This window comes from Triticum urartu, chromosome 6A (genome assembly GCF_056163025.1).
Source record: "Triticum urartu cultivar PI428250 chromosome 6A, HENAU_Tu73, whole genome shotgun sequence".
NCBI lineage: Eukaryota > Viridiplantae > Streptophyta > Magnoliopsida > Poales > Poaceae > Triticum > Triticum urartu.
Window position 1 is genome coordinate 519405730 of NC_141878.1, and position 72089 is coordinate 519477818.

The window sequence follows — 72089 nt, forward strand, 5'->3', positions numbered from 1 at the left end:
AAAAGAAAAGTGAAAACTAAATGCAAAAGGCACTCCAAGATTGCACATATCGCATGAACGAAACGAATCCGAAAACATACCGATACTTGTTGAAGAAAGAGGGGATGCCTTCCGGGGCATCCCCAAGCTTAGACGCTTGAGTCTCCTTGAATATTTACTTGGGGTGCCTTGGGCATCCCCAAGCTTGAGCTCTTGCCTCTCTTCCTTCTTCTCACATCGAGACCTCCTCGATCTTCGAACACTTCATCCACACAAAACTCAACAGAAAGCTCGGTAAGATCCGTTAGTATAATAAAGCAAATCACTACTCTAAGTACTGTTGCAAACCAATTCATATTTTGTTTTTGCATTGTAGCTACTGTAATATAACTTTTCCATGGCTTAATCCACTGATATAAATCGATAGTTTCATCAAAACAAGCAAACTATGCATCAAAAACAGAATCTGTCTAAAACAGAACAGTCTGTAATAATCTGAACATTCACCATACCTGTGATACTCCAAAAATTCTACCAAAATTAGGAAAAATAAACAATTTGTATAGAAAGACAGTGCAAAAAGAATAAGAACCATTTGATGTTCCAGTAAAAAAATGTAAAATTGCGCACTACAGCCAAAGTTTCTGTCCTGCACCATACAAACCAACAAGCATCTAAAACATCCTAAAGGCAAACCTTGGCACATTATTTTTATTATACAATGGAATTGTACAAGGGGATAATTATTTTTGTTGAAAAGTTTCTATAATTAAGATTCACAAAGTTTCCATGGGCATGAACAAAGTTCAAGGACATCCCCCACTTTCACAATGCTCGTCTATCTCACTTTCACTTTTCTTTTTGAAAAGTTTTGGGTTCCCCTCTTTATTTTTTGTTTTAAAACTATATAAAAGCACACATCAGAAATAAATGACTCTCTAAAACTTCCAGGTTGTCTCCCTGGCAGCGCTTTCTTTAAAGCCATTAAGCTAGGTATATAGTGCTCAAGTAATGAATCCACCCGGATCCCAAGGTATATCAAAGCCAATTTTAATTAACAATGATTTGTAATTTAGTAGTGAGCACAAAGTAATATATATCATGCAACAACAAAGTCTAACTCTCTTCCTATGCATCGGCATGTCATAAAAGAACAATTCATGCACACATAGTAAAGGCCAATGCATAGTATAAACAATTTCTTGCAATTTTATCGTATTGGAAACATAGAGAGGTGGAGATATAGTTCGTCTCTCATAATAAATGCAAGTAGGAGCAGCAAGCACATGCATATTATATTCATCAAAATCATCATGTGTAATAGTAAAACGCAACCCATCAATATAATCCTTAATAAGTGCAAACTTCTTCAATATAGTGTAGTCGGAAGAATTCAAAAAGATAATAGGACTATCATGCGTGGGTGCAATAGCAACAATTTCATGTTTAACATAAGGAACTATAGCAAGTTCATCTCCATAAGCATAATTTATATTGGCATCTTGGCCACAAGCATAGCAAGCATCATCAAAAAGGGATATTTCAAGAGAATCGACGGGATCATAACAATCATCATAGCATTCATCCTTCGGTAAGCAAGAAGGGAAATTAAACAATGTATGAGTTGAAGAGTTACTCTCATCAGAAGGTGGGCATGGGTAGCTAATCCACTCTTCATCCTTTTGTTCTTCGCTCTCCTCATCATCTTTTTTCATCCAATGAGCTCACAGTTTCATCAATTTCTTCTTCCATAGACTCCTGCAAAATATTAGTCTCTTCTTGGACAGCGGAGGAGTCCTCAATATATGGTTTAACATAGGCATTAGAAGCATAATTATCATAACAATATTCAAGTATGGTAATATTTTCAAACTTGTAAAGAGTAGCATCATACTTTTCAATCAAAGAAGCAATTTCATAAGCACCCTTAAAAGCAACAAATTCTTCAAGTTGTTGCACATCATAGTAATTATAAACACCCTTAGCATAAGAAGATACGATTCCATTATCACTAAACAAACATTGGTAGGGAAGGTGTTTCTTAGGGTCTTCAGAACAACAAGTATAATCATATATTTCGCATAAATTCCAAGAATAACATTGCAAACGATGAATTTGATCCAGTAAACGTTTCCCTTTTTCAGATATGCGGTGTCGCACATAACAAGCATTCTCATCTAAAGATTTGCCCTCAACTAAGCTAGTTGGAGTTTCAGCACGAGCACATAGGGATCGAAGATGATCCAAGTAATAAGCTTCAGGAGTGTGATAGATTTTGAGTGGTTCTTCAACCATTGGTTCAGTAGGTACAACTAATTTTTTTGGTATTTTGTGTTTCCTACCCATAACTAAAGATAGAAAACAACTAAGAACAGCAAATAAAAATTACTTAGTGATAAAGCAAACAAGCACACACGAGAATATTCACCCCACACTATGACTCCCTGGCAACGGCGCCAGAAAAAGGTCTTGATAACCCACAAGTATAGGGGATCAATTGTAGCCTCTTTCGATAAGTAAGAGTGTCGAACCCAACGAGGAGCTAAAGGTCGAACAAATATTCCCTCAAGTTCTATCGACCACCGATACAACTCTACGCACGCTTAACGTTCGCTTTACCTAGAACAAGTATGAAACTAGAAGTACTTTGTAGGTGTTTTTGGATAGGTTTGCAAGATAATAAAGAGCATGTAAATAGAAAGTAGGGGTTGTTTAGATAAAGACACAACTAATTTAGTTTTAGTAAAGAGCTTTTTGTTATGAGAAAGTTATTTGTCCCTAGGCAATCGATAACCAGACCGGTAATCATTATTGCAATTTTATTTGAGGGAGAGGCATAAGCTAACATACTTTCTCTACTTGGATCATATGCACTTATGATTGGAACTCTAGCAAGCATCCGCAGCTACTAAAGATCATTAAGATAAAACCCAACCATAGCATTAAAGTATCAAGTCCTCTTTATCCCATACGCAAACAACCTACTTACTCGGGTCTATGCTTTTTTCACTCACGCCACCCACCATAAGCAAATCATGAACATATTGCAAACCCTACATCGGGAATCCCTCACGCTTGCGCGACACGGAGAGCACCATAGGATAGAACCAATAATAAAACATGCAACTCAAACCAATCACGATCATCAAATAACCCATAGGACAAAACGGATCTACTCAAACATCATAGGATAGCCATACATCATTGGGAAATAATATATATAGCGTTGAGCACCATGTTTAAGTAGAGATTACAGCGGGTAAAAGAGGAGTTACACCGCTGCATAGAGGGGGGAAGAGTTGGTGATGATGGCGGTGAAGTTGTTGGTGAAGATTGCGGTGATGATGATGGCCCCCGGTGGCACTCCGGCGCCATCGGAAGCGAGGGGGAGAGAGCCCCCCTCCTTATTCTTCCTTGACCTCCTCCCTAGATGGGAGAAGGTTTTCCCCTCTGGTCCTTGGTCTCCATGGCATGGGAGGGGTGAGAGCCCCCCCCCCCCCCCGAGATTGGATCTGTCTCTCTGTCTCTCTCTATTTCTGCATTCTCAGATTCCGCCCTTTCACCGTTTATTATATTCCCGGAGATCCATAACTCCGATTGGGCTGAAATTTTAACACGATCTCTATCCGGATATTAGCTTTCTTGCGGCGACAGAAGGGTATCAAACGCCTTACGGGGTGGCCACGAGGGCCCAGGGCACGTCTAACCCCCTGGGGCGCGTCCCCCTGCCTCGTGGCCCCCTCAGGCATCGTCTCACATGGATTTTTCTTCCCAAAAATCACATATATTCCAAAAAAATCTCCCTCAGTTTTTATCCCGTTTGGACTCCGTTTGATATGGATTTTCTGCGAAACAAAAAACATGCAACAAACAGGAACTGGCATTGGGCACTGGATCAATATGTTAGTCCCCAAAAATAGTATAAAAAGTTGCCAAAAGTATATGAAAGTTGTAGAATATTGGCATGGAACAATCAAAAATTATAGATACGACGGAGACGTATCAATGGCGACGCTCCGTCCCGAAAGTCCTCCCCTTATTTTTTTTCTAGGTCAAAATGACTTATATACCAGAAGATGGGCACCGGAGGTGGGTTGGACTGAGCACAGCCCACCAGGGCACGCCTCCCAAGCGCGCCCTGGTGTCTTGTGCTCACCAGGTGTCCCCCTCCGGTGGTTATTTTCTCAAGTATTTCTTATTTATTCCATAAAAATACTCAGGAAGTTTCAGCTTATTTGGAGTTGTGCGGGATAGGTAGCCTGACATAACTTTTTCAAGTCCAGATTTTTAGCTGTCGAAATTCTCCATCTTTGTGTGTACCTTGCATATCATGAGAGAAAAGGCATTAGAATTACTCCAAAAAACATCATTATGCACAAAAACATTATAAATAACAGTAGTTAAACATGATGCAAAATGGACGTATCAACTCCCCCAAGCTTAGACCTCGCTTCTCCTCAAGCAAAAACCGAAATCGAAAAACATGTCCACATGCTTAGAGAGTGAGGTGTCGATAAAATAAAATACAGACATAGAAGCATCATGTGAATTATTATAATAGCAACAAACTTTAACTTAAAACTTTTATCATAGACTTCTCATGAATAAGTAAGAATTCATCACAACAACGAAGTATAAATCATAAACTCTATTGGAAACCAACAAACTATGTTCTTAGTCAACTTTGTAACTACAATTCATCATCTTTTTAGGAAGGGTCATGTATCGGAGCCTTTAGGCAAGTCCACATACTCAACCATCATATAGTCTTCTATGATTGCTAACACTCACCGCATACACATGAGCAAAACGTTTCAACCGGACACATAGAAAGATAGGGGCTTATAATTTCACCTCCCAACGTATTCACCTCAAGGGTGATGTCAATAATAATAACTCATGCTACCCATATTCAACTGGACATATGTGCCTAGATCTTTTCTCACCACATGATGCTTGCCAAAGGAGAAAATAAAAAGGATGGAGAGAAAAACTTTGACTCTTGCATAAAAGTAAATACATGAAAGTAAAAGATAGGCCCTTCGCAGAGGGAAGCAGAGGTTGCCATGCGCTTATTTGTTTGTATGCTCAGCCCCTTAGTGCAAAAGAACGTCAAGTTATATTGCCCCTTATGATAACAACCTTTATTATGCAGTCTGTCACTTTTATTCTTTGCTATCACAAGTTCGTACAACGCTCAATTTTCTCTTACACTAAATGATCTAACACTTTTAGAAGTAACTTTTATTGCCTTATTGCACCGATGACAACTTACTTGAGGGATCTTGCTCAATCCCTAGGTAGGTATGGTGGACTCTTGAAGATAAGATTTGGGTTTAAGGGTTTTTGCATGCACAAGTAGTATTTGGGTTGAAGGACTATGACAATATAACTTCTATGTGAATATGAACAAACGTAAATCATTATGTTGTCTTCCTTGTCCAACGTCAACAATTTTGGCATATAATATTTTGATGGGGGCTCACAATCACAAAAGATTTCCAGGATAGTGTATTTGTATGTGAATCTTCTCTTCCCTTATTAATTCTTTCATGAGTTGCATCATTGACCAATGCTATGTTTGTCAATCTCTAACAAAATTTTCTACTTATACTTTTCCTTATGTGGTATCATTACCTACCATAAGATTAGCACATGATCTTTTTCATTTATTTCCTTCATTTTTATTGAAACATGAAAGTAAATAAAGTAAAAACTCAAACTAAACTTTATTATATATCTCGCACATGATTACAAGGATAGATCACTAAGCAAACTCTCAAAAAGAAAGGATCAAACTAAACTTTTATTCATCTAAGGCAAAAGATAACTAAGGATCAAACTAAAATAAGTAAAGGAAAAATATAGTGGGGGTGATACGATACCGGGGCACCTCCCCCAAGCTTGGCGGAAGCCAAGGGGAGTGCCCATACCCGATACTCAATTTTATTTTGGTGATGAAGAAGAAGGTGGTGATTAAGTAGAGGCGATCTTGTCCTTCATGATCAAAAGATTCTACATTCTACAGATGACGTTCCGGAGGAAGGTGATGTGCTCTTGCAATAGAATTTTTTCACGGGTGAGATATTTATTTTGCACACGAACCGTTTCGATGATCCAAAAGGCTTCAATCTCAGTAGGGGTAAGATGAGCACAATAAGGTTTCAGGATATCTTCTTCTTCCTCCTCGGCAGGCAGGGTTGGCTCGACCACCGGCGCTTGATCTTCGATAGCCTCCTTGCTCTGTTCCTCTTTGACAGCTTCTTCGGGTTCTTCTCTCTTCAGCTCGATCTTCATCAACCAAGCATCCCCTTACACGTTGTTGGAGGAAGGAGAATACATGATGCCTGGCTCAACGGATCTAACCGAAAACAACAAGAAAAGAAAACAGAAGATTTCTTCGCGATACGATGGTCAATAGGTTTGGGGGGTATATAAAGATTTTTTATCTTGAGAAACAAGCAAACGGAAGAAAAACGGAGTACGGAAGGTACCCGGGGTGGGCACAACCCACCTGGGCGCGCCTGGCCTGGCAAGCCAGGCGCGCCCTGGTGTCTTGTGCCCACCAGGGTGACCTACCCGGTAGTTTCTTATTTTCCTAATTTTTTATATTTTCCAAAACGGACAGAAAATATTTTTACAGATTTTTCGGGGTCCGTTTACTTACCGTATCATGCACCTCCTCTTTTTCACGATTTTGGAGTGTTCTGGAAGGTCTCTTTTATGTGTTCTTCTGGTGTCATAGTTTGGATAATATTGCTTTCAACATTAATGGGCATACCTGAGATATAATGTTTTGTTCGTTGCCCATTAACAACCTTTGGGTTAGTACCTTCGGCATTATTTATTTTGATAGCTCCAGATCGATAAACCTCCTCGATAACGTAGGGACCTTCCCATTTGGAGAGGAGCTTTCCTGCAAAGAATCTGAAACGAGAGTTGTACAAAAGAACATATTCTCCAACTTTGAACTCACGCTTTTGGGTTCTTTTATCATGCCATCTTTTAACTTTTTCTTTAAATAACTTGGCATTTTCATAATCTTGGGTTCTCCATTCATCTAATGAGATAATATCAAATAACCTCTTTTCACCAGCAAGTTTGAAATCATAGTTGAGTTCTTTGATTGCCCAATATGCTTTATGTTCTAACTCAAGAGGCAAATGACAAGCTTCTCCATAAACCATTTTATAAGGAGACATACCCATAGGATTTTTATATGCCATTCTATAAGCCCAAAGTGCATCATCTAATTTTAGACCAATTCTTCTGGGACCTATTGACAATCTTTTGCAAAATAAATTTTATTTCTCCATTGCTAAGTTCAACTTGACCAGTAGACTGAGGATGATAGGGTGATGCAATTCTATGGTTAACATCATACTTGGCAAGCATTTTATGGAAAGCACCACGAATAAAGTGTGAGCCACCATCAGTCATTAAATATCTAGGGACTCCAAACCTTGGGAAGATAACTTCCTTAAGCATTTTAATAGAGGTGTTGTGATCAGCACTACTAGTTGGAATAGCTTCTACCCACTTAGTAACATAATCAACAACAACCAAAATATGTGTATACCCATTAGAGGAAGGAAAAGGTCCCATGTAATCAAATCCCCAAACATCAAATGGTTCAACAACAAGTGAATAATTCATAGGCATTTCTTGATGCTTACCGATATTACCTACTCTTTGACATTAATCACAAGCTAAGACGAACCTATGAGCATCCTTGAAAAGAGTAGGCCAATAAAACCCAGACTGCAATACCTTGTGAGAAGTTCTGTCTCCCGCATGATGCCCTCCGTAAGCTTCGGAGTGACATTTCCATAAGATTTGTCCCTGTTCATGCTCAGGTACACAACGTCTAATAATAATATCTACTCCTTCTTGATATAGATGTGGGTCATCCCAAAAGTAATGTCTTAAATCATAGAAGAATTTTTTTTCTTTTGTTGGTATATAAAGCTAGGTGATAAATATTTAGCAACAATATAATTAGCATAGTCAGCATACCAAGGAGTGTTATGCGAAACATTTATTGCAGCTAACTGCTCATCAGGAAAACTATCATCAATAGGTAGTGGGTCATCAAGGACATTTTCAAGCCTAGATAAGTTATCAGCTACGGGGTTCTCTGCTCCTTTTCTATCAGTGATATGCAAATCAAATTCTTGTAGCAAGAGAACCCACCGAATAAGCCTAGGTTTATCATCTTTCTTTTCCATAAGATATTTAATAGCACCATGGTCGGTGTGAACAATTACTTTTGAATCAAAAATATAAGATCTAAATTTATCACAAGCAAACACCAATGCTAGAATTTCTTTTTCAAAAGTGGCATAATTTCATTGAGCATTGTCTAGAGTTTTACTAACATAATGAATAACATTCAGTTTCTTATCAACTCTTTGTCATAGAACAACACCAACATCATAATCACTAGCACCACACATAATTTCAAAAGGCAAGTTCCAATCAGGTGGTTGAACAATAGGTGCGGAAATTAAGGCTTTCTTGAGTGTTTCAAAGGCTTCTAAATAATCATCATCAAAAACAAAAGGAACATCCTTTTGCAAAAGATTTGTAAGGGGCCTAGAAATTTTAGAAAAGTCTTTGATAAATCTCCTATAGAAACCAGCATGACCTAGGAAACTACGAATACCTTTGATATCTTTAGGACATGGTATTTTCTCAATTACATCAACCTTAGCTTTGTCCACCTCAATACCTCTTTCAGAAATTTTATGGCCCAAAACAATACCTTCATTAACCATAAAGTGGCACTTCTCCCAATTCAAGACAAGATTTGTTAGCTCGCATCTCTGCAAAACTCGATCAAGATTGCTTAAACAATCATCAAAAGACTTCCCATAAACAGAAAAGCCATCCACGAAAACCTCAACAATCTTTTCACAAAAGTCAGAGAATATAGCAGTCATACATCTTTGAAAGGTAGCAGGTGCATTACATAAACCAAAAGGCATACGTCTATAAGCATAAGTTCCAAAGGGACAAGTAAAGGTGGTCTTTTCTTGATCAGGTTGAGGAACAGGTATTTGTGAAAAAACAGAATATCCATCAAGGAAGCAAAAATGTGTGTGCTTAGATAATCTTTCTAGCATTTGATCAATAAAAGGTAGAGGGTAATGATCTTTTCTAGTTTCTTTGTTTAATTTTCTAAAATCAATTACCATTCTATAGCATGTAACAATTCTTTGTGGAATAAGTTCATTCTTATCATCAGGAACAACAGTAATACCTCCTTCCCTAGGGACACAATGAACATGACTTACCCATCTACTATCATCTATAGGATAGATTATACCTGCTTTTAGAAGTTTTAATATTTCCGTTCTTACCACTTTTTTCATCTTCGGATTTAACCGATGTTGGTGATCAACAACGGGTTTAGCACTAGGTTCCATATTAATCTTGTGCTGACATAGAGTGGGACTAATGCCCTTTAAATCATCAAGAGTATATACAATAGCAGCTCGGTGCTTCCTTAGAACTTTCAATAATCTTTCTTATTCATGTTTTGAAAGGTTAGCACTCATAATAACAAGATATATCTTCTTCTCATCAAGATAAGCATATTTCAAAGTGTCTGGCAATTGTTTTAATTCAAACACAGGATCACCTTTAGGTGGAGGAGGACCTCCTAGAGTTTCAATATGAAAATTCTGTTTAAGCAGAGGACGTTGTTCAAAGAAAATCTTTTCTATTTCATTGCTTTCATGCATATGTAAATCATTTTCCTGGTCTGGCAGATATTGTTCTAGTGGATCAGTAGGAGGCACAACAATAGAAGCAAGACCAATTATTTCATACTTACTAGGCAATTCTTTCTTATGAGGTTTTCTACTAAACTTGGAAAAATTAAACTCATGAGACTCATCACCAAAGCTAACACCGACAGTTTGTTTCTCATAATCTATTTTAGCATTAACGGTGTTCAAGAATGGTCTATGATACGTCACCAACGTATCTATAATTTATGAAGTAATCACGCCATTATATTATCATTCTTGGATGTTTTACAATCATTTTATAGCAACTTTATATCATTTTTGGGACTAACCTATTGACCCAGTGCCCAGTGCCAGATGTTGTTTTTTGCTTGTTTTTTTACATCGCGAGAAATCAATATCAAATGGAGTCCAAACACCGCAAAACTTTTTGTGGATTTTTTATGGACCAGGCTTGTGGGTCCCTCGTGGCACCTCTTGACCTAATTCCACGTCTGTAAATTTCCAAATATTCCCAATACATCAGAGAGCCTGCCAAAATACTTTTTTTGCCGCCGCAAGTTTCTATTCTTCCAAGATCCCATCTGGAGGCCTTCTCTGGTACTCTGCCAGAGGGGGAATCAATCACTGAGGGCCTTTACATCAACCTTGCCGCCCTTCCAATGATGTGTGAGTAGTTTAGCATAGACCTATGGGTCAATAGCTAGTAGCTATATGGCTTATTCTCTCTCTTTGATCTTCAATACAATGTTCTCCTCGATGTTCTTGGAGATCTATTCGATGTAATCTTCTTGGGCGGTGTATTTATTGGGATCCGATGAATTGTGAGTTTATGATAAGATTATTCATGAATATTATTTGAGTCTTTTCAGAATTCTTATATGCATGATTATTATAACTTTTTATTTCTCTCCGATCTGTCCGTTTAGTTTGGCCAACTAGATTTATTTATCTTGCAATGGGAGAGGTGCTTTGTAATGGGCTCAATCTTGCGGTGCTCAAACCCACAGAAGGGGACCTGACATGTATTTTTATTTTTTTCATTAAGGGTAAACGACGGGGTTTATTCATATTGGTTGGACTTACTTTGTCTACATCATGTCATCTTGCTTAAGGCGTTACTCCATTTTTTATGAACTTAATACTCTAAATGCATGCTGGATAGCGGTCGATGTGTGGAGTAATAGTAATAGATGCAGGCAGGAGTCGGTCTACTTGTCTCGGACGTGATGCCTATATACATGATCGTTGCCATGGATATCGTCATAACTATGCGCTTTTCTATCAATTACCCAACAGTAATTTGTTTACCCACCGTATGCTTTTTGTTCGAGAAAGAAGCCTCTAGTGAAAACTATGGCCCCCGAGTCTATCTTTGATCATGTTATTTTCATATCTATAAACCCAAAAACACAAAATACCTTGCTACAATTTATTTACCTTTATTTTGTTTTGCACTTTTATTTATCTTTTATACCTATTTCTATCAGATCTCATCCTTTGCAAGTAACCGTGAAGGGATTGACAACCCCTTTATCGCATTGAGTGCAAGTATTTGTTTGTTTGTGTAGGTGCTATCATTGGAGACTTGTGTGTTCCTCCTACTGGATTGATACCTTGGTTCTTAGCTGAGGAAAATACTTATCTCTACTTTGCTGCATCACCCTTTGCTCTTCAAGGGAAAAACCAACGCAAGCTCAAGAAGTAGCAGTAATCTACTCCGATAAATAGAACATTGAAATCAAAGTCGGCTAGTCTAGATACAAAAATAATATTGTAACCAAGAGATTAAGCGAGCATAACATTTTGAATAGAACTATCGTTGGATATGGCCACCTTACCGAGGCCAAGTACCTTACCCTTGGAGTTATCTACAAAAGTCACGTACTTGTGTGGACCATCATTTTATGCAAGATCATGGAACATGTCTCTATCTCCGTTCATGTGGTCGGTACAACCAGTATCGAGAATCCACTCTTTTCCTCCGGCCATGTAATTCCGAAGGTTAGCCACGAGACTAAGATTTCTCATAGTCTTCTCATATTCGATGTCAGATTCTTCATCTTCATCATAATAACCATGTTCAACATCATCATCATCATGCATATGATCATCACCTAGGTCAAGTGATTCTTTAGATTTATAATCATGACAATGTGCAAGTTTGTGAATTCTAATGGTTTATGAGATAATGTTACTAATGGTTCCAACATCACCTTTAGCACGCATGAGGTCATGAAGCTCAAATAGACATTCATCAAACTTAGGATCACTAGGCTTCATCTTATAAAATGCAATGGACTTATGAAGAATTTCATTGAGATTCTTTAATGAGTAATTTGGATAGTGTTTTTCAAGGTCACTCCACATAGTGTAAGCACACTCAAAGTTTTGCATGCAAACAAGCACATTTCTAGGTAAACCTCTCATGATAATATCAATGGTTCTAGTATTAAAAATCATGTCAATATGCTCTTCATGAGTGGGTTGCAAGGGATCAATAGGAGGCGCAAAAGGATTTTGAACATACTTACTCAAGTCAAAGTCATCAAAGATAGCAAGCATTTCAGTTTTCCAAGAGTTATAGTACTCTCCATCAAGAATTGGTACTCTATGTCTAAGACTCCCCAAAGTAGACTCATCTACGTCTAAGACTCCCCAAAGTAGACTCATCAATCTTCCTCCAAAGGTGATGAAACCAAAGCAATGGAGAACAAAGCTCTGATACCGATTGTAGGATCGAAGAAGATAGGTATAGAGGGGGGGTGAATACACACTTAACTAACCAAAGGTGCAGTTTTTAGTTTTCTTGAAACTTAGCCAGATTTTAGCACAAGTTAAGATAACACCAAGACTTTCTACACATGCATATCTAGAGTTAAAGCAGCATAAATAGTAAATCATGCAATTGTGCGGAAAGTAAGGGGTGGAGTCAGAAGATTAGACGCAATGAAGACACGATGATTTTTGGCGTGGTTCCGATAGGTGGTGCTATCATACGTCCACGTTGATGGAGACTTCAACCCACAGAGGGTAACTGTTGCGTGAGTCCACGGAGGGCTCCACCCACGAAGGGTCCACGAAGACGCAACCTTGTCTATTCCACCATGGATTCCATCCATGAAGGACTAGCCTCACTCGGGTAGATCTTCACAAAGTAGCCGATCTCCTTGCCCTTACAAACTCCTTGGTTCAACTCCACATGATCTTGGAGGCTCCCAAGTGACATCTGACCAATCTAGGAGACACCACTCTCCAAAAGGTAATGGATGTTGTGTTGGTGATGAACTCCTTGCTCTTATGCTTCAAATGATAGTCTACTCAACACTCAATCTCTCTCCCATAGATTTGGCTTGAGTAGGAGAAGGATTGGAGTGGAAAGCAATTTGAAGAGGCTAGAAATCAAGATTCAAATGGTAGGAATGGAATATCTTGATCTCAACACCTGATCTGGTGGTTCTCTTTCAGAAAATGAATGGTGGAAGTTGTGTTTTGTTCTGATGGCTCTCTTAGAGAGTAAGTGGTGGTGGAGGGGTATAAGTAGGCAACACCAAAAATCCAACCGTTACAAGCCTTTGACCAAACTCGGTGGCACTGATATGATAATCTCGGTGAGACCGACTAGTGCAAAAGACTTGACCGTTAGGCTTTTCGGTGAGACTGATTATACCAACTCGGTGGGACCGAAGTGCAATGGCTAGGGCAAAACTGTGTCTCCGTAATTCTGATCAATTCATCTCGGTGATTCCGAAATGAAGTGACTTCATTACAGAATCTTGGCAAGGCAGTCCCGTTGGGACCGAGAACCATTTCGGTCAAACCAAATTGTTAGGGTTTTGGCTGTGGCAATGGAATGATCATCTCTATGGGACCAAAATAATGAATTAGGGTTTGGACAGATGTGTTTTTGGGAAAGTGATTGAGGGTTTTTGGAGCAATATCACTAAGCACTTTGAGCAACAACCTCATCAACAATACCACATCCCCTTTTAATAGTATTGGTTTTCCTTGACATTTTGAAGTGGTCCACATGCTCATGTCCTTGCCATGCCGCTGTTGAACTTATCTGAAATGTTCTAGGTAAAAGTATCAGTCCAACAATATGTATGTTGACATTAATTACCAAAACCATCAAGGGAGCAAATGTGCTTTCATGGTGTATGATTACAAATGATGTGAACCTGTAACTAGATGTCGAGGGGTGATGATATAGAGTGTGTGACCCATCTCGTTTGCTCTGTTACAGGTTAATTAAGACAACGAAAGATACACGCCCACTACTACTGCTAACCAGCACCTTAATGTAGATTACTATCCTAGTTAACGCTACCATTGGAATGCTATCATCTGAGTGATAGTACATATTCGTCGTCCGAGTGAATTCCCAGACGGGTGACTGGCCCGAGTGAACAAATATGTTTCGTACTGATTGATATTCTTGTACTCAGATCACATGGGCATGCCCCCCATGGACCTTAACCACGTTTAGATCCTTGTGGGCCTACCCGGTGGGAGATGACCTCGTCATCGACGCCGTCCACACCGCATCACACCACTCCTCTTCCTCTCTACTCCCCGCTTCTCGGGTCCTCTCCGCTCCGGCGCCGTCCAGATCACCATGCCGAAGTCATGGCTCTCTGTGGAGATAGGCAACAACGCTCCAGGTCTCCATCTGGATCTAGATCTTGGCACCGCCGCCATCACTCTCCGGGCCCCTCGACCTCCATGGCCGCCGACTCCTCTAAGAAGGAGGAAATTGTCATCTTCCAGCGACAAGGAGGAGCCGCCGTAGCATCCATGCCTCGTCGCAGAGGTGGCGACGATGGACGAGTACTAGCTGCAACTCGACCCCATGATCGAGCGATCATTGCCTGTGGTCTGGTGTCGTCCTCACCGCCACCAGCCTGCGTTAAGGCAGAGTCAGTGTCGCCGCCGCTCTACCACGTGAAGGAGGAGTCGTTCTCGCTGCCTCTTTGCCGCATGAAGGCAGAGGCGTCCCCCGCACGCAACCTCGCCGTCCAAAACACCGCGTGAAGGACGAGTTGCCGTCGTCGGTGAATAGCCGGTATGCCCGCACGACCAGCCGCCACGCCGCATCTGGCATGGCAAGGCTGTCAAGGAGGAGGTGCCACCGGCGGTCACAAAGGAGGAAGGGCGCCTCCTCCCCACTACCTAGGTGGCCACGGTGATGACAACTTCTCCTTGTCGTGTGGCTTTGTGTTGTCCAAGGAGTGAAGGAAATATGCCCTAGAGGCAATAATAAAGTTGTTATTTATATTTCCTTATATCATGATAGATGTTTATTATTCATGCTAGAATTGTATTAATAGGAAACTTAGTACATGTGTGAATACATATACAAACAGAGTGTCACTAGTATGCCTCTACTTGACTAGCTCGTCGAATCAATGATGGTTATGTTTCCTAACCATATACATGAGTTGTCACTTGATTAACGGGATCACATCATTAGAGAATGATGTGATTGACTTGACCCATCCGTTAGCTTAGCACGATGATCGTTTAGTTTATTGCTATTGCTTTTTCCATAACTTATACATGTTCCTATGACTATGAGATCATGCAACTCCCGAATACCAGAGGAACACTTAGTGTGCTATCAAACGTCACAATGTAACTGGGTGACTATAAAGATGCTGTACAGGTGTCTCCGATGGTGTTTGTTGAGTTGGCATAGATCAAGATTAAGATTTGTCACTCCGAGTATCGGAGAGGTATCTCTGGGCCCTCTCGGTAATGCACATCACTATAAGCCTTGCAAGCAATGTAACTAATGAGTTAGTTACGGGATGATGCATTACAGAACGAGTAAAGAGACTTGGCGGTAACGAGATTGAACTAGGTATTGAGATACCGGCGATCGAATCTCGAGCAAGTAACATATCGATGACAAAGGGAACAACGTAGTTGTTATGCAGTTTGACCGATAAAGATCTTTGTAGAATATGTGGGAGCCAATATGAACATCTAGGTTCCGCTATTGGTTATTGACCGGAGACGTGTCTCAGTCATGTCTACATAGTTCTCGAACTCGTAGGGTCCGCACGTTCGGTGACGATTGATATTATGAGTTTATGTGTTTTGATGTACCAAAGGTAGTTCGGAGTCCCGGATGTGATCACGGACATGACGAGGAGTCTCGAAATGGTCGAGACATAAAGATCGATATATTGGATGACTATGTTTGGACATCGGGAAGGTTTCGAGAGAGTTCGGGCATATACCGGAGTAGCGGGGGGTTACCGGAACCCCCGGGGAGTATATGGGCCCTAATGGGCTTTAGTGGAGAAAGAGAGAGGCAGCCAGGGCAGGCCGCGCGCCCCCTTCCCCTCTGGTCCGAATTGGACTAGGAAGGGGGGCGGCGCCCCCCTTTCCTTCTCTCCTTCTCCCCCTTCCTTCCCTCTCCTACTCCAACTAGGGAAGGGGGAATCCTACTCCCCCCTTGGGCGCGCCTAGGAGGCCGGCCCTCTCCTCCTCCTCCACTCCTTTATATACGGGGGGAGGGGGGCACCCCATAGACACACAAGTTGATCATTGATCTCTTAGCCATGTGCGGTGCCCCCTCCACCATAATCCACCCCGGTCATATCGTTGCAGTGCTTAGGCGAAGCCCTGCGCCGGTAGCTTCATCATCACCGTCATCACGCCGTCGTGCTGACAAAGCTCTCGCTCGACACTTTGCTGGATCTAGAGTTTGTGGGACGTCACCGAGCCGAACGTGTGCAGATCGCGGAGGTGCCGTACTTTCGGTACTAGGATCGGTCGAACGTGAAGACGCACGACTACATCAACCGCGTTGTCATAACGCTTCCGCTTATGGTCTACGAGGGCACGTAGACAACACTATCCCCTCTTATTGCTATGCATCACCATGATCTTGCGTGTGCGTAGGAATTTTTTTGAAATTACTGCGTTCCCCAACAAGGAGAGGGTGACCAGGGAGGCGGCATGCCGCTCACCGTTCGCCAAGTTCAACGAGGCAGCGACCTGGGTTCGCGCGGACCCCGGCCTCACGGAGGCCTGAGCCCTCGTCTGATTGCTGACCACCACGGAGACGACGCCTCCTCAATGGGGAGCTCGCCAAGATCGGCGAGGAGTGTTCTCTTAGCAAGACCGATGCTACTTGTGAGCTACGTTGGGATTTCCCCAAAGAGGAGAGGATGATGAAGTACAGTAGAGATAAGTATTTTCCTCAGTTATGAAACCAAGGTTATCAATCCAGTAGGAGAACCAAGCAACACTATATAAACAACACCTGCACACAAACAACAAATACTAGCAACCCAACGCATAAAAGGGTTGTCAATCCCTCAACGGTTATGAGCAAAATTAAAAGATAGAGTTTTTGATAGATAGGTCTAAAAAATACAAAATAAAATAAAATTTCAGCAAGGTATTTTTTGTTTTAATATATGATAGAAAATAGACCCGGGGGCCATAGTTTTCACTAGAGGCTTCTCTTAAGAAAATAGCATACGGTGGGTAGACAAATTACTGTTGGGCAATTCACAGAAAAGCAAATAATTATGACGATATCCAAGGCAATGATCATATATATAGGCATCGCATCTGAGACAAGTAGACCGAAACGATTATGCATCTACTACTATTACCCCACACAACGACCGCTATGCAACATGCATCTAGTGTATTAAGTTCATGAAAGAGCGGAATAATGCTTTAAGCAAGATGACATGATGTAAGACAAGATAAACTCACGGATGAAAGAAATCCCATCTTGTTACCCTTAATAGAAAGGATACATGCGTGTCATGTCTCTTTCTGTCACTGAGATTGAGCACCGCAAGGTCGAACCCATCACAAAGCACCTCTTCACATGGCAAGAAAAATTAATCTAGTTTGCCAAACAAAACCAATAAATCAGAGAAGAAATACGAGGCTATAATAATCATGCATAAAAGAGTTCAGAGAAAACTCAAATAATATTCATGGATAGATATGATCATAAACTCACAATTCATCGGATCCCAACAAACACACCGCAAAAGGTCATTACATCAAATAGATCTCCAAGAACACTGGAGAGAACATTGTATTGAAGATCAGAAAGAGAGAAGAAGTCATCTAGCTACTAACTATGGAAACATAGGTCCGTGGTAAACTACTCATGCATCATAGGAGGGGCAACAAGGATAATGAAGAACCCCTCCGTGATCGTTTCCCCCTTCGGCAGAGTGCCGGAAAAGGCCTCTAGATTGGATCTCGTGGTTCTGAAACTTGCGGCGACGAAAAAGATTTCCTGAACTCCCCTGTAGGTTTTGGGATTTTAGAGTATTTATTTATAGAGGCGGAGGTAGGTCAAAAGGAGGCTCGTGGGCCCCACTACCCATCAGGGCGCTCCAGAGGCCCGTGGTGCGCCCTGGTGCTTAGTGGGCCACTCCACATCTTCTCGTGGCCTCCAGAAGCTTCCAGGGTCTCTTATTGCCAGAAAAAATCTACAAAAAGTTTCTTGGCATTTGGACTTTGTTTGGTACTGATATTCTACAAAGTCAAAAACAAGTAAAAAACAGAACTTGCACTGGGCACTAAGTTAATAGGTTAGTCCCAAAAAATGATATAAAGTTGCCTGTAAATATATATAAAGCATACAAGATTGATAATATAATAGCATGGAACAATAAAAAATTATAGATACGTTGAAGAAGTATCAACCGACAATACCATCGCCGGCAGCGGCAGGGGCAAGGGCAAGGCTTGCCAGCCGGGGCGTCCTTAACTGCTGCGGCCCTCCGCATGATGCAGGAGGAAGTGGAGCGGCTCCTCCGTGAGCGCCAGCGGCGGCCAGGTAGGGCTACCGCGCTCCCGCGCCCTAGAAGGACCACTCCGACGATGACGGCGGCCGGCGACACGAATGATGATGGAGTATCATAGCTAATATCATGCATGCCAACTAAACTATTTTGCTGAGGTGGCATATAATTAAATGAAGAAAAAGAGTGTTGAGTATCATATCATGATATCGTATCATATTAAATACTATGCTACTATGTGTCATGCATGGCAATAAATAAGGTTACCTATGATACTAGTATATGATACTGTGCATTATGAAGGTAGTATCGTATCATGTGCATGATACTAAAATATGATACTACCTATTACAAGCAGCCTAATCTTATCTCCTTCCCGGAGAATCTATAGGGATCGGCGCCTATGAACATGTTCTTGGGTTCCATTGGGAGAACATTTTATGACGGTAGCCGGTACAGAATAAATTGTTCGTAGTTGAATCACGTCGGGCACTCGTTGGATAGCGAGGTCAACATAAGCAGTTGGTCGAAATTGCAGTGGTAGAAACGTATTCCATCATTGTTGTTTCATTTTGTGGGGATTGGTAGAGTGTAGAGACACGACCAACCGAACCATCCCCGAGACTCCGAGAACCCTCGGAAGTCAGATCCGGGATCTTCGTGCCTCACCAAGTCCGCGAGGCCACCAACCGAACTGCTCTAGTCTGGTCCGGTCTGCCTCGCCTTTCTTTTGGTCGCTTGATGAATGGAATATATACTGAGAGGACACGTTTGTTGGCGAGAGAAATACTGGTAGTACCATGCAAGTTGGGTTTTGCAGCTCGTTTTTGTTTCTTTTCGCGACAGTTTACCAGCTCCTTTTGTAAAGAAAACTAAACCCGAATTCTTTTATTATTAGTAGATCCTCTAGTTCTTGGGAATCTGTGATTCCAGATTTTATTTCTTATTATCTTGTAAACGACATGTGTATTATTTGAGAAATAAAGTTTTTTACCCGTCAAAAAAACCCGAGGAATGATTTACACCATACGTTCCCTAAAGAAAAAGATTTACACCGTACATTGAGCTGCCCTGTCCGCACCTGCTTGAAAGTGAAATGTCTTTTTTTTAACACAGTACAACTTGAAAGTGAAATCTGAACGTTGACTTACTACTGCTGGACGGGACGGTGGGAACGTTACTGGCTTGCACGCGAAGGTGTTTCCCACCCATGCGATCGGATCGGACTCGTTCTGGTCTGGGCACATGCTTGCTTGCAGTATAATTTCTCTTGTAAACGACAGACAGCACCATCACTATCCAGGCGGAGGATCGTACGACTACCACTGGCGTGCCGACTCGCTCGCACGATCACACCTCATCATTGCCCTGGACGCGACGAAAAGAAAGAGAGACGTGGTCCCTCCAGCATGACCGGACCGCGCATCAGCACGCAGAGAGAGCATTCATAGATCCCTAGCTGTTCGACCAGACTCTGACCTGCAGTTCCTGTACCGCATGGCACCACGCGGTGCGCATGTGGTCCTGCTTGGGTCCAGAGCCACTCGTGAGCAGATGCGGATTAGGATTAGCACGGTCCAGTCACCACCACGCCCCCATGGCCCCATGTCCATATGTTCCAACCACCGCTTCTGTAGTCCTGACGTGCATGGTTACCATCCCTTAATGCTCCAATTGACACGGGTAAAGATTATACAGCAGTCCCCTCAGCAACAAAAAAAAAGATTATACAACAACTTAAATGCTGGTGTTTTGCTATATCGGGAGATCGCGATTAACAAAGAAGAAAAACAACTCATCCAGTAAATAAAGGGCGCAAAACAACGATAGAAACTCAAAATGTTATCTTTATTACACACCGACACAGGCAATACTATAGCATCATTGTGGTCTGGAAACATTGGAGGGCTATAATGAAAAAAAAATACTAAATTGAGTTGAAGTCCAAGGAATTAGTGCCATACAACAACTGAAACTTTCTGGTGCTACTTACACCTGGGTCAGGCTCTTGCAGAGCTGGAGCAAATTTGTAGCTCAGCGTTGCAATGTTGGAAAATTGGGGAATCCCCGGTAGTACCAGCTACAGGAAAACTTGGAATTTGTCGTTTGACTTGATATTTTGCTATTTGTACAGGATCACTGAGAGGCTGTATAAATAGGCTCTGGGCGAAAAATGGGGGCCGACTTCCTGTCACTAAATAGGCAGCCTATTGATTTTACAAACAACACTTTGCTACTGTAACATGTCAGTTGCCAAACCCAAACGGCGATTTTGTCCTGCTGCCATCTTCACCATACTGTTCGTTCCATTTTCTTAATTCGTTCATACTTGTTGCGTTATGAGAAATAGACGGGCTTACCTGCATAGGGGATACCAATGTAAGAGTAGTAGTGGGAAACACAAAACTTGGCGATTTTAGGAAAATTGATGAGCCTACATACCTTGGCTTTTGCCTGTATAAAATCATCCAATACAAGGGGTCTTAAGTGAGTGCTGTTGCTACTCACACGTCCCTACAGAAGACAGTAAACATGCGAGGAATTAAGAGATGCACACAAGTTTTGATGATTATGAACATGTTCGCATCAAGCCGACAGTTAAAAGGGCATAACTACCTTCTTTTCTTCTTCTAGAAGTTCCTGAACTGGCCTGTATGCTGAAGCTATGCATAGGTTCTGCACATTAAACATTTGAATGATTGCACACAAAAAAGAACAAAAACAGAACGGTTTCACTTTCATTCAACTACAGGGAAGAAGGTAATGAAAGCTCTTGTTTAATACCTTCAGATCACTTCCTGAATAACCTTCTGTCGCATTAGCAAGTTCATCGAATTTAAAATCAGATTCTAAGTTTTCTTTAGCCAGTAAAATCTTGAGAATTTTCTTTCGGTTTTCCGCATCTGGAAGGCCAACATATATCCTGTACAGAATGAAACAGGTGAACACCTTGCTAGATCAGCATAGCTTGTTTGAAAGCAAAGAGCACAAGAACGTATATTACCGTCTAGGTAAACGCCGTATAACAGCATCGTCTAAATCAAATGGACGATTCGTAGCACCAAGAATAAGGATCCGTTGGTTCTCTTTGGACCTTAGACCATCCCAAGCTGCCATAAATTCATTCCGCATCTTCCTTGTTGCTTCATGCTCAAGTGCACCCCCTCTGGCGCCAAGTAAGCTGTCAACCTGACATATCAGATGAAATTGCATCATACCAAGAGATTGTTCATAACCAAGGCAGTGGTAAGCATTTTCCTATTGAAATGAACATACCTCGTCTACAAATATGATGACAGGAGCTAGTCGGCTAGCAAAAGAGAAAAGTGCCTTCGTCAACTTCTCAGCATCTCCAAACCACTGTAAAAGAAAATAGAGCAGTGAGATTTTTGCTTTGAAATAAGCTTGTAGCTGTATGGGATAGTGCAGGTGGATGATCCCATCTTCCAAGGGATCATACAAATCCTTTGTTTGTTCACTGTTGCAAGGGCATATAAGGTCCAAGTATCACAATTTAGCACCTTATGGGAACAGAACAAAAGAACATTATCATGAGTTCCTTCCATCCACCTATCACCAAATTATTCATATCATACATTCAATCAAACACAAGGATGTGCTTTCATCCTGCATCATCGGCTCATCGCATGCTCCAAACACACAGTACAAAGTGAACTAATGGTGTGAACCCTTCAGCATGGTCCAGATTCATAGACAGAAACTTCATGCACTTGATGACCCATCAAATCAGTAGGTTCCCTCATTTCATGTAAGAGAACATGCAACTTTTCAACAAGCAGTACAAAAGAAATACCTCAGTCAGTTAAGTAACATACTCCCTCGACCCTCCATTCACAAATGTAAGTTGTTCTAACTTTTTTATGAATCGGATGTATATAGACATGTTTTAGTGTGTTTGTTCACTCATTTCAGTCCGTATGTAGTCCATATTGAAATATCCAAAACATCTTATATTTGTGAACGGAGGGAGTAGTTTATAGTTTACAAGAAAAATTAACCAGACAAGTGTGTTTCCAATTATTGTCTGTCAACCAGGATTTTACATCCAGTTCAGGCGAGCTCTGGTTGGGGACAGATGGGTCGCATGGCTTAGTTTAGTTCAAAGGTTGATGGAGGTCACCTTATCTAACGAGCCTGATTCTTTCCGATGGAGATTAAGCTTCTTCGGGTGTGTGCCTAGGTGGGGTGGAGCCCAATACTGCGGCGCAAATTCGTGTGGGAGTATGTGCATTACTTTGGGCTATTTGGAACTGTCGAAATGATTTTGTGTTTAACAAAACAAAGATTCAAAAAAGATTGTAAGTTATCTACAGAGCGTCTGGATGGATCCTTACATGGTCATTACTTCACCATGTGGACGTGAGGGAACTTATTGCCTGTGGGTGCAACCCTTGGGAGACGGTAGCACAGGATACGTACAACTGATTTGGATGGCGATCCAGTACTAGGATATGTGTGTAGGCATTTTATCCTATTTTGGCCGATTGTGGCTTTTGGACTTGTAATTTTGTTTTTGCTTTTGTTGGAGATTGTTACTCGGAACTTTCTAATAAATGGCTTTGTGCATCAAATGATGCAGAGGCCGGGGTATTCCTCCTTCACCCCCCCCCCCCCCCCCAAAAAAAAAAAACAGGATTTCGTAAAATTCAAAACAGTTGACCTAGCTTGCAACTAGTAAAACCTACTCCAATATGGTAACTTTCTCTTGCAACTAGTAAAACCTCCTTTTGCAACTATTAAATTTTCTTTGAGCTTGCCTAACAGTATGAATTTCAATTTTGAACTGTGCCTGCTGTTTAAACAAAGTTAAAGGTCCAATATGGTAACTTTCATGAAGGTTAGCCCCAAATACCCATCAAAAAACATGGTTAGCCAGAAAATATATGCCCAGATAGAAAGAAAGAAAATTCATACTGTAATCTGTTCAAACTTCATGTTAGGTGTTTGTAGTTTCCATAACATGTATTCCCTTCGTCGAGAGTTTTTGACACTAGTGTAGTGTCAAAAACGCTCTTATATTATGGGGCGGAGGGAGTAATACACATTATCTCTAAGATCTTTTCTGCAATGAAAATATATGAGCAAGTCAATCAAATTACCTTTGATGTCAATGTAGAACCGGTTATGCTGATAAAATTTGCCCCAGCTTCAGTCGCGAGTGCCTTTGCCAAGAGTGTTTTTCCTGTGCCAGGAGGACCAAAAAGCAAAACACCTTTGCAGGGCTGAAAAGGGTCCAGGTATATAGAAGTCATAAGAGAAATTCAGCTAAGCTCATTCAAGTATCAAAATTTCCAATATGACGAATATTAAAAGCTACAGCTATTGATACACGCAAATTCTTAACGGTTCAGTGAACTGAACTCGAATATTATGTTTTTCTTTTTTTCGAACCATGCAGGAGAACTGCATGTGATCTATTATAGGAGAAGAAAATCACCAGGGTAAAGAACCCCGAAGTACAAACATAGACACGACCTGGGAGGCAGTGGCGGAGCCAGCTCATACTTAGAGCCTGGGCAAGATATACGTGATGCCAAGTTAATTAGATTTTGCCCAAACAAACTGTAAGTAAACCATTTGTTTACTACTAGAGCTCCATGCACATGCACCATGGGAGCCCGGGCAGCAGCCCCGGCTCGCCGGGTGCTGTCTCCGCCACTGCTGGGAGGGTAACGAGCCAGCGCCCCACACACACACCACTGACTGAAAACTACACAAGCTACAGGGGGTAGCAACTAGCAAGGACAAAAAAAGATCAATGAATGTGCCTAAGAACCGTAATAATACTAGTGATGGTTTCAATTGCAGAATCCGAGCATTTGGTTTAAATATTAAACTTCAAAAGTTAATTGTAAATCAATCATGCTCGTGAAATTAAATATGTTTTTCATGATCAATTACACACTCAACAGAAACTAGCATAGGCACTATCCCTAAACACAAACTAGCATAAGCATACATAAGCAGAAACAGAAACTAGCATTTAGCAGATTAACATTTAAGTGATCAACAATAGCCCAATTTTTGCTATGGATCAACTAGCACAAACGATATGAGCCTACAGATGCATGCAACCAGGTAAACCACCACCGGAGTTTGGCGGATTTAACATTTAAGAGATCGAGATTCAATTTTCTGGCTGGGTCAACTGAAAGGATATGAACCAACAGATGTGCACAACCAGATAAACCTTGTTTACACTTGTTAGTTATACTGATACTTGTTTAATACATGGTATGAAATAGATGCTTCAAAGCGGATGGAAATAGTTTAGGATAGTTCCGTAACCTCACTTTTCTCTACTAGACTAACAGTCGGAAAAGATTTATTCAGTAACGTCTACATCCACATCATATGATCACTAACTACAGATGATGACATTTAAAATTAACTCATGAGTGCCACCTTGATTTTTACGATATTAAGCAAATATATCTATATTCTGCAAGAAGTCATTGCCACCTTGATTTTCACAATATTAAGCAACTCCTGTCTAGAAGACAGTAATGACTCAAATGCAACATGGGTCCCATTAGCATGCCGACAAAAAAGGTGATGTGGTGGTCTCGCAGGAAAGGAAGTTGTACCCTTAATAAATTGCCGTGAGAAAAAAGCTCTGGTCTCCTCATTGGAAGAGCAACGAGCTCATCCAGTGTCCTCTTGACATCCTCAAGCGCGCCAATATCATCGAATTTCACTCCAATTTCATCAGGAGGTACAACAGAAGATATGAAATTGCGTTCGTACTCATCTTTTGCCAAATTCTGTAGATAGGAGACTTATCAGTTTGGATAGGCATATAGGAACAGCAGCTAGTGGCTACGGTTGCAGTAGCAGAAAAGAAAGGTGGGGAAGCTAACTAAGCTAGCAAAATACCTTGAGATTTTGAGAAAGATTCTTAGATTTAGTAACCTGCTCCTTCAGCCTCTCGATGGCTAAATCAAGACTTCACAAAATTGCAAACAATAGTAAAATGTCAGAAAAAAAAAGATCAAATACACAATTATGCTATTGCGGTTCAAATTGAAGTTAAGTACCTCTCACGTGGAATGGTTAATCTCTCACCCTCAATAGAGGGAAGAACTGTTGATGACAGATAATGACTTCTAGCCCATCCAATAACTTTCGCCGCTTCTGCAATGTGCAATACACTCATTGAGTACTCATCTTACCTCACCTCCACCTTAGAACTGGTGATGGAAATTTATTCCCGTCGAGTAGTGGAGGAACAAATAAGATCAAATTTAGTATTCATAGCCCGTCAAAAGAGTCTGTTAATCTACTTTCCCCTTTCAACTGAAGTCCAGCATAGAAATCAATTCAAAAGGACAAGATGTTCCCACCTGTAACCAGCCAACTACAGCCAGTTACTATAAATCGCAATGTAGCCTTCCAAAGAAAAAAATTATCTGGTTTACCTCCATGGATTCATCATTCAATCAATCATCAAACTATAAGTACATGTAGAAACATTATATTTCCGGGCAAACAGACTTCACTACAAGGTTTCTATAGTACTAGGATAGTAAGACTGGTAACCAACCAGAGGCCAAATACTGACAACTAGGTGAAACCAGGATTAGTTTCGAAGAAACTAGGTGGCCGGACACCTAGGTGAAATCAGGATTAATTTCGAAGAAACTAGGTGGCTGGACGGCACGTAGTAGGAGAAGAGAAAGTAGAACATAGGTTAGCAATGATGAACAGGAGATAATAGACTGATTAACTTGTCATCATACACAGAGTGTCGCTTACATAGGAGGCTTACTTCATTACTTGACCCCTAAGTGGTACTAATCCGATCTCTATCAATATTTTGTGTCCTCCATTTTTAAATAATATTCCGCATTTATTTGGATATATTAACTAAGCCCTATATCTGTGCATATAACATAATTTCAGTTACTCCCTCCGTCACAGTTTACACGGCGCCGTGTAAACTGTGACGGAGGGAGTACTTGGAGTTATTCAGAGCCAGGGTTGTGGGCTTGTGGCACTGGCAGTTGCACTTCATTGGCAACAATAATAGTTTACATGAACAGCCATAGAACTATTCCCCAAAACACAACACTAACAGAGTATCAAATGGTTGATAATAGTTCAAACAAAATTTTCAAAAGGAAGGAATATTCTAAATGTGTATGTAAGACACCAGCGTATAAGATGGTGTTTGGTATCAGCCACATGAAAAATGAAAATACTACCTCCTGGAGAATCCTAGTTCAGGATGACCTGCTTTTACATCCCCATAGGCTCAAAATGGAGCCTAAACTGCCATTGAAGGCTTAGATTTGCTCCCTAACACGATTCTGTTGTGCATAAGTTTATTATGCTTTGGATCTGTTGTAAATACCACTATAAATTTTTCGAACATCTATAAATTTTTACTGTCAGGGACTCCCCTACTGTTTTTGGTCAAACAAATTGCACAAAAATACAGGATGCCTGAGCTGAAGCATGTTAGCATACATACTTTGCTTTGTCAAAACGACACCATCAGACTTCACATGCATAAGCTCCACGCATGATAGTTCATTCTCTTCAAGAACCTGCATTGGTTAATCACAATTTACAGGAAGTACATAAGAAAACAGAAGTCCAGGAACATTTCCTACAAGAAAATATTTGCAGGAAATTAAATGACCACACAAGCACTGTAACCAGACCTTGTGTAATTCAACGAGGTTATGCCTTGAAATAATAATTTTCCTATCCTCTTCAATCTGGTTATTGAAAACTCTTAGTTGCTCACCTTCCTGTAATAAAATAAACAAAAGACAAGAGTCAGGAGTTTCCCCCACTTGATGAATGTTCTAGGCACAGCAGGTCATGGATTTAACCAAAAACACTGTGATGGCATAATCACATGTTTATGGAGGACCCTCTCATTTATTCGTTTTGCATCGGACAACTTCATATTTATTTCGATTAGCAAAAGAATCTTACCTCTGGAAGGGGAACAACGAAACTGTTTGTGAAGATCTTTGCTATATCACTGGGTCTTGAATCGTTTTGTACTTTTAGCCAACGCTTCAGGGACGATGGCTGGATATAGACATTTTAGGTAATTACGTACCAATTTTAGAATATGAGATGGCAACATTACATATATACAAGTGCTTTTGGACAGTATAAAGCAAAAGAAAAATAAGGCTATTGATAAAACTTATGCCTATTTTCTATTGAGCTTTTATAGTTATGCTTATACTGCAATTTATGCTTCATAAGGAGCTAGCTAGTAGTTTTGGTTTTAGTAGCAAAATTATAGTTACCTGTGTTCTCTACACATGCTCTACAGAACGCAAAGTGTTTCTCGTCGATCAGCAACTAGAGAAGTTATTTTGTGATTGCACCACATAAAAAAAAGGCCAATATTTGGTGTGTAATTGTAATTTTAGTCAAAACAAACATGTTTTGCAACAGCAAATTGTGTAGTGCAATGCAGAAACTAAAGAAATAACATTATGAGCTTGTGCCTTCTAATATAAGAGCAGATCGCACAAGAAAATACAAAGCTGACGGAGCGAAGTAGTTATTTTCTGATTACGAAAAATATATTCCGGATAATAAGCGTGTACATAATATATGTAATCGAATATCGATAATTACCAGTGAAGACAGGCTTGTGAGATTCTGAAACATCAGTTTCGGCTGTAGATGTCCAAAACAAAAATAAGAACTAAGAAAATGTTTTATCAGTTAAAAGTTAAGCACACGAGAATTCTAAAGCTTACAGGTTCCTTATCCTTGTCCTTGGATACTGCTGCCAGCATGTTCTGCCCACATATCATTACTACTGGTCCGGTGAGTTGGTCAAACATTTTGTCTACCTTTTGGATAAACTCACTTCGATTTGATTTTGGAACTGCTCTAGATAACCACTGGGAACTGTCTGGAAAGTAGACAATGACTGGCTCTAGAGATGGAAGAACCTATTCAAGAATCATAAGCAAGTAAAGGAGCAGGTAAACTTATCAAATGAGACTGGCAAGAAATGAACAAATATTCTGAAGTCTAAGAAAAATATATATGCATGATATATATTTTCACAAATCACCTCACAAAGTGCTTCAATTGCGATATGCCAATCTTCTGATTCAATATCATGGTCATGCGCAATATCTTGAGCTAAATTAAGAGGAAACCAGATGAAGGTGCCTGAAATAATCATATCACACTGTCGATCAACAGAGTAGGGGTATACCATCAACCCAGTAAATAGATGGTTTTGCATTTTCCTCCTTGCTATTTTCGTCACCATCATGCAGCTTCTCTGCAGGAGGGTCAAATATGACAGCTACTTGATCCCCATTGATCTCGTATACTTCTCCCCGCTGCCCATTTGACAGAGTCCTGCAATACGTAAAGTTAGAAACAGTCTTTTATCATAAAACCGAGAATGTGTACAGGCAAAAAAGTAAGAGAAAACACACTACATTTGCTTATTTTATAGGATACATGGTAAGCAACACCAAAGGTAAATAACCCTACACTAGACAAATATGACAGTAAATACAGAAAGAGTGCCAATTCAACTAAGTTACTAAGACATATTTTTCTTGACGCATTTAATAATAATAATAATAATAATAATAATAATAATAATAATAATACAGGAAATCCAAAACATGAAATTCAGATTACAATGTTGCCTTGGGACTCAGAACTACCAAGTACCAAAGTCATTTTATCATGTTCCACGCGATAAAGATAGACCCACCCACCTGCCACTAATAAAAGTATACGCATTTCTCGAGCCATCTTGAGTAGGTAATTTCCCCAAAATGATCCTGTGTATATATGGTACATATCAGTGTTAACGTGATGAAGCTCGATTCAGAAGGGAACCACCGTAAAATTAAAAGGTGGTGTAACTTCTGGTATGCAGTACAAATAACAGATAACATGCGCTCCTGAAACCAAGATAGGTGTATTTTTCCAATTTCACCAATACGATGGACAATAATACTGTTACGCTAGATGTGTAGATGGTCAACTCTTAAAACAAATCCACCCACTAACACAAGACCAAACCCGAACTAGTCCATCATGTGCTTGTGTACACCTCACGTGGAGACATATGGAACACGAGTAGATTCACGTGTGTGCTCCCCCCACCCTTCTCAGCACAAAAACACGCACACAACTATGTGCGGCTGCACACATCATGTGTACTTCATGCAGAGCATGAAACCTTATCATGAAAAGCAAATCAAGAGGAATAGAATCAATATTCAGCAATCACCTCTGATCTGCTTCAATAACTGCTGAGGAACCAACATACTTGACTTTATCTCCTGAAAACAAGTATTGGAAAGGAACAACATTAGAATTAAACTTCTGCGTTAAAAAAAGCATAGTTAATACAATCTCCATCCGTAATTAACTGTCACTGAATGAGTGTATCTAGACGCATTTCAGTGTGTAGATACACTCATTTCAGCGACAGTTAATTCCGGACGGAGGGAGTACAATGTAGCATGTATTTCTAATTTGGTTTCAGAGTGTTTACTTCTAAAAAGAAGTCTGAACTCCAGAGTTGGTGACATTTCATTCAGTGGAGCCAATAGAGGCCTGGCTCAAATGTGTGCCAGGTGAAAGGAAATTACAAATGACGATGCAGATAAGCATAACTAGAACTTGCTTCAAGAGAGTAGGCAAGATGTTTGGTCGTAGATCATCAGATAGTAAGACGGTAGACACATTCCCAAGTAATCCAGGTTCAGGATAAAATGCTTTAATCGGATTTAGTATCAGTAAAAAAAGATGTCACACATATACATGTACCTGGCAAAATTTCTATGGTCGCTGAGGGTAGTCCGGGACAAAAAAAATAATTCGAGGTGGCAGCATACCAGAAAAAAAATCATGAATTCATGATGGAGTGAAATATCACATTACCCCTTTGGAAAGGCCTTTTATCTTCCTCTGATGACTTGGCTGTTTCAGGGGATTCTGATGATGTACCTTCTTCTTCACCAACTACTCTCTAGAAGCACAACCAAATGAAAAGCACTATCAACTACATATACATGTAAAACTAACAAGGCAGTATTGAAGGTACATACTAGGAAGCAGAACTAATGGCTTGTCCTAGCTTGATGTTTTCTCAAAGCAAAAGAAGACAATTAAAAAAGAAACAGCAGAAATGGTAGCGCACTGAACTTGAATTTTACTAGGTTAACAATGTTTACTTCTCCAGGAATTAGATATACTGTCTCGAAATTCAATATATTAAAATAGGGAGTGACTCTCAATAGTAAACACTTGAGAGGGTACAGCCATGAGTTTGCAGTCAAATATATACAAGTGTCGCAGTTTTGAACTGGAGTTAGTTCAAAACTGCGACACTTATTATGGATAGGAGGTAGTAGCATTTTTGGTTGCTGTAACCATTTTATTTATAATAAGTTCAAGAAGCAATCCAAAATCAACAGCATATTTTTGAAACATTCTTGAAGCATAATTTCTCATCGACTACAAAATGGTGTTACAATTAAATGGAGATTGTTTATTGTCAGATGCTCCCTGCTTTGCGGACATTAAAAGGAACAAAATCCAAAGTGATTTTCTGAGCAAGAATTACAGTTAAATGAAGATTGTTTATTCTCAGATGCTCCCTGCTTTGCGGACATTAAAAGGAACAAGATACAAAGTGATTTTCTGAACAAGAATTATGAAACCTTCATGGTAGCACAAGACCAAAATATGAGCAAGCGTTTATTTATTGGTACGGTCACACATCAGAATGCAATATATCACCTTGGCAAATTCCTCAATAGTACATGGGACCAGCTTCTTGAGGTCATCCACGGACTTTTTGAGTTCTCCCACAGATTTTAGAGCATCCTCATCATCACTTTCACCTGATTTAGCTTCGTTGCTGCTTGTCCAATCTTCATCACCTTCATCTTCCATCTCAGACTCTGAACCTTCATCTTCTGACTCACCATGCTCATCTTCTTCCTCGCTTTCTGAAGAATCTTCCCCAAAATCCTAACAAGTTAGGATTTATTAGGTTTGCAGCTACCCCTTCACATTTTGTACGCAAGGGTTTTCAGTATCTTACATATGGAGCTAGAACACTGCTGTCCAGGACTAGTAGTGGCACCCGCAACTCATGTGCAAGAGCTCTTACCAATCTCTCTCTGTAGAGTTCGGTTCCTACATCAAACAAATCTCAGAATCCAGCATTTGCATCACTAAGCATCCTCCTATTTACCGGATAATACCTGGCAAGCTCTGGAGCAATATCCTCCCTCCAGAGGATGGTAGCCGAGAGCCATACTCTGACGTGATGCCCTTGTGCCGCAAGTGGGATGCCGTGCACTCTCGCAGCAGCTGCCTTGCATTCTCACTTGCAAATCAAATCAAATAAAACGAATTAGCTTAGTCGTTAGCACACTCATTTAAGCTTTGTTCAAACAAAACATCGAACAGATGGTGTGCGCATCTCACTTGACGTAGTAGGGGAAATTCTGCCATGTGAGGTTTCCCTTCTCCCACGGTACAACGCGGCGCCGGAACTCGATGCGGAATCTCTCCCGCCTGGTGAGGAACGGCGACTCACGCTTCTTGCAGTCGCTGAGGAATCTCTCGCCGCTCAGCCACTCCTGCTGGTCCCTCTCGCCGAGGCGCGCGTGCTCCTGCTCGCTGCACCGTCCGCTGCTCCCTGCCGCCGCCTCCGCTGCCCCGGCGCCCCTCGCCTCCGCGCTGCCTACGCCGCCCTTGGAACCGTAGAACCGGCACAGCCGCCGCCCCGCATCGCACGGCCTCGGCGCCCCGACTGCGCTGAACCTCCGGACGAGGCAACCGCCGCCACTCGTGGAGATTCCTAGAGAGCTGCACTTGCACCAGAGCGGCGGGTGCTGGAGGAGGCAGCGCAACCGCATCGCATGGTGCATCTCGGGCAGCTTCCGAAGCAAATGGGGGGGAGGAATTGGCGGTCTAGGGAACGCTAGGTCGCGGAGTTGGGCGGCGGCGGCGATGAGGACGGGATGGTTCTGTGGGGAGATTGGCAACCGGACCCGTGTGTGCGCGGCGGAGACGGTGGCGCGCGACCGGCCGCGACGGAGGGGAGGGAGACGGAGATACCACGGCAACCGGTTCGGCTAATCCGCATCTCACGCCTTACCGCTCTTGCTTGCGAAGCTGGGAGCTTCTGGGTTGTGAGCCTTTGGGCTGGGCTGCATTCCAAATGGGCTTTTACTGATAACACAGCTGAACCCTGATTTCTTTCCTTTCTTCTTCCCTCTTGTTGTCCTCTTATCAGTCAACACTACATTTTGGTTTGGAACTGTTGGGGTTTGGGGAATGGCCCGGCAGTTCGGGGGCTCTGGACCTCCAGAAGCGTGAGGACCCCGACATCCTCTTCTTATCTGAAACAAGGATGGATGAGAGAAGGATGATGTGGTTTAAGTACTTGCTAGGGATGACAAGCATAGTGGTGAGGGGTTGTGAAGGAAGAAGTGGGGGGCTTGCTATGCTATGGAAGAATCATGTAAAAATCGATCTGCACAACTACTCAAGAAATCACATTGATGTGGTGGTAGTGGAGCAGGATGGCTTTAGATGAAGATTTACTGGCATATATGGCGAGCCAGCAACAAATAAAAAGGAGAAAACATGGAAGCTCTTAAGAATTCTTGATCAACAACTCACGCTCCCATGGCTTTGTGCTGGTGATTTCAACGAGGTCCTGTATAGTCATGAAAAGATGGGAGGGCCAACTCGGACCCCTCGACAGATGGAGGGATTTAGATTGGCACTCTCAGATTGTGGTCTAAGAGATCTGGGTTATCTTGGAGACAAGTATGCCTGGAGAAACCAAAGCCATGAAGCGAGCAGATATGTCAAGGAAAGACTTTATAGAGCCGTCGGGTCCCGGAGCTGGTGCATAAGATTTTCATCATACAAAGTGATAACATGAGATCCTAGACACTCTGACCACCGACCTATGACTATACATATGAAAGGCGCGGATAGAACTATGAGACCTCAAAGAGGGAACAATGGCTTCAGATTTGAAGCAAAGTGGTTGCGGGAGGAGGGATGTGAAGAGATAGTCAGGAATGCATGGTCCGACGCGTCTTTTCGAGGCGAAAATGATTTATCTCGGGAACTAAGAAGAATCGCGGGAGATCTAAAAAATTGGGACACTAATGTGTTAGGGGGTCTAGAGAAAAGAATTAAAACAATAAAAACTGAGCTAGAACATGTGAGGAGAGCACCGATTGACGAGAACACGGTGTCTCAAGAGCATCTCTTGAGGGAAAAGCTGGACAGACTGGACCACCAACAGGACATATTCTGGAGATAGAGAGCTCATGTTAAGTGGTTGCAGGCTGGGGATAAAAACACAACTTTTTTCATATCTATGCGTCAGAAAGGAAGAAGAAGAATACTATCAAGAGACTAAGGAGAGAGGACGGGACATGGGTGGAGTGTGAGGAACAATTGAAGGAGCATGTTGCTAGTGTTGGAAATATGCCCTAGAGGCAATAATAAAGTGGTTATTATTATATTTCCGTGTTCATGATAATTGTCTATTGTTCATGATGTAATTGTATTAACCGGAAACCGTAATACATGTGTGAATACATAGATCATAATATGTCCTAGTAAGCCTATAGTTAACTAGCTCGTTGATCAATAGATGGTCATGGTTTCCTGACCATGGACATTGGATGTCATTGATAACGGGATCACATCATTAGGAGAATGATGTGATGGACAAGACCCAATCCTAAGCGTAGCACAAGATTGTGTAGTTCGTTTGCTAAAGCTTTTATAATGTCAAGTATCATTTCCTTAGACCATGAGATTGCGCAACTCCCGGATACCGTAGGAATGCTTTGGGTGTACCAAACGTCACAACGTAACTGGGTGGCTATAAAGGTGTACTACATGTATCTTCAAAAGTATATGTTGGGTTGGCACGAATCGAGACTGGGATTTGTCACTCCGTATGATGGAGAGGTATCTCTGGGCCCACTCGATAATGCATCACCATAACGAGCTCAATGTGACTAAGGAGTTAGCCACCGGATCATGCGTTACGGAACGAGTAAAGAGACTTGCCGGTAACGAGATTGAACGAGGTATAGAGATACCGAGATCGAATCTCGGGCAAGTAACATGCCGATAGACAAAAGGGAATTGTATACAGGATTGATTGAATCCCCAAAATCGTGGTTCATCCGATGAGATCATCGTGGAACATGTGGGAGCCAACATGGGTATCCAGATCCCGCTGTTGGTTATTGGCCGGAGAGATGTCTCAGTCATGTCTGCATGGTTCCCGAACCCGTAGGGTCTACACACTTAAGGTTCGGTGACGCTAGAGTTGTTATGGGAAATAGTATGTGGTTACCGAAGGTTGTTTGAAGTCCCGGATGAGATCCCGGACGTCACGAGGAGTTTAGGAATGGTCTAGAGATGAAGATTTATATATGGGAAGTCCTTATTTGGTCACCGGAAGTGTTCGAGGGGTTACAGGTATTGTACCGGGACCATCGAAGGGGTTCCGGGGTTCCATCGGGAGGGTCCACCTGCCCCGGAGGGCCCTATGGGCTGAATATAGAGGGGAACCAGCCCCTAGGTGAGCTGGGCGCCAACTACCCCTAGGGCCCATGCGCCTAGGATTGGGGGAAACCCTAGAGGGGGCGTCCCCCACCTAGCTTGGGGGGCAAGCCTCCCCCTTGCCCCCCTCCTTGTAGATGTGATCTGGGGGCGGCCCCCTCTCCCTTGCCCCTATGTATAGTGGGGGTGGGAGGGCAGCCATACCCTTCCCCTGGCGCAGCCCTCCCCCTCTCCAACACCTCTTCCTCCTTCGTAACACTTGGCAAAGCTCTGCCGGAGAACCACGAGCTCCATCACCACCACGCCATCGTGTTGTCGGAGTTCTCCCTCAACTTCTCCTCCCCCCTTGATGGATCAAGAAGGATGAGACGTCCCCGGGCTGTACGTGTGTTGAACGCGGAGGCGCCGTTGTTCGGCGGTTAGATCGGAATCGACCGTGATCTGAATCGCTGCGTGTACGACTCCACCAACCGCGTTCTTGTAAGTTGTAACGCTTCCGCTTAGCGACATTCAAGGGTATGAAGATGCACTCCCTCTCTCTCGTTGCTAGCATCTCCTAGATTGATCTTGGTGACACGTAGGAATTTTTTTTGAATTATTGCTACATTCCCCAACAGTGGCATCATGAGCTTGGTCTATCAGTAGATTCTATGCACGAGTAGAACACAAAGTAGTTGTGGGCGATGATTTGTTCAATTTGCTTACTGTTACTAGTATTATCTTGATTCGGCGACATTGTGGGATGAAGCGGCCCGGACCGACCTTGCACGTACGCTTACGTGAGACTGGTTCCACCGACTGGCATGCACTTGATGCATAAGGTGGCTAGCGGGTGTCTGTCTCTCCCACTTTAGTCGGATCGGATTCGATGAAAAGAGTCCTTATGAAGGATAAATAGCAATTGGCATATCACCGTTGTGGTTTTGCGTAGGTAAGAAACGTTCTTGCTAGAAACCCATAGCAGCCACGTAAAACATGCAACAACAATTAGAGGACGTCTAACTTGTTTTTGCAGGGTATGCTATGTGATGTGATATGGCCAAAAGGATGTGATGGATGATATATGTGATGTATGAGATTGACCATGTTCTTGTAATAGGAATCACGACTTGCATGTCGATGAGTATGACAACCGGTGGGAGCCATAGGAGTTGTCTTAATTTATTGTATGACGTGCGTGTCAATGAAAACGCCATGTAATTACTTTACTTTATCGCTAACCGTTAGCCATAGTAGTAGAAGTAATAGTTGGTGAGACAACTTCATGAAGACACGATGATGGAGATCATGGTGTCATGCCGGTGACGATGGTGTTCATGCCGCGCCTCGAAGATGGAGATCAAAGGCGCAAGATGATATTGGCCATATCATGGCACTTTATGATTTGCATGTGATGTTTGTCATGTTTACATCTTATTTGCTTAGAATGACGGTATCATAAATAAGATGATCCCTCACTAAAATTTCAAGAAAAGTGTTTCCCCTAACCGTGCACCGTTGCGAAGGTTTGTTATTTCGAAGCACCACATGATGATCGGGTGTGATAGATTCTAACGTTCGCATACAACGGGTGTAAGCCAGATTTACACATGCAAAACACTTAGGTTGACTTGACGAGCCTAGCATGTACAAACATGGCCTCGGAACACGAGAGACCGAAAGGTCAAACGTGAATCGTATAGTAGATACGATCAACATGGAGATGTTCACCATTGATGACTAGTCCGTTTCACGTGATGATCGGACACGGCCTAGTTGTTTCGGATCATGTATCACTTAGATGACCAGAGGGATGTCTATCTGAGTGGGAGTTCATTAAATAATTTGATTAGATGAACTTAATTATCATGAACTTAGTCTAAAATGTCTTTACAATATGTCTTGTAGATCAAATGGCCCACGCTAATGTTGCCCTCAACTTCAACGCATTCCTAGAGAAAACCAAGCTGAAAGACGATGGTAGCAACTATACGGACTGGGTCCGTAACTTGAGGATCATCCTCATAGCTGCCAAGAAAGCATATGTCCTTGAAGCACCGCTAGGTGAAGCACCCATTTTCCCAGCAACTCAAGACATTATGAACGCATGGCAGTCGCGTAGTGATGATTACTCCCTGGTTCAGTGCGGCATGCTTTACAGCTTAGAACCGGGGCTCCAAAAGTGTTTTGAGTAGCACGAAGCATATGAGATGTTCCAAGAGCTGAAAATGGTTTTCCAAGCTCATGCCCGGGTCGAGAGATATGAAGTCTCCGACAAGTTCTACAGTTGTAAGATGGAGGAAAACAGTTCTGTCAGCGAGCATATACTCAAAATGTCTGGGTTGCACAACCGCTTGTCTCAGCTGGGAGTTAATCTTCTAGATGACTCGGTGATTGATGGGAGTTAATCTTCTAGATGACTCGGTGATTGACAGGATCCTCCAGTCGCTTCCACCTAGCTATAAGAGCTTTGTGATGAACTACAATATGCAAGGGATGGAGAAGTCCATTCCTGAGTTATATTCAATGCTGAAATCATTGGAGGTGGAAATCAAAAAGGAACATCAAGTGTTGATGGTGAATAAAACCACTAGTTTCAAGAAAGGCAAGGGTAAGAAGAACTTCAAGAAGGACGGCACGGGAGTTGCCGCGCCCGGTAAATCAGTTGCTGGGAAGAAGCCAAAGAATGGACCCAAGCCCGAGACTCAGTGCTTTTATTGTAAGGGAAATGGTCACTGGAAGCGGAACTGCCCCAAGTACTTAGCGGATAAGAAGGCCAGCAACGCCAAAGGTATATGTGATATACATGTTATTGATGTGTACCTTACCATCGCTCGTAGTAGCTCCTGGGTATTTGATACCGGTGCGGTTGCTCATATTTGTAACTCAAAACAGGAGCTGCGGAATAAGCGGAGACTGGCGAAGGACAAGGTGACGATGCGCGTCGGGAATGGTTCCAAGGTCGATGTGATCACCGTCGGCACACTCCCTCTACGTCTACCTACGGAATTAGTTTTAAACCTCAATAATTGTTATTTAGTACCAGCTTTGAGCATGAACATTGTATATGGATCTCGTTTAATGCGAGATGGCTACTCATTTAAATCTGAGAATAATGGTTGTTCCATTTATATGAGAGATATGTTTTATGGTCATGCCCCACTGGTCAATGGTTTATTTTTGTTTAATCTCGAACGTGATATTACACATATTCATAGTGTGAATGCCAAAAGATGTAAGGTTGATAATGATAGTCCCACATACTTGTGGCAGTGCTGCCTTGGTCACATTGGTGTCAAACGCATGAAGAAGCTCCATGCAGATGTACCTTTGTAGTCTCTTGATTATGAATCATTTGACACATGCGAACCATGCCTGTCGGGGATATACCCCGCGGTATGACCCGTCTGGAGATATGACCCGGTTGGGACTTGGTGTTTCATTGGAGACCCGACAGATGTTTAAGCCAGATGTTTAAGATGTTTAAGCCGGCATATGTTTAAGCCAGATGTTTAAGCCCAGATGTTTAAGATGTTTAAGCCGGCTGATGTTTAAGATGCTTTAAGCCGACAGATGTTTAAGCCGCCAGATGTTAAGTCAGATTGTAACAGAGTCGCCTGGGGTTAACAAGCCCAAGATGTTAAGAAGCCCATGGAGAGAAGCCCGTGATGAGAAGTCAGAATAGTTTAAGTCTTAATCCGAGTTGGACTCTACATGTAACCTGCCCCTTCAACTTATATAAGGAGGGGCAGGGCACCCCAAGATGGAGAAGTTGAATAATCATTAAGTCTAGACACAACTAGGAGAGCCGGAGATACGGCGACTCCCTCGTGATGATAATGAGACCTAGCCACAAACGGCATATAGGGTTGTTACCAGATGATGTTTCCCAGGGCCCGAAGCTGTCTAAACCCTTGTCTTGTGTTGCGTCTCTCGATTCCGATCAACCCCTCTCAAGCTACCACATAGATGCGTTGGCCTCACGACTAAGTCCTCTCACTAGGACATCTGCCGTGACAAATCCATGACAGTTGGCGCCCACCATGGGGCCTGCGCACGGTGGTGTTGAGTTCTTGGAGGGATCTCTTCTAGGGATCGAGAAGTTCATAATTTCCAGATGAAGAACCGTTTTAGAAGGACATGCATCAGCTTCGAGTTCATCAGTCCAGAATTATAACCTATGGGATTCAAAAGGTTCAAGTAAATCGGGGTCGCAATCTGTTCACTGTCGTAAGTCACGAAGAAATCAGCAGCCGGGTTTGATTGTTGTTATGTCAACATCAACAATCATTAAGGAGCAAATCCTGAAGCTGTTGGTCAAGTTTTCTATTACATTGAGATTACGACAAAGACTTAGATGTGAATTATTTTTTCCTGCAAATCAGAAACGGAGACAGCTATGACCCGGTCGAGGAGTCAAACATGCCTGAGCTCACCCGTCTCGCCGAGTCCGAGTTACCACCGCGGTCTTGTTGAGCCGCCCCCACTGATTCGCCCTGTGCCTACGAGTCGCCATCACCTTTGTCGCTCTTCTAAGTCACTACCGGCTGGCCATGCTTTATTCTGGCTTCGCGCCAGGCCACCTGTTGTTAAGATCGTCCCTGCTTCCGCCGCTTGAGCGGCAGTGCTAAGTCGCCGTCGCGGTGTCGTCGGCCCAAGTCGCCACCACCTACTCAAGCCGCCATGTGGCCGGTCTACTCCAACTTCGACCCAGCCCTGGGGTCCGGATCTCCTCTGCCCGTGCCCGGTTAGATTCGGCCCCGCGCCAGGCCTTGAATCGCTCCTCGCCAGGGCCTCATGCTGGATCTGCTGCAACGGTGAGCCGCCCATCTGCGGCCTTGAGCCGCCGCCTCCGTGGCCTTGAGCCACCGTTTTGCCGAGGGCCGGTCCCTGTTCCGCGCGGGAGAGCCGTCGTTGCATCGAGAGAACCGCCACTGTTGGGTCGCCAACCCCGTCGTCAAGCCGCCATCCGCTTCTAACGGCCGTGCCGCGCACCATGGCCTTGCTTTGCCTCTCCGGTCCGCCGTTCAACGCTTGCCCCGGCAGCCTCCAGTTGCCGCCTTGATTCACTACGGGCTTGTCCCGTGCCTCCGCCGAGTTGCTCTGCCTCTGATGGGCCGCATCTGAACCGCCGCACCCTGGGCCTCAAGTTAGCTCCGCTGCTGCCCCGATGTGCAAAGAACCGACCTGCTACCTCATCGTCTTTGTTTCACTATCGGAGCGTGTGCTGAAGTTGCTTCCAAGCTGGCCCTGAATCGGCCCTTTGCCCGTCTCTTTGAATCACCATGAGAGCCGGCCATGAGTCGCCACCGGACTCCACCAATTGGTTGAGCCGCTGCCGGGTCTTCCCGCGCCATCTCCAACCTGAGCCGCCGAGCCACCTTGCACATTGCCCATTCTTTGGCTCCGCTGCGTCGGGCTGCCTCGCACGCTGCTACATCCTAAACCGTCCCGTGCCGGTGCCATAACCATGGCGCCTCGGCGGCTTTTGAGTCATCGCCGTCCTCCACACCACGACCCGCCGGCCCTTCTCACCGCCTCTGTCGTGTGTGGCTGTGGCCTTGAGCCGTCGGGTCCCCGTCCTCCGCGGTGCTCGTTCGTCAAGAACCGCCGCAACACGCTGCAACCGGGTGATTTCCATCTGCCGGCGCCTCTCCACTGCTTCAATTCGCCACCGTCATCTTTGAGTCGCCCCGGTACGGTTCCGCTGTGAGTCGCCGGCCTAGCATCAAACCTACGGTCGTTGTTGAGCCGACCCTGACACCACAAGTCACCGCCACGCCCTCAACCCACCTTGAGCCACTGGTCGCACCGGCCTCGTCTCCACCGTCCAAACCACCTTCGGCGGCAGGCTGCCTCTGAGTCGGCTCCGTCCTGAGCCGCCGGTTGCTTCACCTCTGCCGGCGAGCCGCCCGGCCCTCCTCTGTAGGCCTTGACTCCAAGCCACCGCCGCAAGCCGGCTTCCACGCCGCCCCTGCCATGGCCGACCTCGCCGAGCCACTGCCTCCGGGTCATGGCCTACTCGAGTCTCGCTCCGCCAGAGTCCCATTGACCCGCCTGGAGCCACGTCGACCTACAGTCGCGCCTGAGCTACCTGTTGGCCTCTTGCACCCGATCCTATTGACCTACTGGGCCGACGGGCCCCTGCTGGGCAGCCTTGTCTCGCCAAGTGTGAACAAGGGAGGACATTAAATAAGAAGAGAAGTTGACCCGGTGGACTAAAAAAATCATCACAAGGAGGATCTTTCTGAGACGCCCGGTTCCGTGCTTTAAACCGCTACCTTCACCGCAGCTATGAGGGAGTGGCTTAATCAAAGTTGAAGTTACTGGAGGTGATCTATGGAAGCTATATACGACTCATTTTTCGTCCGGAAAAATCAGGTGAAAGCTGTCCAATCAATTTTATTGATACATTTTTATTTTCTTTGAAAACAATTACTCTCGTTTGTGCAATTTCTTATGCAGAACAATTCATCATTACAAAAGAGGCCATCAAGCTATGGCCCTTGCCTACACCGGACGGGTCCATGGACAGGGTCAATTTTAACCCACCGAGATTCAACATATTCCAGCAATCCATTGGTCATATCATGGTCAAGCATGGAGAGTCTAAAGCCAACTCCTCGAGTAGTCTTAAGACTCGGGGGCTACAATGGTATGACTCGGCAAATCTTGCCAGTCTCAGTGAATTCAAGAAGCTCGGGTCATTGGAGGGAAAAATAACTCGGCCCCAGAGGCTACTGCCCTATTAATGAAAAGTTAAAAGGTCGTCAGAAAATTTCCGGCTTAAAAAGAAGGATTCCGGTTCAAGGGAAATCTATCTCCCACAAAGCACTGAAACTCTCAAATCCAGTTTAAAATTCCGGCTCAAGAAGAATTATCTCTTGCAAAGTTGAGTTCTCAGGAAAAATTAAAGGTTGCCAAAGAGAGCTTTCTGCCATGATGCATGGTTCAAACATGGGTAATCTGCCTTAATGGCTTATCTTATGGTCACTTCGGGGCTTCCTGCTCATATTCGAAGCATAGCGTTACTACCCTCTTGACTGAATATGTCACTTGGGGGCTTCCTGTTCAAACATAAGTGTATTCACCAAAGAGAACATAGCTGTCGGTACCCTCTTGATCGGCACAGTGCCAAAACTTATGGTCACTTGGGGGCTTCCTGATCGTATTCAAATCATAGTTGTGAATATCCCTCTTGATCGGCTCAACGCCACACTTGTAAGCATGTCACTTGGGGGCTTCCTGTTCAAACATAGGTGTATTCGACCAAAGAGAACATAGCGTTACTACCCTCTTGACCAGGTTATATTCAAACATAGGCGTATTCGACCAAAGAGAATATAACCTTTTCAGGCCATCCTACCTGTAGCCAGCTGCTTCAACTCCATCAGGTAATCCCGATTGACCCGCGAACTCTTAACGATCAATATTTACGGTGTATTCGACCAAGATCTGAGCTTGTTAAGGTTCAAACGACGGCTTGTCATGCGAGAGCACGGCTTACAGATAGTCAAGATAGATCCAGGCTTCATAAGCCGCCTTCCTTGAAACTTGGATAAATCAACCTGTGATGTATGTTGTTACTCTAATCCCACGTACTCCTGATAAGTCTTTGAGCAAGACCAGACTTTATCTAGGGTTCAAATGTTGATTAGGTACTGTGAGTCAGGCTCACGGAATGCACGAACAATCCAGTGGCTCGGGCTAGTTTCATTGAAGTATTTTGTTATCATACACATACATCATCATACATTGCATCATACACATGCATCATCATATATTGCATCATCATTGCATCATTATAACATGCATCATATATGCATAGGTATACTGGTTTATATTACAGGAACCGGTTTTTAGGCCGGGTTATATTATTCAAATCTTTAATAGCCAACATGGCTGGATTTTTATTATGGTTATCAATAACCAGTATTATGATTAAGGTTTTCAAAGTCGCTTCATCACAATGGCTATTATTTATCAATGGATATGATTTGTTCTACAATGAAAGGAATAGTCCCGAGTCACTGCAGGCTTACGACCCGACACTTGGGGGCTACATTATTCAAGTTGAGATTACATCAAATATGCAAGTCCCATGTCACTGCCAGCATGCACCATGGCACTTGGGGGCTAATGCAAAGTCATTATTTGCTCATCTTATTGAAGACCCGACTCATCACATTGTAAGTGAGCCGGCTCTTGGGGGCTACCAATTGCTCGTGTCAATAATTCAAGGTACACAAGTCTTAATCCATTATATTGAAAGGTCCACTATTCAGTTGGTAGAGTACAAAGCTCTTAACCTTATGGACGTGGGTTCGAGCCCCATGGTGAGGGTTACATCATATGATATTATTTTCAATGAAGCACATACAAAGTCCCTGCTCATTATTGCATAATGACCCAACCCTTGGGGGCTACACTGCTTGAAGTTTTTTGTGAGCATAAGGCAATTACAAGTCCCAGGTTGCTGCAAGCATGACAACCCGGCACTTGGGGGCTACATATGTGGAATATTCAGTTCTGACTGGTGATTAAAATGAACAACATGGATTTCTTCAAAGTGGTAATATTTATATTGAAGCAAGTCTTAAGTCATCACTTTGCTCTACTCAAGACTTGAGGGCTACAGGTAATATGGATATGAGGGAGAGAAATCTTAAAAATTCTCAGTTTTGACCCGACATCGGCAACAAGTATGACTCGACATCATCTGTTTATAACCCGGCAATTTTGGTAATCATAAATTGGCAAGATCTACATTTTCAAGCCGGATGAAGATTAGATAAGTATTTCAAGACCAATATTTTTATGCATTGGGAGCTGAGTCAAATTAATTATTCTTCACAATTTTTCTCTGTGAGAAACCAACGTCAACAAATTGATTATGAAGCTGGCTTATTGACCCAGATTTTCTAGAAGGAAATGACAAGTGTCGGATTTCGGGCTCCGCAAAACCCTTAAGATTCGAACACAGGGGCGTGACGAAGATCTCTCCCATTACACGTCTACCTAGCGCCTCTCTCTTCTCCTAGTGGTGGGAATGGAATGCAAGCAAGCAAACAAGTAGAGCACACAAGAGTTTACCCAGGTTCAGGCCACCTTACGGTGTAAAACCCTACGTCCTGCTTTAGTGGATTAGCCTCGTGAGGGCTCGAGTATGAACAAGTACAGTGGTTTCCTGAGCTCAGGAGGCGAGCTTAAGAAGGGTGAGGAGGCGGATGTTCTTGCTCCTTTGCTAGTCTAAGTCCCAATGGGTCCTCTCTCTCTATGATGGAACCCTAGCTACTTATATAGGCGGCCAGGGTCCTCTTCCCCCCGAAATGTTTAGGCGGGAAGGGAATCCCACAACGGCCATTTGAGCGGGAACACAAGGACGCTCCTATCCTGACAAAAGGTGGTCTTCGCCTGCAAAGAGGGCAGGCGGTGACGCGGTGGTGGGCTCGGCGATGACATCCTTCCTGCTGTCCTTGCGGTCTTCGGTCTTGTTGCACCAAAGGGGAAACCTTTGTCTCGCCCCTCGGGAACCTGCGCCTGTGCGGTCTCCTTTGCACCAATATGGAAACTGCGCGCGCTGGCGCGCGCTGGTGCCCGCTGGCACGGTTCGTCATGGCTTGCGTCACTGCCTCCTCCTGAGGCAGCCCTTGCCTTGAGATCTCCGCCCTCCCGAAGCAGCCTAGCCGAGGCCACTCTAGGGAGAGGTCTTGGTCGCCCCTCCGGAGTAGCCTAGGTGAGGCCGCTCCCTGAGGGGGTCTTGGTCGTTCTCCTCGCGAGGGCTGGCCCCCTCGCGAGGGTCTTGAGCAGACAGTCGATCAGCTGGGCCCTACCGGGCCATACCAGGAACGCGACGTGGGCTGCAGACAGGCAAGTCTGGGTACCCTGGTTCCCAGTACGCCGACAGTAGCCCCTAGGCCCAAGGCACACACGGAGTTGGCTTCTAGGCGAAGCCTAGGTGAGGACGAAGCGCCGCGGGCCCCAAAGACTGCGGGCCAGACCGGCGTGTGATGGTTGGATGGGACATGTCGACTCCACTCCCCACGCAGCCTTGGTAACCGTGTGACTTGACAACTCCTTGGCGCGGGCGACGGAACCGGCGTGCCTGCGCGCGAGTGGCTGGCGATTTGCCTTCTCAGTCTATAAATGGGGGACAAAACGCCACCCCCGCTCGTTTGATTGTTCCAGGCCAAAACCCCAGTTCCTCCTCCTCCGGCGAGGGTTTTTCGATGGCACTGATTCGCAGGTTTTCTGCCGTAGAGAAGGGGAAGGACCCGGTGGTGGAGCCCGAGCAGCTCCCGCCGAAGAAGAGGCGCCGCGATTCGCCGAGGGCGCCTCGGGGGCCGGCGGATGCTCGCACGTGGTGTATGCGGGCGCCACCAGGGCTTCCGCCTCGTACGGCCGCCCCGGCGACGGTCGTGCGCGGCGCGGGCGATGGCAACGGGGGCGGCGCAGGTGACCGCCCGGCGGGGCGAGTGACGCCACGCCTCTCGCCGCTGCCCCATGCTGAGGATGACGTCCGTGAGTTCGTCGTGTGGGCGGGAGCTCCCCCGCACACTTGGATCCTCCTCCCCCGTGTCTGAGGGAGGTGCTTCTGGCCCGCGGACGAGTGACGATGCAGCTTCGGCATGATGGATGCCATCTCCCCCATTCGTACGCCGACATGAAGGTGATTTCCTCCGGCCAGGTCTACATGACCTGGGGTTGGGGCGTGGTGCGCCGCGCATGCGCCCCTGCCGGGAGGCACGTTCTTCACTTCAGGCTGGATGGGCTGGCTTCACTGACCTTCAAAGTCTTCGGGGAGGATGGCCGGCGACGAGCGTGCAACGAAGAGGAGGGGCTTGCCGACGACCATTTCCGGTGCTGCCTAGGCGCTGAGGCCTGGGGAGAAGTGTTCGCCGTTGGCTCCGCCCCGACTCCCCTAGTAGCAGCTCCGCTTCTCCTACGACGGTCTCGAGCTCTGACGAGAGCTACGAGCCGCCGAGCCGCCGCCCTCGCCGCCGGAGGGATGCGGCGTCCTCCGACCGTCGTCGCCGCTGAAGGAGCTCGGGTGTCACTCCTCCAGAGGCGGTTTTCTTTTGCTTGGTCCCTGCGAGGCAACCATGAATGGCCCCCCGAGGGTGTGTAAATGTTTGCAACCTTTGTTTGTTGTCGAACAAGTGTCATAAACCCGGGTTCCTCATGAGATCTTTTGTTAAAGCAAGACCTTCCTTCTCTTCCGTCCCTGCGGTAGCTTAGTTCCCCACGCCTGCGAGACCCAGTTTCTAGGCAGGCTTCGGCCGTCACTGGTATGCCAGGTCATGATGCTGTGGTCAAGGCCAGGAGGTGAGCGGCCCAGAATCCGGTAAGAGCCCCCGAGCCATCAGCCAAGCGGGCGATCGTGGTGCGCCCCCTCGTCAGCAGGTGAGGTCTGGTCTCGAGGCCTTGGAGGCGGCCTTCGCTGCGCTGAACTAGCTCTGCATTGTCTTTCGGGACGGTGATGACTGTGCGGTGGACGCCCACTTGGGACTACTCTCGGGGTGGCTGCAAGCGGAGGAGTCCGTGCAGGCCACCTGGAGTCAGGCTTCGGCGGCCGTCACCGAGGGTCGGGAGGAGGCTGCCTCGGCTGCACGGGCACGGGAGACCATGGAAGCCCAGACAACGTCCTCCGAGAAGCGTCGTCAGGAGGCGGAGGACGAGCTTAAGACCCTTCGTGAGGAGAGCGCGAAGCACGCCCTGGAGCTTGAGAGGTTGGAGAAGGAGCTCTAGGGCGAGAAGGCCGAGACATCGCGGTTGCAGGAGGAGCAACTCGCCGACCGCGCGAGCCTGGAGAAGCTGAAGACAGAGGCCGAGGAAGCCAAGGCGTCCCAAGCCAAGCGCGAGGACGAGCTGAAGGCCAGGGAGGACGCCCTCGCAGCCTCGGAGAAGACGGCGACGGTGGGCCGTGAGGCCCTTGCTGCCTTTGAGCTCGAGGCCCGCAGGCTGTTGCGGATCGCCTACGGGGAGGGGTTCGAAGAGCCGCTGACCACCCCGGAGGATGGCGCCACCGGGCTCCTAGCTGCACTCGTGAAGGCCCTGGGCGACGTGGCATATGCAATCGGTCAGTTAGCTGATACTAAGGGCCGGTCGCTTCTTACCTCTGCCTTGGCGCAAGTGTGCGGCCATTTCTTCCTTCGTGACCCCAGCTTCGACCTGGCCACGCTATCCCAGCCGCTGGCTATGAGCCTGGGGGGCGCGACTGCTGAGTGTGTGGCGGAGAAGGTCAAAGAGCTGGTGGAGGCGTTCCTTTCGGCTGCTGCTGATGCGCCTGAAGGGGCGGAAGCTGATGCCGGCGCGTCCGGCGATGCCTGACTTGTTCCTGCTGAGGAGAATGCGAGTGCCTCGAGGAGGCGTGAGATTTGTTTGAATTTGATGAACTTGAGCTTTATTGTAATAGCTAGGCTTTGAATTCTGTGATTTCCGTGCTTGCTTCCATTCATGTTTGCTTAAGTGCTCTGCGTCGGCAGGGCCCAGCCCCGCGCATACCTCGATCGCCATTGAGCCCTCCGGGTCACCAGGGCAGGCTCAAGGAATGAGGGGCTACGTGACTAGTGAGGCCCCTGGGTCGCGATGCCCAGGGGTCCCCGTTAACGCTCAAGCGACCCGTTTGCGTTCTGCGTCGGCAGGGCCCAGCCCCGCGCATACCTCGACCGCCATTGAGCACCTAACCCAAGGAGTGAGGGGCTACGTGACTAGTGAGGCCCCTGGGTCGCAATGCCCAGGGGTCCCCCTTGACATACGAACGGCTCTCATGAGGGAGAACGAGCACCATACCTTTCTCACGAGCCTTCGCCTAGGATGGGGGCGCGAGAAAGCCAGGTGTCTGGGCACCTGGTAGGGTGGCGTCTGCCAGGCGTGACCTGAGCATAGCCCCCGTGCCTAGCCCCCCTCGCGATACCCTTCCAAGGAGAAGCTGTGAGCGTCGTGAGCTGAAAAGCTCCCTGAGGTTGGTGCGGCCGCTAGGGGCCGCCCTCAGTTTTTTATAACTAGCACGGAGCATAGAGCTACCACACTTGCGCGGAGTGTGGGCATAACCACTCCTCGGTCGTATCGGCCAGGGCGGAGCTTGGTGCTTCCACTGGTTTGTGGGCACAACCGCTCCTCGGTCTTGCTAGCACGGAGCTAAGCACTTCCACTGGATCGTGGGAAGGGAGCCTCCCACCGGGAGAGACTCCCGGGCATGTACAGCCCATCCGGACACGTGGCTTGCACGGTGGGACAGCCAGGGTGTAAGGTAGTAGGCGGCCAACAAGCGGAATGCGACGGAGCCATGGTGGGCAAAATGCCCAACGTTACATGGCTCGAGGGCTCCTTCGTGGAGACCATAAAGGGGTGGCAATCGGGGTGGTTCTACATCACCGAGCTGCGCGACACCAACTGGGTGGCGGCCCCCCGAGTTTCGATCCGGAATCCCCACGGCTCACTTCCTGGAAGGAGAAGGGCTTGTCTTGGGGTTCTTCGGTGGAGCTGGACGGACTCCAGAAGTGTATCCGGAACATGACAAGCAAGAAACTTAAGCTTGTCAACATAGTCCAGGTCATGCTCTTCCGCTGGATCCTCCCGTGTCAACAATGGGCTTTCAACTTATGGGAGTTCGACCCGACCCAGCATCAGACTCTAAGCGAGCTCTTCGACACGACGCATAAAGACGTCTGGAAGGTGCTGTTCAAGGGCGCCGAGGTCCCTCCTTCTCTTACCGAGGACCGCGGGCTAAGCGCGAAGCGCCCTGCGAATACGGTAAGTACTGTACATCTGGTAGGGTATTTATTTCCCATAGCTTAACCATGTGCGGGGTCTAAGCTCCCATGCCTTTGACAGGACTGGGTGGAGACATCGGAGCAGATTAACTGTCCGGCCCCTCTGCCCGAAGACCCTGCGAACGCTCTCCTGACGGAGATGCGGACCCCGGCTCCTTATGAGGTGCCGGAGAAGACCAAGAAGAAGGCCAAGGGAACCCGAAGAGTTCCCGGCGCCAGGTGGTATCGGACTCATCGTCCGATAACTCCGAGACGCACTCCTCCTGTGAAGACGAGGAGAAGGAAGATGAAGATTCTCCCCCTCCAGCCGGGGAGACAAGAATGTTGGGTTTCGTAGTAATTTCAAAAAAATTTCCTACGCACACGCAAGATCATGTGATGCATAGCAACGAGGGGGAGAGTGTTGTTTATGTACCCAATGCAGACCAACTGCGGAAGCGATGACACGACGTAGAGGAAGTAGTCGTACGTCTTCACGATCCAACCGATCAAGCACCGAAACTACGACACCTCCGAGTTCGAGCACACGTTCAGCTCGATGACGATCCCCGGACTTCGATCCAGCAAAGTGTCAGGGAAGAGTTCCGTCAGCACGACGGCGTGGTGACGATCTTGATGAACTACAGCAGCAGGGCTTCGCCTAAACTCCGCTACAGTATTATCGAGGAATATGGTGGCAGGGGGCACCGCACACGGCTAAGGAATAGATCACGTGGATCAACTTGTGTGTTCTAGGGTGCCTCTACCTCATTATATAAAGGAGCCAAGGGGGGAGGGGGGCGCCGGTCAAGGAGGAGGGCGCAGGAGGAGTCCTACTCCTTCCGGGAGTAGGACTCCCCCCCCCAATCCTATTCCAACTAGGATTCCCAAGGGGGGAAAGAGAGAGAGGGGGGCCGGCCACCTTCTCCTAGTCCTAATAGGACTAGGGGAGGGGGGAGGTGCGCAGCCACCTTGGGCTGCCCCTTTCTCCTTTCCACTAAGGCCCATGAAGGCCCATATGGCTCCCGGGGGGTTCCGGTAACCTCCCGGTAACCCGGTAAAATCCCGATTTCACCCGGAACACTTCCGATATCCAAATATAGGCTTCCAATATATCAATCTTTACGTCTCGACCATTTTGAGACTCCTCGTCATGTCCGTGATCACATCCGGGACTCCGAACAACCTTCGGTACATCAAAATGCATAAACTCATAATATAACTGTCATCGTAACCTTAAGCGTGCGGACCCTACAGGTTCGAGAACAATGTAGACATGACCGAGACATGTCTCCGGTCAATAACCAATAGCGGGACCTGGATGCCCATATTGGCTCCTACATATTCTACGAAGATCTTTATCGGTCAGACCGCATAACAACATACGTTGTTCCCTTTGTCATCGATATGTTACTTGCCCGAGATTCGATCGTCGGTATCCAATACCTAGTTCAATCTCGTTACTGGCAAGTCTCTTTACTCGTTCTGTAATACATCATCTCGCAACTAACTCATTAGTTGCAATGCTTGCAAGGCTTTTGTGATGTGCATTACCGAGAGGGCCCAGAGATACCTCTTCAACAATCGGAGTGACAAATCCTAATCTCGAAATACGCCAACCCAACATCTACCTTTGGAGACACCTGTAATGCTCCTTTATAATCACCCAGTTATGTTGTGACATTTGGTAGCACACAAAGTGTTCCTCCGGCAAACGGGAGTTGCATAATCTCATAGTCATAGGAACATGTATAAGTCATGAAGAAAGCAATAGCAACATACTAAACGATCGGGTGCTAAGCTAATGGAATGGGTCATGTCAATCAGATCATTCAACTAATGATGTGACCTCGTTAATCAAATAACAACTCTTTGTTCATGGTTAGGAAACATAACCATCTTTGATTAACGAGCTAGTCAAGTAGAGGCATACTAGTGACACTCTGTTTGTCTATGTATTCACACATGTATTATGTTTCCGGTTAATACAATTCTAGCATGAATAATAAACATTTATCATGATATAAGGAAATAAATAATAACTTTATTATTGCCTCTAGGGCATATTTCCTTCAGTCTCCCACTTGCACTAGAGTCAATAATCTAGATCACATCACCATGTGATTAACATCGATAGTTCACATCATCATGTGATTAACACCCATAGTTCACATCGTCATGTGACCAACACCCAAAGGGTTTACTAGATTTGGTAATCTAGTTCACATCGCTATGTGATTAACACCCAAAGAGTACTAAGGTGTGATCATGTTTTTCTTGTGAGAGAATCTTAGTCAACGGTCTTTCACATTCAGATCCGTTATGTATTTTGCAATTTTCTATGTCTACAATGCTCTGCACGGAGCTACTCTAGCTAATTGCTCCCACTTTCAATATGTATCTAGATCGAGACTTAGAGTCATCCAGATCAGTGTCAAAACTTGCATCGACGTAACCCTTTACGGCGAACCTTTTTGTAACCTCCATAATCGAGAAACATATCCTTATTCCACTAAGGATAATTTTGACCGCTGTCTAGTGATCTACTCCTAGATCACTATTGTACTCCCTTGCCAAATCAATGCAGGGTATACAATAGATCTGGTACACAGCATGGCATACTTTATAGAACCTATGGCCAAGGCATAGGGAATGACTTTCATTCTCTTTCTATCTTCTGCCGTGGTCGGGCTTTGAGTCTTACTCAACTTCATACCTTGTAACACAGGCAAGAAACTTTTTCTTTGACTGTTCCATTTTGAACTACTTCAAAATCTTGTCAAGGTATGTACTCATTGAAAAAACTTATCAAGTGTCTTGATCTATCTCTATAGATCTTGATACTCAATATGTAAGCAGCTTTACCGAAGTCTTTCTTTGAAAAACTCCTTTCAAACACTCCTTTATGCTTTACAGAATAATTCTACATTATTTCCGATCAACAATATGTCATTCACATATACTTATCAGAAATGTTGTAGTGCTCCCACTCACTTTCTTGTAAATACAGGCTTCATCGTAAGTCTGTATAAAACTATATGCTTTGATCAACTTATCAAAGCGTATATTCCAACTCCGAGATGCTTGCACCAGTCCATAGATGGATCGCTGGAGCTTGCATATTTTGTTAGCACCTTTAGGATTGACAAAACCTTCTGGTTGTATCATATACAACTCTTCTTTAATAAATCTATTAAGGAATGCAGTTTTGTTTATCCATTTGCCAGATTTCATAAAATGCGGCAATTGCTAACATGATTCAGACAGACTTAAGCATAGATACGAGTGAGAAACTCTCATCGTATTCAACACCTTGAACTTGTCGAAAACCTTTTGCGACAATTCTAGCTTTGTAGATAGTAACACTACTATCAGCATCCGTCTTCCTCTTGAAGATCCATTTATTTTCTATGGCTTGCCGATCATCGGGCAAGTCAACCAAAGTCCATACTTTGTTCTCATACATGGATCCCATCTCAGATTTCATGGCCTCAAGCCATTTTGCGGAATCTGGGCTCACCATCGCTTCTTCATAGTTCGCAAGTTCATCATGGTCTAGTAACATGACTTCCAGAACAGGATTACCGTACCACTCTGGTGCGAATCTCACTCTGGTTTACCTACGAGATTTGGTAGTAACTTGATCTGAAGTTACATGATCATCATCATTAGCTTCCTCACTAATTGGTGTAGTAGTCATAGGAACAGATTTCTGTGATGAACTACTTTCCAATAAGGGAGCAGGTACAGTTACCTCGTCAAGTTCTACTTTCCTCCCACTCACTTCTTTCGAGAGAAACTCCTTCTCTAAAAAAACTCCGAATTTAGCAACAAAAGTCTTGCCTTCGGATTTGTGATAGAAGGTGTACCCAACAGTCTCCTTTGGGTATCCTATGAAGACATATTTCTCCGATTTGGGTTTGAGCTTATCAGAATGAAACCTTTTTCATATAAGCATCACAATCCCAAACTTTAAGAAACGACAGCTTAGGTTTCTTGCCAAACCATAGTTCATACGGTGTCATCTCAACGGATTTAGATGGTGCCCTATTTAACGTGAATGCAACTGTCTCTAATGCATAACCCCAAAATGATAGTGGTAGATCGGTAAGAGACATCATAGATTGCACTATACCCAATAAAGTACGGTTATGACGTTCGGACACACCATTACACTGTGGTGTTCCAGGTGGCGTGAGTAGTGAAACTATTTCACATTGTTTTTAACTGAAGGCCAAACTCGTAACTCAAATATTTTACCTCTGCGATCATATCGTAGAAACTTTTATTTTCTTGTTACGATGATTCTCCACTTCACTCTGAAATTCTTTGAACTTTTCAAATGTTTCAGACTTGTGTTTCATCAAGTAGATATACTCATATCTGCTCAAATCATCTGTGAAGATCAGAAAATAATGATACCTGTCGCGAGCCTCAATATTCGTCGGACCACATACATCAGTATGTATGATTTCCAACAAATCTGTTGCTCGCTCCATTGTTCCGAAGAACAGCGTTTTAGTCATCTTGCCCATAAGGCATGGTTCGCAAGCATCAAGTGATTCATAATCAAGTGATTCCAAAATCCCATCAGCATGGAGTTTCTTCATGCGCTTTACACCAATATGACCTAAACGACAGTGCTACAAATAAGTTGCACTATCATTATTAACTTTGCATCTTTTGGTTTCAATATTATGATTATGTGTATCACTATGATCGAGATCCAACGAACTATTTTCATTGGGTGTGTAACCATATAAGGTTTTATTCATGTAAACAGAACAACAATTTATTCTCTTACTTAAATGAATAACCGTATTACAATAAACATGATCAAATCATATTCATGCTCAACGCAAACACCAAATAACACTTATTCAGGTTCAACACTAATCCCGAAAGTATAGGGGAGTGTGCGATGATGATCATATCAATCTTGGAACTACTTCCAACACACATCGTCACTTCACCCTTAACTAGTCTCTGTTTATTTTGCAACTCCCGTTTCGAGTTACTAATCTTAGCAACTGAACTAGTATCAAATACTGAGGGGTTGCTATAAACACTAGTAAAGTACACATCAATAACATGTATATCAAATATACTTATGTTCACTTTGCCATCCTTCTTATCTGCCAATCACTTGGGGTAGTTCCGCTTCCAGTGACCAGTCCCTTTGCAGTAGAAACACTTAGTCTCAGGCTTAGGATCAGACTTGGGCTTCTTCACTTGAGCAGCAACTTGCTTGCTGTTCTTCTTGAAGTTCCCCTTCTTCCCTCTGCCCTTTTCTTGAAACTAGTGGTCTTGTCTACCATCAACACTTGATGTTTTTCTCGATTTCTACCTTCGTCAATTTCCGCATTACGAAGAGCTTGGGAATCGTTTCCGTTATCCCTTGCATATCATAGTTCATCACGAAGTTCTACTAACTTGGTGATGGTGACTAGAGAATTCTGTCAATCACTATCTTATCTGGAAGATTAACTCCCACTTGATTCAAGCGATTGTAGTACCCAGACAATCTCAGCACATGCTCACTAGTTGAGCGATTCTCCTCCATCTTTTAGCTATAGAACTTGTTGGAGACTTCATATCTCTCAACTCGGGTATTTGCTTGAAATATTAGCTTCAACTCCTGGAACATCTCATATGGTCCATGACGTTCAAAACGTCTTTGAAGTCCCGATTCTAAGCCATTAAGCATGGTGCACTTAAACTATCAAGTAGTCATCATATTGAGCTAGCCAAACGTTCATAACGTCTGCATCTGCTCCTGCAATAGGTCTGTCACCTAGCGGTGCATCAAGGACATAATTCTTCTTTGCAGCAATGAGGATAAACCTTAGATCACGGATCCAATCCGCATCATTGCTACTAACATCTTTCAACACAATTTTCTCTAGGAACATATCAAAATAAACACAGGGAAACAACAACGCGAGCTATTGATCTACAACATAATTTGCAAAATACTACCAGGACTAAGTTCATGATAAATTTAAGTTCAATTAATCATATTACTTAAGAACTCCCACTTAGATAGACATCCCTCTAATCCTCTAAGTGATTACGTGATCCAAATCAACTAAACCATAACCGATCATCACGTGAGATGGAGTAGTTTTCAATGGTGAACATCATTATGTTGATCATATCTACTATATGATTCACGCTCGACCTTTCGGTCTCCGTGTTCCGAGGCCATATCTGCATATGCTAGGCTCGTCAAGTTTAACCTGAGTATTCTGTGTGTGCAAAACTGGCTTGCACCCGTTGTAGATGGACGTAGAGCTTATCACACCCGATCATCACGTGGTGTCTGGGCACGACGAACTTTGGCAACGGTGCATACTCAGGGAGAACACTTCTTGATAATTTAGTGAGAGATCATCTTATAATGCTACCGTCAATCAAAGCAAGATAAGATGCATAAAAAGATAAACATTACATGCAATCAATATAAGTGATATGATATGGCCATCATCATCTTGTGCTTGTGATCTCCATCTCCGAAGCACCGTCATGATCATCATCGTCACCGGCGCGACACCTTGATCTCCATCGTAGCATCGTTGTCGTCTCGCCAATCTTATGCTTCCACGACTATCACTACCGCTTAGTAATAAAGTAAAGCATTACATCGCGATTGCATTGCATACAATAAAGTGACAACCATATGGCTCTTGCCAGTTGCCGATAACTCGGTTACAAAACATGATCATCTCATACAATAAAATTCAGCATCATGCCTTGACCATATCACATCACAACATGCCCTGCAAAAACAAGTTAGACGTCCTCTACTTTGTTGTTGCATGTTTTACGTGGCTGCTACGAGCTTAAGTAAGAACCAATCTCACCTACGCATCAAAACCACAACGATAGTTTGTCAAATAGACTTCGTTTTAACCTTCACAAGGACCGGGCGTAGCCATACTTGGTTCAACTAAAGTTGGAGAGACAGTCGCCCGCAAGCCATCTATGTGCAAAGCACGTCGAGGGAACCGGTCTCGCGTAAGCGTACGCGTAAGGTTGGTCCGGGTCGTCTCGTCCAACAATACCACCGAACCAAAGTATGACATGCTGGTAGGCAGTATGACTTGTATCGTCCACAACTCACTTGTGTTCTACTCGTGCATATAACATCAACATAAATAACCTAGGCTCGGATGCCACTGTTGGGTTTCGTAGTAATTTCAAAAAAAATTCCTACGCACACGCAAGATCATGTGATGCATAGCAACGAGGGGGAGAGTGTTGTCTACGTACCCAATGCAGACCAACTGCGGAAGCAATGACACGACGTAGAGGAAGTAGTCGTACGTCTTCACGATCCAACCGATCAAGCACCAAAACTACGACACCTCCGAGTTCGAGCACACGTTCAGCTCGATGACGATCCCCGGACTTCGATCCAGCAAAGTGCCGGGGAAGAGTTCCATCAGCATGACGGCGTGGTGACGATCTTGATGAACTACAGCAGCAGGGCTTCGCCTAAACTCCGCTACAGTATTATCGAGGAATATGGTGGCAGGGGGCACCGCACACGGCTAAGGAATAGATCACGTGGATCAACTTGTGTGTTCTAGGGTGCCTCTACCTCAGTATATAAAGGAGCCAAGGGGGGAGGGGGCGCCGGTCAAGGAGGAGGGCGCATGAGGAGTCCTACTCCTTCCGGGAGTAGGACTCCCCCCCAATCCTATTCCAACTAGGATTCCCAAGGGGGGAAAGAGAGAGAGGGGGGCCGGCCACCTTCTCCTAGTCCTAATAGGACTAGGGGAGGGGGGAGGTGCGCAGCCACCTTGGGCTGCCCCTTTCTCCTTTCCACTAAGGCCCATGAAGGCCCATGTGGCTCCCGGGGGGTTCCGGTAACCTCCCGGTAACCCGGTAAAATCCCGATTTCACCCGGAACACTTCCGATATCCAAATATAGGCTTCCAATATATCAATCTTTATGTCTCGACCATTTCGAGACTCCTCGTCATGTCCGTGATCACATCCGGGACTCCGAACAACCTTCGGTACATCAAAATGCATAAACTCATAATATAACTGTCATCGTAACCTTAAGCGTGCGGACCCTACGGGTTCGAGAACAATGTAGACATGACCGAGACATGTCTCCGGTCAATAACCAATAGCGGGACCTGGATGTCCATATTGGCTCCTACATATTCTACGAAGATCTTTATCGGTCAGACCGCATAACAACATACGTTGTTCCCTTTGTCATCGGTATGTTACTTGCCCGAGATTCGATCGTCGGTATCCAATACCTAGTTCAATCTCGTTACTGGCAAGTCTCTTTACTCGTTCTGTAATACATCATCTCGCAACTAACTCATTAGTTGCAATGCTTGCAAGGCTTTTGTGATGTGCATTACCGAGAGGGCCCAGAGATACCTCTTCGACAATCGGAGTGACAAATCCTAATCTCGAAATATGCCAACCCAACATCTACCTTTGGAGACACCTGTAATGCTCCTTTATAATCACCCAGTTACGTTGTGACGTTTGGTAGCACACAAAGTGTTCCTCCGGCAAACGGGAGTTGCATAATCTCATAGTCATAGGAACATGTATAAGTCATGAAGAAAGCAATAGCAACATACTAAACGATCGGGTGCTAAGCTAATGGAATGGGTCATGTCAATCAGATCATTCAACTAATGATGTGACCTCGTTAATCAAATAACAACTCTTTGTTCATGGTTAGGAAACATAACCATCTTTGATTAACGAGCTAGTCAAGTAGAGGCATACTAGTGACACTCTGTTTGTCTATGTATTCACACATGTATTATGTTTCCGGTTAATACAATTCTAGCATGAATAATAAACATTTATCATGATATAAGGAAATAAATAATAACTTTATTATTGCCTCTAGGGCATATTTCCTTCAAAGAAAAGGAAGGCCGCCCCAACCGGGGAGGCCGAAGGGTCCAAGAAGGGAAGGACTCTCCTTCCGGACTATTCCACCGCCGCCGCCGACGGCGAAGACGAGTGGCTACTCAGGGCCAAGCCCCTGGCGAAGTCGTAAGTATTCGAATACCAGAGTAACTCATATCATACTTTTGTTGCACTGCTTCCCCTAACGTCGAACGTGATTATGCAGTCCGCCCCAAGCCCGTATCGACATATCCTCGTCGGGCGGTTCCTTGGATTCGTTGGACATGGATAGTGATACACTTCCAACCGCCTCCTCTCCTTGCCCTACGGATAATGATGAGGTATTGTCTCAAGGGGCATCGAGCTAGGGGAGACAATCCCGGAGGCGCCTCAAGGTGACCTTCCGGACTCCAGGAGTAAAGGGAGTAAGGCTCCCAGGGGCTCCAAGTTCGGCCCTCAGCCGAACACCGCGTCGGAACCTCCAGTGGTTCCGGACTCGGGCAGGCGCCCCCCTTCCAAGAAGGGCAAGCCGTCCGTGCCGGTGACCTCTGTCCAACCAGAGGCACCGGACGACCTGCTGGGAGCGCTTCTCGGCGCTTCCATCAACGAAGAGCACCACACTATTATGAGTGCGGTGATCAAGAAGGTTCAGTCCGCCAAGAGCGGACTGACTGAAGCCTGTGCCAGCCTTCTAACAGGCTTTGAGGTAAGTATTTAAAATATAGGGAAAATAGTACCGCATAGACAGTAGACCCTGATGCTCTGTTTGGTGTTCACAAAGAAAAGCCGAATAGAGGATCGAATAATATCTGCAGGAGTCTAATATAAGTATGTCTGTATGTGTATGCAGGCTTCACTGCTGACCTCTGCCGCACTGACTGCGGAGGTCGCCGCACTGAAGCAAGACCTCGAGGGGTCCGAGAAAGAGCTCGGCCTTGCCAAGAGGCAGCTCGAGGAGAACAAAGGTAAGTAATACCTTGTCTATATAAAAAATAAAATGTGGTTGCGAAATGACAGGATCATCATGAATGTGCTAGGGGCCACGACCGAAGTGGCGACCTTGAAGCAAGCGTTGTCCGAGGCCGAGAACAAAGCGGCCAAGGAGCGCACCGAGGGGAAAAACAAAAGGCACGGGTGGGCGAGGTGCAGCAAGAGCTCCAGGCTCTCGTGAAGAAGCACGAGGCTTTGGAGCTTGACTCTAAGATGCGAGAGTCCGAGCTTGCCGCGGTCCTCGAGAGCACAAAGCATGCCAAGGCTGAAGCCCAAAAGGCCCTCCAGGAGATTGAGGCGATGAGGAAGATAGCGGCGGGTAAGGCATTCAATATGCAAAGCAAGCATGTGAAAGTAAATTACTTGTTACTTACCCAAGTCCGGAGCTCTCTAGAAGCATTCATAGATTTGCCCCGCAGCGTGTCTGATGCCGCGAAATATTACCAGGCCGAGGAGGGAAGCTCGACGGAGAAGTTGTTCTGGTCTCAGTATACTGGGACCGAACACCCGATGCCTATGAGCGACCAGCTGAAGCAACTGTTCGAGCTGCACAAGGCGGCCGAACAGGCCATGAGGGGCCTTATAGTCTGGATGTGGCCTAGCGACTCCCTTCCCAACAGCTACTTCGGCCTAGTGAGGCGGCTTGTAGATGCGTGCCCATGGCTGGAGGTCATAAAGCAGTCCGTCTGCATCGAAGGTGCACACCGGGCCTTTGCCCGTGCGAAGGTGCACTGGGCCAAGATGGACGCCGAGAAGCTGGTGAAGGAGGGGCCGCCGCAGGGCAAAGAGCATCACCACCCCGAAATGTATTATGAGGGTGTCCTGAAGGGTGCCCATCTTGTGGCGGACGAGTGTGCGAAGGATGCAATATTTGAATGAACTCGCTCGTGTGATCCTGTATTATGAAAACTTGTTCATATGCGCTATGCAACACTTATTTGAATTTAAAATATTACCTTCTGTGCAGCTGTTTATCAAATCTGAGAGATGGCCAGTCGTCGGCTTCTGCCCCTATTGAAGATATAACCACTGAGGGTAAACCGCCCAGGAGGGGCTGGTTCACCTTCAGTTATACTGAAGCCCAAGGAAACCCAGAAGATGGCGCTTTACGGATGAAGCTTAGAGGCCCAGAGCCCATAGGCGGTTTAGGGCCCATGATAGTAAACCGCCATGATTGTATAAACTTGCATTGTAAGATAAGAAAGAAGAGACCGAGGCGGACACTTGTATGAGCCAGCCTCGGGACTCCGTAGACCGGCCGGGATCCTCCTGAATATATAAAGGGGTGACCCGGCGGCGGTTCAGGGACAGAAAACAATAACTCAAAGCCAGACAAAGTGGATTCGCTCCCTGGTCTTTGAAACCCCAGCAATACCAATCACAACTAGACGTAGGCCTTTACCTTCATCGAAGGGGCCGAACTAGTATAAACTCTCGTGTCCCTTTGTCCGGTTTAACCCCTTCAAGCTAACCCGTAGTGATGGCTCCACGACTAAGTCCTTCCACGAGGACATCTGCCGTGACAATTCCACGATAGTTGGCGCCCACCGTGGGGCTATCGCACGATGGTTTCGAGTTCTTGAAGGGCAATTTCGATGGACTGAAGGGATACGCCGTGGGCCGGATGACGAAGAGTCGCCGCGGCAAGCTCTACATCGACAACACAGGATGGGGTCCCGAGGCTGATTCAATCGAATACGGGTACCAGGTCCCCTTTGGTGGGATTCACGTCTTCATCGACAAGATCGGCGAACCGGCCCTTGAGCCGGACACCTGCACCGACATCATCGAGATGGCTCGGCACACAAGTTCTTCACCGGTTCAGCCTGAGGCCAGGCATGTTTTCGTGGGTGTTGTCCACGGTTTGGGTTACGAGGAGGAACCGATCTCCGATGGAGAAAACATAGTTCGCAGTGATGACGAGTCTTCCGGAGAAACCGAATCGCTCTACCAGTTGTACGACGGCCGGATTGAGGGAGGATCCGAGGGCAACAGTATTCCGGATTCCCCCGGTCTGCCAAACTGGGCCGCTGTCCTCATGGCCGGCACACGACCGGCGCCTCATTCATCTATCGCTGCAGCAGTACTTTCCGGTTCAACAACGGCCACGCCAGCAGGTGCAGGAAGCTCGGTGCCGCCTCCGGCCCAAGTCTTGTCTGATTTGTTCGACGCTCTAGCGGCATTGATGTCTGCGGAGGTAGACGCAGCAGCCAAGGATCAGCACAATGCGGAGATTCTAAAGATAAAAGATCAGATAGCCCAGGCTAAAGCGGACCTGGCAGCAGAGAATGCCAGGATGGCCACAGAGCGGGCCGAGTTGGAAGCACAGGCTTACCGGATTAGACTAGATCAAAATGCTTCAGAAGAGGTCATGAGAAGAAGGTACCGATCACGTCTCCCGTCGGCTTATGAGCCACACAATCTTTTCAACACGCCAGGTGCAGGAGCTGGTAATCAACCCGCGCCAAACTGGGCGGGGGCACCGGAAGCAGGAGCACCGGTTCAGCCACGCGCAACAAACCTGCCTCGCCAGAACAACGTTGTATCATCAACGCCGCCCGGGCATTATTCCAACCCGTTGGATAATATTGTGGCCACCGCTTCACGCCTGGCGGCTCTCCCAACCGACGACGAATCACCAGTAGCAGTGGAAGCGCGTCGGGCCAGGGATCTCCTTTAGACAACACTGGATCAACAGCAAGCGTATTCACACAGCCGTGAGAGGATTCATTCCACTCCCTATCCAAGCCGGAGTTATAGCAGACACGTGGAGGACGAATCGGCCGTATCCAGTAGCGCACGCCACAGAAGTTCGCCACGGGGGAACATCCCGGTCGGGGGAGGTGCTAATGCGCAAGATGTTGTGGACCATGGCCGCACATGACGGGGGGCCGAGTTGACAGCTCGACACGAAGCATGACATCATACTCCGGTTCACCCCACTGCCTCCGTGGAGCCAGGGGTAATGTTCAGTTCCCTAGGGGTACCATGTTTAACTCCCGCATTGCGTAATGTGCGATTGCCCAAGGATTTCAAGGGACCTCGTAAGGTACCAAATTACACCGCCGATTTGCAGCCAGAGGCGTGGGTGGAGAGCTATGAGATGGCAATGGAGATGTTAGATGTGGATGAGGCGGTTTGTGCTAAATATTTCACCATGATGCTGGAAGGAACAGCTCGTACTTGGTTGAAGAGCTTGCCAACCAACTCTATCGACTCATGGGCCAAATTAAAGCGCTGGTTTATCCAGAACTTCAAGGATACATGCAAGCAGCCGATGTCAATTGTAGATCTGGCCGCTTGTGTCCAAGAGGAAGGGGAGTCCACGACCCATTGGGTTAAACGACTCTCGACGATTTTGCATTCGTCAGATCGTATTAATGCAGATACCGCAATATTAACGTTGGAGGGCAATTGCCGTTTCAAGCCATTAAAACAGAAGTTGGGAAGGCTCAAACGTCATTGCAGCGACATGTCAACACTCATGGCCGCTTTAGTTAAGTATGCCGATTCAGATAATACCAAGGATCCGGACTCAGAGGAGGACAAACCTGAGAAGGGAAAGAAGAACAACGGTGCAAAAGGGCAGCACCACAACCAAGGGGGCCGTGGGAATAATAGTAAGCGTAAAGCGGATAATTCAGATTTGGTGGCTAACACAAATATGCAGCATCGCAAAGGTAAACCGCCCCAGCGCGGCATGAATCTGGAGTGTTTGTTAAACCAGCCTTGCCCGAAGCATGGAACCAAGGAGGCCCCTGCCACACATCTTTGGAAAGATTGTCACATAATGAGGGAGTTCAAAAATTCTGATTTATACCATTATGATCAGGATCCACCTGGCGGTTCAGGCCCATGTTTCCATGGGGGCGGCGGTTCAAGCTCTGGATTTCAGAACAACCAGGGCCATCAGAACAACCATGGTAATAACTAGCAGAATAACCAAGGGAATCAGCAATAGTCAGGTTACCAGAGTCACCCCAAGAAGTTGAACAGCGGACAGTATCATGTGTTCACTACCAGCTTGTGCAAGCGGGATCAGAAACTTCACAAGAGGGCAGTCAATACTGTTGAACCGGCTGTACCGCATTATCTACGATGGTCGGAGCAGCCTATTGTGTGGAGCAGAGAGGATCACCCACCCCGGGTTGACAATCCGAGTCAACTAGCTTTGGTGGTAGCCCCTCAGGTAGGGGGCTACAAGTTTACCAAGGTTCTGTATTATGAGACTTTCCGTCGCATGGGGTTGACAGATAAGAATCTTAAACCGTCAAACACTATTTTTCATGGTGTAGTACCAGGTAAATCGGCATACCCTGTGGGGAAGATTGCTTTGGAAGTTGTGTTTGGAGATGAGCTTGATTCCAGGTCTGAGACGTTGACCTTTGAGGTGGTGAAAATCCAGAGTCCATATCACGCGCTATTTGGACGGCCGACTTACGCGAAGTTCATGGCGAGGCCCTGTTATGTTTATCTACAGCTCAAAATGCCGGGTTATAAGGGGACGATCACGGTACATGGGAGTCGAAAGATTGCCTTGGATTGCGAGGAAGGTGAAGCGGCCTATGCTGAATCGGTTTGTGCAACAGAGGAGCTGAAATTCTATAAAGACAATGTTGATCCAGCGGACATGACCCCTTTGAAGAAGCCTACAACGAAGCATGACCCGGCCCTGACGTTCAAACCGGCTAATGAGACTAAACTCGTTGACTTCGTCCCTGGTGATTCATCCAAGCAGTTTAGTATCAGTACAAATCTGGATCCGAAATAGGAAAGCGCGCTCATCGAGTTCATCCATGAGAACTGGGACATTTTTGCATGGAAACCTTCTGACATGCCAGGTGTACCGAGGGAACTCGCTGAGCACACGCTAAATATTGATCCTAAGTTTAAACCGGTCAAACAGTACCTTCGCCGCTTTAACGAAGAAAGACGCAAGGCCATCGGCGAAGAGGTAGCCCGGCTGCTGGTAGCTGGGTTTATTGTTGAAGTGTTTCATCCCGAATGGTTGGCTAATCCGGTGCTTGTTCTTAAGAAAAATGGCACTTGGCGTATGTGTGTGGACTACACTGATTTGAATAAAGCTTGCCCGACAGATCCTTTCGCTCTCCCGCGTATTGATCAGATTATTGATGCAACGGCGGGTTGTGAGCGCCTGAGTTTCCTGGATGCTTATTCAGGTTATCATCAGATTAAGATGGCAGTTAAGGACCAGGAGAAGACGGCCTTCATCACTCCCTTTGGAGCCTTCTGCTATGTTTCTATGCCCTTTGGGCTCAAGAGTGCCCAAGCAACCTACCAGCGTTGTGTGCAAAATTGTCTTCACAAGCAGATCGGGCATAATGTTCATGCCTATGTGGATGACATTGTGGTGAAATCCAGGAAGCAGGAAACCTTGATAAATGATCTCAAGGAGACGTTTGACAATCTTCGGGTTTACAAAATGATGCTCAACCTGGACAAATGTGTTTTTGGTGTTCCGGCAGGAAAACTCTTGGGTTTTCTTGTGTCTAACAGAGGTATTGAGGCAAATCCGGGAAAGATCAAAGCAATCACATCCTTGGCTAAACCGACATGTATCAATGATGTTCAGCGTCTGGCGGGCCGGATTGCAGCCCTTAGCCGATTTATCAGCCGTTTGGGAGAGAAGGCGATTCCCCTGTATCAGATGTTGAAGAAAACAGATAAATTTGTCTGGACTGACGCCGCCAATGCGGCATTCGAGGAATTGAAGCGGCAGCTAGCTGAACCGCCTGTCCTCGCTGCTCCAGTTGATAATGAGCCTCTATTGTTGTACGTGGCTGCCAACGCCCGGGCGGTCAATGTGGCGATTGTGGTTGAACGTAAGGAGGCCGGAAAAAGAATATCCGGTTCAACGACCAGTTTATTATATCAATGAGGTACTGATCGAATCAAAGCAAAGATATCCGCATTGGCAGAAGCTAGTATATGGAGTTTTCATGGCAAGTAGGAAACTCAAGCAATATTTTCAAGGTCATCCTATCACAATGGTCAGTTCTGCTCCCTTGGGCGATATAATCCAGAATAGAGAGGCAACTGGCCGGGTTGCGAAGTGGGCGATTGAGCTTGGTCCCCATGGTTTGAGGTATACACCCTGAACAGCTATCAAATCTCAGGCGCTTGTGGACTTCATCAATGATTGGACCGAGTTACAGGCACCAGAAGACAAACCGGATAATACATACTGGACCATTCACTTTGATGGATCTAGGCAGCTGGAAGGCTTGGGGGCTGGAGTTGTCCTCACTTCCCCTCGAGGAGATAAGATTTGTTATGTTCTCCGCTTAATGTTTCCTTGTACAAACAATGCAGTGGAGTATGAGGCCTTGCTCCACGGTCTTCGTGTAGCTAAGGAAATGAACTTAAGCCGGGTTCGATGCTTTGGAGATTCTGATCTGGTGGCTCAGCAAGTTTCTAGTACTTGGGATTCTAAAGACCCGCTCATGGCGGCTTATAAGCGCAAGGTGGGTATTGTAGCAGGTCACTTTAAGGGTTATCAGGTGGAGCACATCGACCGGCACAAGAATGAAGTAGCAGATTCTCTAAGCCGGCTGGGATCTCAGCGTGAACCGGTACCACCTAATACCTTTCTAGATATCTTGCATAACCCGTCTGTAAAGTTGCCTACAGAAGAGGATTTAGCTGTTCCTGATCCAGAGGCCCAGTTGGTAGCCATTCTACATGCCACTCCGGATTGGACGGTTCCATATTTGGCGTATTTGAACCGGGGCAAATTACCAGAAGATGAACTTTTCGCCAGGCAGATAGTCCGGCGGTCCAAGTCTATGGTTGTTCACAATGGCGAGTTGCACCGTTCTAGCATTTCAGGTGTATTCCAATGTTGTGTTTCTCCTGAAGAAGGACAAGAGATTCTACGGGAAATCCATGAAGGGGATTGCGGTCACCATGCCAGCTCAAAGTCCTTAGTTGCTAAGGCTTTCCGACACGGGTTCTACTAGTTGACAGCTCATTCTGATGCGGAAGACTTGGTAAAGCGGTGTGACACTTGTCAGAAATTTTCACGTCGTGCTCATGTTCCTACTCAGGAGTTACGCATGATTCCCATCACCTGGCCGTTTGCTACTTGGGGGCTTGATATGGTTGGACCCTTTAAGCGTTCTAAGGACAAGAAGACCCACGTGTTGGTGGCGGTTGACAAGTTCACCAAATGGGTTGAAGCGGAGCCCGTCAGTAAATGTGATGCAGCCACGGCGGTTCAATTTCTCAAAAAGATTATTTTCCGTTTCGGCTTTCCACATAGCATCATCACAGATAATGGTACGAACCTTTCTAAAGGTGAGATGGAGGAGTTCTGCCAACGAGAGCACATCCGGCTTGATGTAGCGTCCGTGGCTCACCCCCAGTCCAATGGTCAAGCTGAGAGGGCGAATCAAGAAATCCTGAAGGGCATCAAGCCTCGGCTCATGGTCCCTTTGAAGCGGACGCCGGGTTGTTGGGTGGAGGAATTACCATCTGTGTTATGGAGCATAAATACCACCCCAAACCGATCTACGGGATATACGCCCTTTTTTCTGGTCTATGGGGCTGAGGCTGTCCTTCCAAGTGATATTCGTCACGACTCGCCCTGGGTCGCGAATTATGTTGAAGCGAACAACGAGCAAGCACGCCAAGAGGCGCTAGACCTGTTAGATGAGAAGCGAGACATGGCTTTGGCTCGGTCGGCCATTTATCAACAAGACCTACGGCGTTATCACAACCGCCGGGTTAAGACAAGAACCTTTCAAGAAGGTGATTTGGTACTTCGGCTCATTCAAGACCAGACTGATATGCACAAGTTATCCCCACCTTGGGAAGGGCCTTTTGTGGTCAGCAAAAATCTGCACAACGGATCATACTACCTCATTGACGTTCGAGAAGACTCACGTAGCTCTGAGGAGGAGACCCGGCGGCCATGGAACATAGCTCTCCTATGGCCTTATTACACTTACAGTCACAGGCTTTTCGTATGTACATATTTCAACAATGTATATATTATGATCAAAATAATAAACCGGCATCCTTGCTATCAAGCAGGGCCTCCGCCGTTTTTCTTCCTTCAAATATCTGTTAACTTGGGGGCTTCCTGTTCAAACATAGGTGTATTCACCAAAGAGAACATAGCGTTACTACCCTCTTGATGTGGCTATCACGCCTTGGGGGGCTCCCTGTTCAAACATAGGTGTATTCACCAAAGAGAACATAGCATTACTACCCTCTTGATGCGGCTATCACGCCACAACAAAGCTTGGGAGCTTCACACCCAAGGGGCCAAAGAGAGTCTTGTTGCTACGCACAACTCAAACATAGGCACCCATTGAGCACAACTCACAAAGTTACTTGGGGGCTCTTTGCGTCAAATACCAAAGAGCTTGAAAGGACCCTTGTAGCTGGGTATCGACCCACGGCTTGGAAGCCTGGTGTATTCACCTAAAACCCCGGGTTAACCTGCCTTCATCAAGTAAGCCACTCCTATCCAGGTAATCCTGGCATGACCCTTCGAACGTTTGACAGTTACTCTCATTGAGACCTTGAACTTGTCAAAGTTAAAACGATGATTGGTTAGTTGGAGGGCCATCTTAAAAGGCTTTGCCAAAATGGTTTAACTCAGTGGCCTGGCAGCCCATGAAAAGCCTCGATTTGGGCTTGGCAGCCCTCGAAAAGCCTCGACTACAGTTTTTGTTTGCTTTTTTCTGCCAAGTTTTTGTTTTTCGTGAGGTCTATGTTAAACCGGAGTTTCTTAACCCGGCAGGGCTTATGGATCTTCTGTTAAAGTATACAATTAAAGGTAATCCGGCATCCCTCAAAACCGGTCTGGCTTTGACACTTTGTCTCCAGCAATCGGCCGGTGTTCATCACGACCCGGTTTTATATCATATATGCCAACATGGCATGGTGGAAGTTGGGTTTTCACCTCTTCTTCACATCACAATTGGTAAACCAACAACAATGTTTTATATCACAGGTATGATTTATTATTGCTGCAATCGTAGTTGCTTACCAAGTTGTGTTGGGTATTTTGACCCGTCCGGTGGTAAACCGCTTGGACAGATTTTCCTTATGCAGGCACAGGGACTACATAATATTGTAAAAATACATAAGCCAGTACTGAAATTCTCATGGCAAATCAACGCAAAGTATATCCCGCTGCACGAGGGCAACGGATCAAAGTATTTCCACTAGTTTATTACAAGGCGCTTGAAGGCCCAAAATATGGTGGTTCCAGCAGAACAAGGTTTCTGGAGCATCACTCTAATTGCCGGATCAAGTCTCATTACCATGTTGATGCGAAGTTGATGGGTCATCTGGCGTCGGTTCAGCCTCCTCTTCCCCACCTAGCGGCTGGAAGTTTGTGGTGGTCCAGTCAATCCGGGTTAAGGCCTGAAAGATAGCTTCTTCATTGATAAGTTCTGACGGATCAATGTCAGGGGCATAAGTGTGCTTATGGATTCCTGGAATAAGATTTTGTGCCTCCGGAATGACAGGGTTAACCCGTTTGTTGTTGGCATCATAATACGACTGGTGAACCGTCAAGTTAGCATCTTCTGCCAGCTGACTCGCCAGAGGACGCATCTCCCTTGTCACTCTTTTAAGGGCTGCATCATCAAAATCTGCCCTGTTTTCTTGTGTGCTTGGAAAGCCTTTGGCAAGGTCAACCGGATCCAAGTCAGCTATCCATGCTTTGGCTCAGGTAAGTGCCAACAAAGCGCCGGCCCTGCCAGCAGATCGCTTCACCTCTTCTAGCTGTGCTGGTACCATGGATAGCCTTGTCAGAGTATCCTTGATCAGTGTTGGGGCCGGTTTGTCATAGGAGGCTGCACAAATAACCCGTTGAGCACCGGTGTAAAGTTGTTCCAGAAGAGTATACACTGCTTTCAGCTTCATCCATACATCTGAGCCCAGATGAGTAATGCGGCTCCCTGCAACGGGTTAAGAATTTCATATTTCAATCGGCACCTTACGAGACGGGTATTTCAAATAATTTGCTAAGGAGTACTTACAAATACTGCGGAGGTCGTGGTGTTTACTTGGCACTTTAACCCAGAAAGTTCTTTTGCTACCGGTTTAAGTGCAGATTCGGCGTCTTCAGCCCGTTTCAGCAATGTCCCCTTTTCAGTGTCCCAGTTGGCACGTTCTGTCTTGAAATCTTCTTTCAGTCGTTCTGTGGAAGTTAAAGCGGCGCGAAGTTCATCTTTAGCTTTGGAAGATTCTTCTTGCTAAGATTTGATAATTTCTTGAAGATCAGCGATCTGCGTCCGTTGATGGTTTATGTCAGCCTGCCAAAATCAAGCAGAGCATTTCAATATTTTATCAAAAGTCCCAAGCATACAACTGGTTCTACACTTGGCACTTGGGGGCTAATGCGGATTAATTCTTTCTTACTGCTTATTCAAAGTCCCAGGATTCATACAAGTTTCAATCCTGGCACTTGGGGGCTAATGCGGATTAATTCTTTCTTACTGCTTCTTCAAAAGTCCCAAGGATTCATACAAGTTTCAATCATGGCACTTGGGGGCTAATGTGTGTTTGTTCAAAAAACTTAAAAGTCAACAATGTGCAGTTTGGAAATTCAAAGTCCCGGTTTGTTTTTACAAATTAAACCGACCCTTGGGGGCTACAGGATACAAGACAGTGAAAATACAAAGATAAGGAGGAAAATGTTTACCTCATAACGTTCCTTCATCAGATTTACCAAGTCAGCCTCATTATCTCGACTTGTATAAAGACGGTTCAAGAAACCGGAATGAAGATCCTGGGCAGAAAGATTAGCATATTTTGACATATCAGTTTCCATTTTCCTCTTGCCCATTGAAATAAACTCATCCTTGGCGGTATGTTTTGCCAAGACAACTGGATCACCCGGAGCGGTATAAGCAGTGCCAGTAACAATAACGTCATCGTCTTTGGCTGGGCTTGGCGGATTAGCACTTGACTTCAGTGGATCAGCAGCCGGACTTGCAGGCATAGCATGTGGACTTAAGGTATCCTCATGCATGGCCGGATCAGCTTCTGGCGGATTAACATTGATAGTTGGCTCCGGCAGAGTAAAATCATCCATGAGATTATCGAGATTTTTATCAACATCCTCATGAGTTTTCTCCGGCTCAACTTCACCGATAGGGGCGCTGGTCTTGGCCTTCTTACTCAAATGAGCTTGGGCACTAATATTAAAACAAAGATTAGCATGGTCAACTGAGTTATGAAAGAGAAGGGAAGACTACACATTTACCCAGGGACGGTTTTCAGGGGAGGCAGCTGAGTGGTTGATGAACCGCCAGACGAATTAGAAGATGCCTGATAATTTGAATCAGATGAATTGAGAGGGCATCGTAAGAAACCTTTCAAAAGATAACGTTTTTCAGAAGAACAAGCAACCTCTGGACGACGTTTCCGGTTTGGGGTATGAGGTAAACCGGAAGAAGTGACCTGTTGACCACTGTGCCGGGTTGTGCGACGCCCTTTGGTTTGCTGTGTCTTCAAAGAAAGTTTTTGATCCAAATGAGCAACAGGGTGAGAGCATTTCACTTTTCGAACTGCATGGCGAAATCGTTGAACCGGCACAAGTTCCGAGTCAGAAGAAAGACAAATTACCTCATCATGATCTGCATGGCTGGCCTCCGCATCATCCTGGGAGTAATCATTATCAATAAAATATATGGATAGAAGTCAAGGGAGTCAAACTTTACCTCTTTAGCCAAGTCATCAACATCTGCTGGTGGCTCTGAAGACTCAGCGGTTTTCTTTTTGGCTGCTTTCTTGATGACCTTGGTCTTACCACGAGGAGCCTTAGCTATTTTGTCTTGAGTTTTCTTTTTCCAAAAAGGGCTACTGGCCTATGGGATTGCACAAAAGTATTATTATAGCAGTGTCAAAGCGGAGAAGAATAAGGAAAAGTACAAGGTTAAAATATTTACCCCTGGCGGTTTGTTGGAGGCGTAAAAAGGACGAAGACCAATTTGAGTACATACGGCGAGCGGTTCGTTGAGTATTTTCTTTACACTTTCACTGACTTCATCGTCCGTCAGTTCTATTGAGTTAAACCATTGAGGATCATTGGTGTTGCCGGTGTATTCAAACATCAATCCGTGCCGGTGTCTTAAAGGGAGAATGCACCATGAAATCCAGCAACGGACGAGATCAACACCAGTTAAACCATTGGCAAGGAGAGCCCGGAGTTTGGCGAGTTGATATGCATAAGCTTATCGGTCTTTGGCAGGCAATCTCTGAGGTAAGGGGTGATTATTGCTGAGTCGGTACGGACGGTAGCCCGGTAGAGGATTCTCTTCAGAAGGGGCAGTATTTTGATAGTAGAACCAAGTGTGGTTCCAGTCTTTTGGATGGCTGTGAAGTTTGGCGTGAGGAAAATCAACCTCTTTCCTCTTTTGAATCGACACACCGCCAAGTTCAGTATTAGGTCCATCAGAAAATTCCGTCCGGCGGTTTAAGTGAAAGAGATCTAGAAAGAGATCGACAGTGGGTTCTTCTTGCAGATAAACCTCACAGAATACTTGGAAATTGCATATGTTGGACACAAAATTTGGTCCAATATCTTGAGGATGAAGTTGGAGCCTGGCAAGAACATCCCGGAATTTTTTTGATCCGGGAGGACTGAAACCTCGAGCTAAATGTTGCAAGAATACAATCACTTCTCCATCTTGAGGTTCAGGGGGGCATTCAGGGCCAGGAACTCACCAACGGAGGACATTTTTTGAGGCTAAAGCGTCGATGGTGACATATTCATTGATTTGCGTTTCTGTGATCCGAGACGGAACCCAGTTGCAAGCAGCAAATTGCTTTGTCATCTTACAAAGTCTGTAAAAGGAAAATGGACAGTTTACGATTGGCGGTTTGTATGTGTTTGTCAAAATGTTAAACCGGTAATTCAAGGTATACGTATGAAGTGAACCGAGCATGGCTGTTCAAAGTCTAGATGGCGGTTTAAGAGAGGGCTAATGACATACAACGGATTATCAACACTAAAGGATAAACCGCCTTTTTGAGGCAGAACCCCAAGCTGGAAATTTGTTAAGTGTGGAACAAACAGGTTTCACAAGTTGCAATTATTATTTTGGATCAAACGATTGCTCTGGAAGGAAAAATTTCTAGACCTAAAACAGTGCAGAGAAGTTCATACATTCAAAGAGAGCTTCCAAACAATGGAAATAAGATCTATTTTTATGCAGGATAAGCGCAAACAATTGCTGCAGCAGTTCTATGTTGTTTTTACAATCTAAATAGGGTATTGGAGGTGAAAACTAACAAGGGTTTGCATCGGGCGGTGATGACCGCCGACGAACTCAACAAAAAGTTCCAATGCAAATCTGAGA

At 45.2% G+C, this 72089-nt stretch overlaps 1 protein-coding gene and 1 pseudogene across 3 annotated transcripts; one reads left to right on the plus strand and one right to left on the minus strand.

Annotated features, from left to right (window-relative positions):
• Window positions 1–20352: 20352 nt before the first annotated feature.
• LOC125514603 (uncharacterized) lies at window positions 20353–32670 on the minus strand. Of its 3 annotated transcripts, XM_048679937.2 has the most exons (24): window positions 32003–32669; window positions 31777–31901; window positions 31614–31708; window positions 31307–31540; window positions 30446–30533; window positions 29790–29841; window positions 29269–29334; window positions 28749–28897; window positions 28602–28672; window positions 28279–28476; window positions 28154–28195; window positions 27491–27589; window positions 27211–27300; window positions 27018–27093; window positions 25582–25678; window positions 25421–25490; window positions 25132–25308; window positions 23644–23766; window positions 21800–21883; window positions 21528–21712; window positions 21308–21446; window positions 21140–21199; window positions 20966–21037; window positions 20353–20883 (listed from the first exon to the last, which is right to left on the minus strand). In XM_048679937.2, exons 1-24 carry the CDS (start codon window positions 32446–32448, stop codon window positions 20770–20772), a joined length of 2952 nt encoding a protein of 983 aa, XP_048535894.1. In that variant the 5' UTR covers window positions 32449–32669; the 3' UTR covers window positions 20353–20769. The 3 variants fall into 3 exon arrangements, with proteins under 3 accessions (XP_048535894.1, XP_087384713.1, XP_048535895.1); XM_087528587.1 differs by lacking the exon at window positions 27491–27589 and having other exon boundaries at window positions 32003–32670; XM_048679938.2 differs by lacking the exon at window positions 29269–29334.
• Window positions 32531–34039, plus strand: LOC147966037 (uncharacterized; annotated as a pseudogene).
• Window positions 34040–72089: the final 38050 nt, after the last annotated feature.

Excerpts from the sequence above, each read along its gene's own strand:
- LOC125514603 (XM_048679937.2), bottom strand. The coding sequence starts at position 32,448 with ATGCACCATGCGATGCGGTTGCGCTGCCTCCTCCAGCACCCGCCGCTC. Across the intron at positions 27,590-28,153 it reads TCACAAGCCTGTCTTCACTG|CCATCGTCCCTGAAGCGTTG; the intron begins GTAATTATCGAT and ends GTCTATATCCAG. Across the intron at positions 25,491-25,581 it reads TTAACCATTCCACGTGAGAG|TCTTGATTTAGCCATCGAGA; the intron begins GTACTTAACTTC and ends AATTTTGTGAAG.